The 72,089-nt window shown below is 36.1% G+C and overlaps 6 protein-coding genes and 1 long non-coding RNA gene across 7 annotated transcripts in view; 1 reads left to right on the top strand and 6 right to left on the bottom strand.

Annotated features, from left to right (window-relative positions):
* Nucleotides 1-16,017: 16,017 nt before the first annotated feature.
* On the bottom strand, nt 16,018-16,596 carry LOC145066665 (uncharacterized). The gene has a single exon (XM_079013949.1). The coding sequence runs from the start codon at nt 16,594-16,596 to the stop codon at nt 16,018-16,020; it is 579 nt and encodes a 192-aa protein (XP_078870075.1).
* A 6,624-nt stretch (nt 16,597-23,220) lies between these two features.
* On the bottom strand, nt 23,221-26,079 carry TBL33 (TRICHOME BIREFRINGENCE-LIKE 33). Its single transcript, XM_079016546.1, has 6 exons — nt 25,771-26,079; nt 25,354-25,570; nt 24,684-24,855; nt 24,386-24,585; nt 24,111-24,269; nt 23,221-23,703 (listed from the first exon to the last, which is right to left on the bottom strand). The coding sequence occupies exons 1-6, from the start codon at nt 25,976-25,978 to the stop codon at nt 23,364-23,366; spliced, it is 1,296 nt and encodes a 431-aa protein (XP_078872672.1). The 5' UTR covers nt 25,979-26,079; the 3' UTR covers nt 23,221-23,363.
* An 18,815-nt stretch (nt 26,080-44,894) lies between these two features.
* On the bottom strand, nt 44,895-46,509 carry LOC145069680 (uncharacterized). The gene is made up of 4 exons (XR_013689616.1): nt 46,429-46,509; nt 46,193-46,345; nt 45,862-46,111; nt 44,895-45,770 (listed from the first exon to the last, which is right to left on the bottom strand). It is a non-coding gene; the product is annotated as an uncharacterized LOC145069680 (long non-coding RNA).
* Nucleotides 45,015-45,949, bottom strand: LOC145066666 (uncharacterized). The gene is made up of 3 exons (XM_079013950.1): nt 45,862-45,949; nt 45,544-45,770; nt 45,015-45,434 (listed from the first exon to the last, which is right to left on the bottom strand). The coding sequence occupies exons 1-3, from the start codon at nt 45,947-45,949 to the stop codon at nt 45,015-45,017; spliced, it is 735 nt and encodes a 244-aa protein (XP_078870076.1).
* Nucleotides 46,510-48,178: 1,669 nt separating the features above from the next.
* Nucleotides 48,179-51,022, bottom strand: LOC145070433 (uncharacterized). The gene is made up of 11 exons (XM_079017377.1): nt 50,688-51,022; nt 50,221-50,263; nt 49,846-49,899; nt 49,650-49,713; nt 49,471-49,527; nt 49,283-49,389; nt 49,149-49,187; nt 48,952-49,040; nt 48,800-48,878; nt 48,681-48,728; nt 48,179-48,593 (listed from the first exon to the last, which is right to left on the bottom strand). The coding sequence occupies exons 1-11, from the start codon at nt 50,879-50,881 to the stop codon at nt 48,513-48,515; spliced, it is 855 nt and encodes a 284-aa protein (XP_078873503.1). The 5' UTR covers nt 50,882-51,022; the 3' UTR covers nt 48,179-48,512.
* Nucleotides 51,023-60,645: 9,623 nt separating this feature from the next.
* On the top strand, nt 60,646-62,640 carry LOC145069873 (ferritin-4, chloroplastic-like). The gene is made up of 8 exons (XM_079016819.1): nt 60,646-61,002; nt 61,369-61,452; nt 61,558-61,618; nt 61,703-61,790; nt 61,876-61,937; nt 62,039-62,104; nt 62,197-62,260; nt 62,340-62,640. The coding sequence occupies exons 1-8, from the start codon at nt 60,716-60,718 to the stop codon at nt 62,387-62,389; spliced, it is 762 nt and encodes a 253-aa protein (XP_078872945.1). The 5' UTR covers nt 60,646-60,715; the 3' UTR covers nt 62,390-62,640.
* A 7,566-nt stretch (nt 62,641-70,206) lies between these two features.
* LOC145065768 (putative apyrase 7) overlaps nt 70,207-72,089 on the bottom strand; it is a 4,749-nt gene continuing 2,866 nt past the window's right edge. Inside the window, exons 2-3 of the mRNA XM_079012840.1 lie at nt 71,890-72,089; nt 70,207-70,707 (exon numbers count right to left, since the gene is read on the bottom strand). The exon at nt 71,890-72,089 is cut by the window's right edge and continues 1,692 nt beyond it. Coding sequence (XP_078868966.1) covers nt 70,442-70,707; nt 71,890-72,089 — 466 coding nt within the window. The 3' untranslated portion in view covers nt 70,207-70,441. The remainder of the gene's footprint in view (nt 70,708-71,889) is intronic.

The raw sequence follows: 72,089 nt of genomic DNA on the forward strand, positions 1-72,089 counted from the left end.
CTTGAGCTATTTCTTGCCATTTTGAGTGTTATTTGTGCCTTTTGAAGCTTGTGGGAGAAGAAGAAGAAGATAGAAGGCTCAAGGGGGGAAGAAGTAGATCCAGGAACTACACTCCATTTGCTACATTTTCTAGTAATCAAGTCTCTAACTTGATCATTCTTCTCTTAGATCTATTTGTTTCCATATTATGAAGGTTTTTGTTCAAGAACCTTGGTCGTTGGGATTAGGACATCCCAAGTGACTCATATCTTAGATATAGGGTTTAGGAAGGGTTCCATGGCATAAAGGTGCAAACTTTATGACCATGGAAGCCCCATGCAAGCTTGTATGCAAGAACATGGCCTTTGTAGCCCTAAAAGACCATGCATGAAAGGAAACCTCGGGACTTTATGTGTCCAACAGATGATAAAAGCCTAGATCTAGTATATGTTCCTTGGTTTAGGGTGTTATGGCTTATAGACCAAGATTTATGTCTTAAAGGAGTTAGGGTTTGGGTTAAACCCATTAAGAAGGACTAAGGACGGGTAAAGTTGGAAACTTTACCCTTAAGAGTGTATTCCTAATATGTAGATGAAGTTTGGAGCATAGATCTGATAGGTAGGAGCTTAATTCATTGGGGTGGCTCAATTAGACAGGAGAACTCGGCGAGTCCAGGAAAGGACTTGGCGAGTTGAAGCGGGCTGTCCCGATCATTATGACAGGAAGAACTCGACGAGTTTGTTAAGGGACTCGATGATTTGACCTAGTTGACTACGTGTCTGAGTTGTTCATGAACTCGCCGAGTTGGGAGATGACTCGACGAGTTAGGGTTGACCTGGAGTTGACCTTGACTATGACCAGGACGTTGAATTTGACCAGGGCTAAAATGGTCATTTCACCCTAAGAGGATTATCAGATTTTGACTAAGAATTATTGTGATATTGATAGTCGGGGAGTCGTTGGAGAAGCTATCAGATATTCCTCACCGCGAGTTTTTGCAAATAACTTTTCCAGGTGAGTTTTCTCCTACAGGAACGGGTCTAAGGCACAAATGTCAGCCCGTTCATGTTAGTAGTAGTTCCGGATTACTGTCTGATGTTGGGCGTGGCCCGATGTAGAGTTGTATGTTTTTCCGGATCTCGATCCGATGCCGGGGTGATCCCGAGGAATGCTTGTACGCTTGTATGCTTGATGTCTTTGTGATTCTTGCATGTATTTGTTATGCTGTAGGAGTTCCGGACTTCGGTCTGATGTCAGGGCAAGCCCAATTAATTTCTAGTTAGTATGTATGATAGCATGTTTTCGGACTCCGGTCCGATGCCGGGGCGGTTCCCGAGGAATGTTAGTATGATTCCGGATTACAGTCCGATGTCGGGGTAAGTACGAGGAATGTCTTGTTAGTAGGATATGATAGTATGTTTCTAGATCTTGGTCCGATGTTGGGTGGGACCCGAGGAAGGTTCTCATGTTAGTATATGTGATATGTTATATGTTAGTTGATATGTTATTATGTATGCCGAGATCTGCTCGATGTCGGGCGGGGCCCGATGTCGAATAGGGTTCGATGCTGGGAAAGCCGATGTCGAGCTAGATTCGATTCAGCAGGGGCATGGCCCAAGATATGTTATATGTTATGTGTATGGTATGTGGTAGTTTGGAGAGACTCACTAAGCTTCGTGCTTACGGTTTTCAGTTTTGGTTTCAGGTACTTCCACTAGCAAAGGGAAGGGCTCGGGATGATCGCACAGCACACACCACAGTTTCAGCCAGGGATTGTTTTAGACTATGATATATTCTCATATGATTTCGATATAGTATTTGACATTATGTTTTGAGATACATGGTTCTTGATTTTCATTATGATGATGGACGATTTATGGTTTTTGATAATGATTTAAAACGAAAATTTTGGACCGTATTATTGGGATGTTTCAAGTAGATTGCATTTGAGACTCTGCGACAGCGACTCTGCAAGGCACCAGTTTTGACACTCCCAGAGGGAGTTGAGGATTTCATAGTGTTCTGTGATGCATAGATCATCAGATTGGAGCAGTCCTTATGCAGAGAGGATTGGTGATAGCCTATGCATCGCGACAACTGAAGCCGCATGAGACGAGATATCCCACACATGATCTGGAGTTGGGAGCTGTAGTATTCACTCTCAAGATTTGGAGACGTTATCTCTATAGGGTACGTTGTACCATATACATGGACCACAAGAGTTTGAGACACATCATGGATCAGCCGAACCTGAACATGAGGCAACGCAAGTGGTTGTACGTAGTCAAGCATTATGACTACGAGATCCTTTAACATCCGGGTAAAGCGAATGTGGTTGCGGACGCCCTGAGCCGCAAGTCGGTTGGACCTTCTGTTTCAGTGGTATGTATGAGGATATCAGTGGATTCTCCACTTGTGAGCTTGATTAGGGAAGCTCAAACCGAGGGTGTACAATAGTAGAACTGGAAATTGGAGAGGATTAGGGGCGAGATCACCAGACTCGTGCAGGATAGTTGGGGATTGTTGACCCGTTGCGGTCGGGTATGGGTTCCGATGTCTGGTGGGGTCAGACAGATTGTACTAGCGGATTCTCATAAGTCTCGCTTCTCTCTTCACCCGGGGGCTACCAAGATGTACCGAGATCTAAGACTGAGTTACCAGTGGTCGTGCATGAAAAGAGAGATCGCATGGTACGTCGAGAGGTGCTTGAACTACAACATGGTCAAGGTCGAACATCAGAGGCTGCATGAAAAGCTGCAGCCTTTGGAGGTTCCCATGTAGAAATGGGAGCAGATCACGATGGAATTTATCACCAAACTGTCGAGGACGACGAAGGAATATGATGCTATATGGGTCATCGTGGATCGATTGACCAAGAGTGTCCATTTACTGCCCATTCGAGAGAGCTCATCGGCCGAGAAGTTCACCGATATGTATATCCGCGAGATCTTTGCTCTCCACGGGGTACTAGTCTCTATTGTCTCAGATCGTGATGATTGATCGTGTTGCTCTCCACGGGGTACCAGTCTCTATTGTCTCAAATCGTATTGCTCTCCACGGCCGAGAAGCTGGCAAAAGTTCCACGAGGAACTGGGCATGCGGCTGCATTTCAGTACAACTTATCATCCGCAGACAGACGACCAGAGTAAGTGGACCATACAGAAACTTGAGGATATGTTAAGGGCCGGTGTTATTGACTTTGGAGGGAGCTGGGACTCCTACCTACCTCTTGTAGATTTCTCCTACAACAAAAGAATTCATTCCGATATTGGTGCTCCACCATTTGAGCTATTGTATGGATGGGGATGTCGCACCCCGGTCTGTTGGGGCAAGATTGGTCACAGGGTGATGGGTCAGACAGAGGTAGTTATGCGGACTATTGAGAGGATTCAGCAGATCAGGTAGCAGCTGCAAACTGCTCAGAGTCGGCAGAAGAGTTATGCCGACCGGCGCCGATCTGAACTGAAGTTTCAGGTTGGTGACATGGTACTACTGAAGGTCTCACCCTAGAAGGGTGTGATTCGCTTCAGAAAGATGGGAGAAGTTGGTTCCCCGATACTGATGCGTTCTAATTTCACAATCAAATGGCAAAACTCAATTAAGATGATCAACAGGAGGCAAAACCTTCAACACAAGGTTTTCACATGAATATTCCAAAGAAAAAGTAGTCTTCCAAAAAAACTGTCGTTTCTGGCTTAGGGTTCGGTACAAAAAGCAAGCAAAACCAAAATTTTGGAAAGTCTAATAAACTTGGAAAGGAAATACTAAAAAGTCAAAACAAATTAATTTGACCACCAAATAAATAAATAAAAAGGCTTGCACGTAATAAAAAATTCACACCAATTCAACCGGGTCAAGTTTAGATGCTCCGTCATCATCCTCCCCCGCTTGGAAGTATTCCTTGTCACTTGCATCTCCCTCTACATCTGTTCCCTCATATGGTGCTAAATCCGACACATTAAAGGTAGCTGAAACGTTGTAACGACCCGACAGATCCAACTTATATGCATTATCATTTATTTTTTTCACAATTCGAAAGGGACCATCGGCTCTTGGATGAAGTTTACCAAATCGTCCACCAGGGAAGCGCTCCTTACACATGTGCAGCTAGACCAGGTCGCCTTCTTTAAAAATGACTTGTCTACGTTTTTTATTAGCCTGCTCCTGGTAACTGTTGTTAGCATTGATGATGTTTTGTTGTACCTGCTGGTGTAGCTCCTTGATATGATCTGCATGTTGTTTTCCATCTGCATTATTCAGAGTAGTTGTCGGTACCGGAACAAGATCCAATGGTGTGATGGGATTTTTCCCATAGACAACTTCAAATGGTGTTTTCCCTGTGGTCCTGTTAACAGATCGATTATATGCAAAATTGTCCTGTGGAAGAGCTAAATCCCACAGCTTGGGTCGATTCCCAACCAATCCTCGTAATAAGTTCCCAAAGCTTTTATTAACAACTTCGGTTTGCCCATCCGTTTGGGGATGATGGGCACTACCAAACTGTAGTTTGGACCCGAGGTTACTCCATAGAGTCCACTAAAAATGTCCCACAAATTTAACGTCACGATCAGATGTAATTGTAATGCCACAAATTTAAAAATAATTTTTCGCATTTAATAAAGACAAACTTCATTTAATATTTATAAAAACATCATTGTTTGTAATTCGTTTCATAACATATATAAAAACCCCAAGATCACATAATATAAAAATCCCGCGTGTGTGCACTGATCAGGCCGGCGCCTTCCCGCGATCCTCACTAGTACCTGAAACAAATAACACCAACACTGTAAGCATAAAGCTTAGTGAGTTCCCCAAAATACCATATAACACACATTAGCCACTCGAGGCTATAACTCTGTGGGTCCGTACACCCATACTCTGTGACCCTCAGGTTCTAACTCTGTAAACAAGCATAGCATAAATCACATAGAAGAATGCAGTGCAACACATAACATACATAGCATACAAACACTCTATCATATAACTCTGGTTACCTACTCACGGTAAAGTATAGTGAGAAGACTCACCTCGCGTGTCTCGATATCTCACAACCTGGGAATCCCTCGTGCCCGATTCTCCGAGCTCTAATCCTCCTATAACATCATAATGTCCCTAGTTAACACTTTATATCTCTAATGTTGACTACCCCTAAGAAGTCAACACAGGTCCACTCTGGTCAACGGTCAACGGTCAACTTTGACCGGACTCGGCGAGTGCTAGGGAGACCCGGCGAGTCTACACGTTCTCACCAATTCTCTAAGATTCCCTTTCTACACATCGAGTATCCCCCCTGACTCGACGAGTTTCTCCTGGAAGAATCGCGGGGCCACCCCGACTCAACTCGCCGAGTCTGAAGAACAACTCGGCGAGTCCCAGTTAATCTTCAAGCTACTCGCCGAGTCTGTTCATCGGACTCGACGAGTCCATGCCATGCAACCGCTCAAACTGCTTTCTAAGGTCAGATCTATTCCGACAATTCACAGGTCTGGCCTTCCTAAACTGGTTCATCACGTAAAGCCCTCATTTCGGTGCTCATAATACACCCCAAGACTCATAATTTACATTTTGATCTAAGGCATAAGGATTCCAATCCAAAACCTCCATTGATTCCCGAAATGCTCAGGCATGGGACATTCTGGACTTTTAAGGATTCCAATATAGGGTTCCAATCGCTTGGGGGACTAAGGAAACACTCAATCTAGCCACAAAAGGGTTCAATAAACCCTAGATCCATATACACATCAACATAGAAGAATGCAACTCGAAATATTACCTGAATAACGTTGCTCTGTATCCCCAATCCTCAGAATGTGGCTTCTCTTGTTGTTCCCTTAACCAAGCCTCCTCCTCCTTGCAAAATAACACTTCCAAGATCAATAATGGTCTTCTACCTTGCTCCAGATGCTCACAATCGAATTAGGGTTTCTCTCACAGGACTAGGATGAACAATGACGGCCATAAGGCCCTTCATATATGTCCCAAACCTGGACGGTTAGGGTTTCGCTAAACAGCGCAGACTCGCCGAGTCCATATCTGGACTCGTCGAGTCCAGTCGCGAACCCGCGACCAGATCCGCGATCCTACTCGGCGAGTTTGAGCTCCAACTCGCCGAGTCCCCTCTTAAAACACCCAAAAATCATAAATATAACGATACCTGAAATTCTGGGCTGTTACAACTCTCCCCCACTAGGACTAGACTTCGCCCTCGAAGTCTCACTCTGAAAATAGCTCCGGATGCTGCTCCCGCGTCTCACGCTCCGGCTCCCAGGTCATTTCCGATCCCTTCCGGTGCTGCCACTGAACTAGCACCAAGGGTATCTCCTTATTCCTCAGAACCTTGATCTTCCGATCTCTGATGGCCACTAGTCTCTTGGCATAATTCAGACTCGCATCCACCTGAATGTCCTCTAACGGAACCACTGCCGACTCATCGGCTATACACTTTCTCAATTGCGACACATGAAAAGTGTCGTGGATCTGACTCAATTCCGCTGGAAACTCCAAACGGTAGGCCACCCGGCCTACCCTCGCAATCACACGAAAAGGCCCAATATACCAGGGCCCCAACTTGCCCCTCTTCCTGAATCGAATCACTCCTTTCCAAGGAGAGACCTTCAGGAGTACGAAGTCGCCGACCTGAAACTCAAGCTCGGATCGGCGTCTGTCTGCATAACTTTTCTGTCGGCTCTGGGCGGTCAATAACCTCTGTCTAACCTGCTGAATCTGCTCTGTCGTCTGAAGCACGATCTCTGTACTGCCCATCACTCTCTGTCCCACTTCTCCCCAACAAATGGGGGTCCGACATCTCCTACCATACAACAGCTCAAAGGGCGGCATACCGATGCTCGAATGATGGTTGTTGTTGTAGGAAAACTCCGCCAAGGGCAGATACGCATCCCAGCTACCCCCAAAATCCAACACACACGCCCGAAGCATGTCCTCGAGTGTCTGAATCGTCCGCTCACTCTGACCGTCTGTCTGGGGATGATATGCGGTACTAAAATGCAATCTAGTACCCAACTCCTCATGAAATTTCTTCCAGAACCTAGAAGTGAAACGCACATCACGATCTGAAACAATCGAGATCGGCACCCCATGCCGAGATACTACTTCTCTCACATACACCTCCGCCAATTTCTCTGCTGAAGAACTCTCACTAATGGCAAGGAAGTGAGCGCTCTTCGTCAATCTGTCTACAATCACCCAAATTGCATCAACTCCTCTGGCAGTCCTCAGCAATTTGGTGATGAAATCCATAGTGATCTGTTCCCACTTCCACTCGGGAACCTCCAATGGATGTAACTTGCCATGTGGTCTCTGGTGCTCGGCCTCAACCCTACGGCAGGTTAAGCACCTCTCGACAAACCACGCGACGTCCATCTTCATGCAGGGCCACCAATATTCTCTCCTCAAATCCAAATACATCTTTGTAGCCCCGGGATGGATCGAGAATTTCGATCGATGTGCCTCCTCCATCAAAGTAGTACGCGTACCGCCCACAAACGGTACCCAAATCCGACCCTGAAAGGTCATCAACCCTCGATCATCAGTAACGAACTCTGAAACCAAACCAACGACCCGTTCCCTCTTCTGCATCTCTGGTTGCATAGCCTCAGACTGTGCCCCACGAATGGCATCCAGTACTGGAGCTATCACGGTCAACCTCAAACATACATTTCGTAGTGGAGTGCCCTCCCCCTTACGGCTCAACGCATCTGCTACCACATTAGCTTTGCCCGGGTGGTACAGGATCTCGCAATCATAATCCTTGACCACATCCAACCACCTCCTCTGACGCATGTTTAGGTTGGGCTGGTCCATCAAGTACTTCAAACTCTTATGGTCCGTGTATATCGTGCAGCGAACCCCATACAAGTAATGACGCCAAATCTTGAGGGCGAACACTACCGCCCCCAGCTCTAGATCATGCGTGGGATACCTCGTCTCGTGAGGCTTCAGCTGCCTCGATGCATATGCTATTGCATGCCCTCTTTGCATCAAAACTGCACCCAACCCCGAAATAGATGCATCACAATAAACTACAAAATCCTCCACCCCTTCTGGGAGAGCTAACACCGGGGCTTCGCACAATCTCTGGCGAAGTGTCTCAAAAGAGGTCTGCTGCTCGGGTCCCCATGAGAATGCAACCCCCTTTCGGGTCAATCTAGTAAGTGGCACTGCAATTCTGGAGAAGTCCTTAATAAATCTCCGATAATACCCTGCCAATCCAAGGAAACTCCTGATCTCAGAGGGTGACTTCGACACCTCCCAACTCATTACCGCCTCAACCTTGGCCGGATCGACCAATATCCCTTCCTGATTAACAACATGTCCTAGGAATTGGACCTCCCGCAACCAGAAGTCACACTTGGAGAACTTTGCATACAGCTTCTCCGATCTCAAAACCCCAAGGACCTCCCTCAAATGTTCTTCATGCTGCTCTCTAGATCTCGAATACACTAGAATATCGTCGATAAATACAATCACTGACCGATCCAACATCGGCCTGCATACCCTGTTCATGAGATCCATGAACACAGCCGGGGCGTTGGTGAGCCCGAAAGGCATCACCACAAACTCATAATGCCCATATCGCGTCCTAAACGCTGTCTTCTGGACGTCCTCATCCCGCACTCTCACCTGATGGTACCCCGACCTCAGATCGATCTTGGAAAACCAAGATGCTCCCTGTAACTGATCGAATAAATCATCGATCCTCGGTAATGGGTAACGGTTCTTGACCGTCAACTTGTTCAACTCCCGGTAATCAATGCACATCCGATGTGAACCATCCTTCTTTTTGACGAACAGAATAGGTGCTCCCCACGGCGAGCTGCTCGGCCGAATGAATCCCTTCCCCAGCAACTCCTGAAGCTGCGAGGATAACTCTTGCATCTCTGGGGGTGCAAGATGATAAGGCACCTTAGCAACAGGCGCGGCTCCCAGAATCAAATCAATACCAAACTCCACTTGCCTCACAGGAGGTACTCCCGGCAGCTCCTCGGGAAAAACATCTGGAAACTCACGCACCACCGGTACCTCCTCAACTGAACTCGGTCTCTCGGAAGTCGCTCGCGTATCCATCACATACGCCACAAAACCCTTACAGCCCTGTGTAGACACTGCCTCGCTCTGGCGGCCGAACAAAAGGCTGATCCCGAACGCGTACCCTCGCCGTACACCGAAAGGACTCCCCCACTAGGGTCTCGTATAGTCACCAGCTGACGCTCGCAGTCGATGACTGCGCTGAATCGGCTCAACCAGTCCATGTCCACAATGACACAGACATCACCCATCGCGATAGGAATTAGGTCAATCGGAAACTCAACCCTAAAAATCTCTAGCACACATCCCCGGAAAACCCCCGTGGCACAAATCACTCTATCATCAGCTATGGAAACTCTCAGAGGCCGACTCAATGCCTCACGACTAGTACTGATATGCTGACTAAAGGCCAGAGATACAAAAGACCGACTCGCACCCGAGTCAAATAACACTAAAGCAGGCACAGAATTCACAAGGAAGGTACCTACGCATAACCTAATATAAGCATAATATTTCAACATCAATATAAATACATGAAAGGAAACGTACCAGCTACCACATCGGGCGCAGCGCGGACTTCCTCCGCAGTCAGTTGGAAGGCTCTCCCTCGAGCTCTCGGTGCCTCGGTCTTCATGAGCCGACTCTCTGTAGCTCTGATGGCGGCAGGAGCAGATCCCTGAGGTGCTCCGCGCAGCTGCGGACACTCAGCCTTCCTGTGTCCAGTCTGGTTGCAGTGAAAGCACACTGCAAATCCCTTGGGGCAGTCCTTGGCCATGTGCCCCTCCTTGCCACATTTGTAACAAGACCCCGCTCGGCAAACTCCGTCATGCCCCTTGCCGCACTTTCCGCAAGTGCGGCCCTTCTGGCTCCCCGGTCTGGGATCAGCAGGCTTGGCCCGCTTGGCGGCCGGCTGCGACTGTGCCGGTCGCCGATCCCTCCCCTGAGACTCCGCCTCCTCCCTGGCCTGAGTCTCAAGCTTGATCTCCCTCTTCCGGGCATTTGCCTGAAGCTCGGCAAAGGTCCGGTACGCGGAGTTTGCAGCGAACTCCCGAATATCCCGCCTCAAGACGCTCAAGTAGCGGCTCATACGTGCCTGCTCAGTGGGCACGTGCTCAGGGCAGAACATCGCCCTCTCGTGGAACATCCTCGTGATTGCTGTAACAGACTCAGTACCCTGCTTGAGGGTCAGAAACTCCTGTGCTAAATGCTCCCTCTCCACCTGGGGAACGTACTCATCTCGAAACATGGTGGTGAACCTCTCCCAGGTCACCGCAGAAAGCTCGGCAGGCGTATAATGCGCCGTTGCAAACTTCCACCAGTCCTTCGCTCCCAAGCGAAGCTGGTTCAACGCGAATCGGACCTTCAAATGCTCAGGAGACGAGCAAGTGAAGAAGCACCCCTCGATATCAGATATCCACCTCATCGCTGCCACCGGACCCGGGGTCCCATCGAACTCTGGTGGTTTCGTGTTGCTAAATTCCCGGAATAGTAATGCGTCCCCACCCTGCGGCCTCGCAGCAGTCACCGCTGCGGTAGCCGCTGCAGCAGCAGCCTCAGTGAGAGCGGCATAACGCTCGTCGAACGTCTCAATCAGCGTGGTCTTTATGGACCCAAACATCTCCGGAATCTCGGCCCTGATGGCTGCAGCTACCTCCTCCTGGATGATCCGGCGGATATCTTCCTCACTGGTACCACTGCTCTCGGACGTGAAACGTGTCCTCACCATGATCAACCGCTGAAATACGACATAAAATAAATTTAGAATCCCCACGAACACACTCACACCCGTCAACTCTTTCCTCCTTGATTCTTGGCATTCCAAAGATTCTTACTTGGGCTGCACCCCGCTCCGATGCTTCCAGTATTACGGGCCCAATACTACTATCCGCACCGCACCAGGATACACTCCAAGTCCTCCTCTTCGGATTCCAAGTCTCAAGTACTCTATCATGCGTAAACCACTCTCTAATATATTTATCATAAGTCCCTCGTTGCTACCTACTCACTCTCAAGCATCTCATAGCAGCTCACCTCTCCCTAGACTAAGGCATCACAAATCAGGCCAATCTATTCCTAGTAGCAATGCCTAGCCTACTCTAGCATGCAGATACATCATATCAATATTAACATCATATAATGTAAGGGTATTTTGGGAAATCACCGTTCGGGCGCGGGCTGATCGTACACACATCTCTTACTCTGCGTCTTTTTAAAAATCTTTTAATCTCTTGAAAAGTACATCTCAATCCTCAGTTTGAGTCCAAATACGCCCGAAGGTGTACTCGAATCCCTCAAACCAAGGCTCTGATACCAAATTGTAACGCCACAAATTTAAAAATAATTTTTCGCATTTAATAAAGACAAACTTCATTTAATATTTATAAAAACATCATTGTTTGTAATTCGTTTCATAACATATATAAAAACCCCAAGATCACATAATATAAAAATCCCGCGTGTGTGCACTGATCAGGCCGGCGCCTTCCCGCGATCCTCACTAGTACCTGAAACAAATAACACCAACACTGTAAGCATAAAGCTTAGTGAGTTCCCCAAAATACCATATAACACACATTAGCCACTCGAGGCTATAACTCTGTGGGTCCGTACACCCATACTCTGTGAACCCTCAGGTTCTAACTCTGTAAACAAGCATAGCATAAATCACATAGAAGAATGCAGTGCAACACATAACATACATAGCATATAAACACTCTATCATATAACTCTGGTTACCTACTCACGGTAAAGTATAGTGAGAAGACTCACCTCGCGTGTCTCGATATCTCACAACCTGGGAATCCCTCGTGCCCGATTCTCCGAGCTCTAATCCTCCTATAACATCATAATGTCCCTAGTTAACACTTTATATCTCTAATGTTGACTACCCCTAAGAAGTCAACACAGGTCCACTCTGGTCAACGGTCAACGGTCAACTTTGACCGGACTCGGCGAGTGCTAGGGAGACCCGGCGAGTCTACACGTTCTCACCAATTCTCTAAGATTCCCTTTCTACACGTCGAGTATCCCCCCTGACTCGACGAGTTTCTCCTGGAAGAATCGCGGGGCCACCCCGACTCAACTCGCCGAGTCTGAAGAACAACTCGGCGAGTCCCAGTTAATCTTCAAGCTACTCGCCGAGTCTGTTCATCGGACTCGACGAGTCCATGCCATGCAACCGCTCAAACTGCTTTCTAAGGTCAGATCTATTCCGACAATTCACAGGTCTGGCCTTCCTAAACTGGTTCATCACGTAAAGCCCTCATTTCGGTGCTCATAATACACCCCAAGACTCATAATTTACATTTTGATCTAAGGCATAAGGATTCCAATCCAAAACCTCCATTGATTCCCGAAATGCTCAGGCATGGGACATTCTGGACTTTTAAGGATTCCAATATAGGGTTCCAATCGCCTGGGGGACTAAGGAAACACTCAATTTAGCCACAAAAGGGTTCAATAAACCCTAGATCCATATACACATCAACATAGAAGAATGCAACTCGAAATATTACCTGAATAGCGTTGCTCTGTATCCCCAATCCTCAGAATGTGGCTTCTCTTGTTGTTCCCTTAACCAAGCCTCCTCCTCCTTGCAAAATAACACTTCCAAGATCAATAATGGTCTTCTACCTTGCTCCAGATGCTCACAATCGAATTAGGGATTCTCTCACAGGACTAGGATGAACAATGACGGCCATAAGGCCCCTCATATATGTCCCAAACCTGGACGGTTAGGGTTTCGCTAAACAGCGCAGACTCGCCGAGTCCATATCTGGACTCGTCGAGTCCAGTCGCGAACCCGCGACCAGATCCGCGATCCTACTCGGCGAGTCTGAGCTCCAACTCGCCAAGTCCCCTCTTAAAACACCCAAAAATCATAAATATAATGATACCTGAAATTCCGGGCTGTTACAGTAATAGTCTTGGGAACTCCATGCAACCTGACGATTTCAATGAAAAATAAACGAACCACTTGGCTGGCGTCATACTTTCGTGTCCATGCGAGAAAATGTGCCATCTTGGAAAACGATCGACTACTACCATCACCGACTCTTTTTTCCGTTGATTTTTAGGTAATCCCAAAACGAAATCTAAACCAATATCCTCCCACGGGGCGGTAGGTACCGGTAACGGTAAATATAAGCCCGCGTTACTACCATGCACTTTGGCAACATGGCATACCCGACACCTTGCGATAATTCGACCGACGTCTTTGCTTAGTCTTGGCCAGTAGTAGCGTTCCCGGACCTGCCCTATAGTTTTGTCACGACCGAAATGACCGGCTAGTCCACCCACATGGCTCTCTAAAATAATCGTATCACGTAAAGAGCTGTCGAGAATACACAATTGGTTTTCTCGAAACAAATAGCCATTTTGTTTTGTGAATCGTTGAAATGAACCAGACCCACATGCTGCCCATATATCTTGGAAATCAGGATCACCACAGTACATGTCACGGAAAGTGTCAAACCCAAGAACCTGCACACTCATTGTGCTGAGTAAAGAATGGCGTCTGCTAAGCGCGTCAGCCAGGGATGAAAGTGGGTCCAAACCCGGACCGGATGGACCCGGACCCGGAAAACCCGGAACGGATTAACGGGATTTTCTAGAGCCGGAAACCGGACCGGTATATAGGAAACAGTTCTGGTTCGGTTCCGGGTAACATGGGTCTAGAACCGAAAAACCCGAAAATATCAAAGTGGGTAAGGTGGAACCGGGTAAATGAGTTTAGAACTGGAAAACCCAGATTTTTTTTGTAATTAACTAAATCGCATAATCTTTCAACCGTTATAAAAAAATAATAAACACAAAATTACATTAAAGTTACATAAATTACGACATTGATTTTTTTAAAAGAAATAATCTAATATCAAAGTTGGTATAATATCACTGTGGATTGTGGAATACATAATGAGAATTGAGAATTTGTGTAATTTTATAGTACTCTACGTCCATACTTCATAATTAATATCCACCATTAATTCATTTTTTCTAATAATACATTAGACTATTGGACAATTATTTTATCCACCTTCTTTAATTTAATTTAATTTGGGTTGTGTGTTTTCATTTAAGATATGTGAAAATTCATTTTTTGTTTAATTTATTTAACTTTAAAAAGAAATCATTCAAAATGCATTTTTTGTTTATTATTTTATCTTACCCTTCCTATATCTATCATGCATATTTAAATAAGTCCAAGTCATGTGATTTGATCATTTTTTAAACTCACCATGAAATTAGATCCAGCCTATGAGCCTAATCAAATTGCTTTGATGTTTGAAGTGGCAATTTGATCAGTTTCGACTAAACCAAATAGTGGACATTCATTGCAGTTAAGAAATATAAAATACGATATACCAAAATGAAAAGGAATATATGGATAATTAGCAAATGATGGTTCTTTTACCTATTTAAACCCACAAACACAATACCAAACAAGTAAATCATACAGTTAAATAATAAATTTAGAAACTCTCAAATCCCAATCACACATTGAACCAACCATGTCCAAAACTGGTTCTTGTCGTATTCCGGTTCCTTGACCCTATACCGGTTCCTTGGACAATAAACCTAAACCGGTTCCTTGGCCTACTAAGCCCGGACCCGGTCCATTAAACCCGGTTCCGGTTTTCTAAACAAAGTCGGTTCAAAAACCCGGATTAACCGGACCCGTTGGACCCATACCCGGAATACCCGGAACCCGGATAAGAGTAGGTTTGAGACCCAATACCCGGACCGTTTAAGCATTTTCCGGTTATACCGGTTCCGGTTCCGGTACGGTTTTCCGGTTTTATAACTCATCCCTAATGCTAGCCACCTGGTTTTGTGCCCCTGCCTTATGTTTTATAACAAAAGAAAATGCTTGTAATGTTTCAACCCATTTTGCATGACGGGGGTTTAATTTATGGATTCCGTTAACATACTTCAGGGCTTCGTGGTCGGAAAAAAGAACAAACTCGCTACCAATGACATAGTGTCGCCACGTTTCAAGGGCCTGCACAATGACATAAAACTCCTTGTCGTACGTTGAGTGTTTGCGATGGGCTTTGTTTAATTTTTCACTAAAAAAAGCGATCGGGCGTTGGTTTTGACTTAGAACACCACCAACCCTCACTCCGGATGCGTCACATTCTACCTGAAAGGCACACGAAAAATTGGGTAGGGCTAAGACCGGAGATTGTGCTACCTTGACTTTGAGCCTTGAAGGCTTTAGAGGCTTCGGTTGTCCACTGAAAATGACCGCCCTTCAAGCACTTAGTAATAGGCGCGATAATTGTGCTAAAATTTCGTATGAATCGCCTATAAAATGAAGCCAACCCGTGAAAGCTACGTATGTCGTGTATGGTTCGAGGTACGGGCCACTCGATAATTGCTTCCACTTTCGTAGGGTCCATCTTTAAACCTTCCCCCGAAATAATATAACCCAAAAAATGGTACTTCTGGAACAAGAAAAATGCATTTGTCTCCATTAGCATATAGTTTTTGTGACCTCAGGACATTAAACACTTGGGTGAGGTGTCGCACATGTTGGTTTGTAGAGTCGCTAAAGATCAATATATTGTCAAAGTAAACAACCATGAATTTTCCAATATAATCCTTAAAAATCAGGTTCATAAGATTCATAAATGTACTTGGGGCGTTGGTTAGACCAAAGGGCATGACTAGCCACTCGTATAACCCGTCACGTGTTTTAAATGCCGTTTTCCACTCGTCACCGAGCCTCATTCTTATTTGGTGATAACCCCTATGAAGATCAATTTTCGAAAATACTTTAGCCCCGTGTAGTTGGTCAACAAGATCGTTAAATCGAGGGATAGGAAAACGGTATTTAACGGTGATCTTATTGACGACTCGGCTGTCGATACACATCCGAAATTTTCCACCACTTTTTGGTACCAACAACGCGGGAACGGAACATGGGCTCATGCTCTCTTGAATCAATCCTTTATCGAGCAATTCATAGACCTGTCTTTGTATTTCCTCTTAATCTTTAGGATTCATGCGGTAAGCGGGTCTATTCGGAATAACCACACCAGGTATAAAATTGATGCAATGTTGAACATCCCTCATCAAAGGTAAACCTGGTGGAATTTCGGTTGGGAAAACATCATTGAATTCCGCCACTAGCGATTGGATTACAGGAGGGAGAGGTGAACTTGTTTGTTTATTAGACTCTAAAATTATTAAAGCAAAAAAGTTACCTCCTGACTTCAAGTTACGTTGAAATTTTGCATGGGGTATAAATAGAGAATTTTCTTTCCTTGGTTCTTGTTGTGGGACCAAGGGGGTAAGAAGAATATTTATTCCTTCCTTCTTAAAACGGTATGTGTTTTTGAAACCATCGTGTATGGTTTTCCGGTCAAATTTCCATGGCCGCCCGAGTAGGAGGTGGCATGCATCCATCGGCACTACCTCACACCACACTTCATCCTTATATTTGTTGCCGATCGAGAATTGGACTAAGCATTTCTTATCAACTGTGACCGTGTTCTCTTTTTTTAGCCATGCGAGTTGATACGATTGAGGGTGGTTCTTTACTGGAAGTACCGACTTTTCTACCATTAAGGTTGAACTACGTTCTCGCAGCTTCCCCCATCAATAATCACGTCACACACTTTCCCGTTAGTTGTGCATTTAGTTCGGAAGATGTTATTCCGCTTCCAGGCATCCTTATCTGTATCATCTACCTGAGTGGTGTTTACTACTCGCCTAAGCACTAACGACTCCCTGATATCAGCACCTATGATTTCCTCTACATCCGTCTCCGCGTTATCATCGATTGCTTCATCATATTGTGTAATCGTGTCCTCGACGAGAGTGACCAGGTGCTTATTGGGACATTCACGCGCCACATGTCCTACCCCTTGACATCGAAAACACCTGAGAACTCGTGAGCCCGATGAAGTTGATGGGTTAACGGAGTTTATTTTGACTGTGGCTGGTGGGTTAGGCGGGGAAACAGGTGGAACCTTAGGACTAGTAAAGTTTTGGGATCCCAATCTTGACTTTACACGTTGTTTTTTTGACTTTGAAAGCTAATTGGCATACATCATTATAACTCCAGTAGGGTTCTAGGTTAATGACATCAGCGATTTCTGGTTTGAGAGCCCCAAGGAATCGGGCTATGGTCTGTTCTTCTTCTTCCTCAACGACACAACGTACCTTGAGTCGTTCAAACTCAACGATGAAGTCGGTCACGGTGGAGTTTGTCTGGGCAAAAGTGTGATATTCCATGAAGGCTTCCTGACGATAATTGACAGGTAGAAATTTACCTTGTAACAACTTCTTGAACTTTGCCCACGTTTCAACTTTGGATTTTTGAGCTTGTTGGCGACGTTTTTTCTTGTGTTCCCACCATAGCGATGCAGATTTCTGTAGTTTAATGGCTATGAGCTTAACCTTTAAGGGATCAGGGATATCTTTCAAGTTGAAGATCCGCTCTACGGTGCTTAACCAGTCTATGAAATCATCAGGATGGGATTTACCGTCAAATTCAGGAATTTCTATCTTCATTCCTAAATTGTGCAAAGAGTCCTTGTGAGTTTGTCTCCGGGCATGTCGCTGGTATGTAGCAAAAGCGTTGGGTCGGTCAAAGCCAAAAGGGTTTACGTCCTCCCCGACTCTGTCATCCCAAAATTCCGATACAGTTTCTTCCTGTTGCTCCTCCTGTCTTAATTCCAACTCCCTGATGCGTTGCTGGAGTCTTTCAATCTCACGATCTTGTGGATCGCGTTCTTCTTCTTCTTTGCCTCAGTCGACGTTTCTACGAAGAGGGGGCGTCCACGACGGCCAACCATTTGATTCACCTAGAGCTCTGATACCAAATGATGCGTTCTAATTTCACAATCAAATGGAAAAACTCAATTAAGATGATCAACAGGAGGCTAAACCTTCAACACAAGGTTGTCACGTGAATATTCCAAAGAAAAAGTAGTCTTCCAAAAAATCGTCGTTTCTGGCTTAGGGTTTGGTACTAAAAGCAAGAAAACCAAAATTTTGGAAAGTCTAATAAACTTGGAAAGGAAATACTAAAAAGTCAAAACAAATTAATTTGACCACCAAATAAATAAAAAAAAGGCCTGCACGTAATAAAACATTCACACCAATTCAATTGGGTCAAGTTTAGATGCTCTGTCATCAGATGCATTGGAACCTTTCGAGTTATTGCCAGGGTTGGCAAGGTGGCATATAGACTGGATCTTTCGGAGGAGCTCAGTCAGATTCACAACACTTTTCACATCTCGCAATTGCAAAAGTGCATATTAAATGAGGAGGCGGTGGTGTCATTAGATGATATTAAGGTCGATGAGCACCTGAATTACGCGGAGAGGCTAGTGGCCGTTCTGGAGAGGAAAGTGAAGGTTCTACGGAACAAGGAGGTACCTTTGGTAAAGGTACTATGGGAGAAACGGAGGGGATCCGAGTGGAATTGGGAGCTGGAGGTCGAGATGCGGGAGCATTATCCAAATTGTTCACAACAGCAGGCTTCGAGGAGGAAGCCTAGTTCAAATGGAGGATAGCTGTAACATCCCAATTTTCAGGTATGAATTTCAAGAATTTTTATACATCATTTAAGATCTACTCGACGAGTTGGAGGGCCCAACTCGTCGTGTAGAAACTGATCAGGCCGCGTGGTTTATGGAACCTACTCGACGAGTTGGAGGACCCCAACTCGATGAGTTGAGGTTGTGCATGAAAACCATAATTTTTAGGGTTTGCACCCTATTTAAAGGACCTTAAGTCCCCTCACCGGCCTCCCTTATCACTTTACAGTCCAGAGAAACCCTAGTTCGAGCCTTATACTGTCTTGAGTGTGTGTGAGAGCCTTGGAGAGTGATTTTGGTGTGATTGTGAAGGAACTTGGAGCTTGAAGAGGTTGGAGCAAAGGGGGACGTGATAGATCCAACATCTAGTCTGTGTTAGCAACCATTTAGAGGTAAAAATTCTTTATCTTGACCTCTTATTGCTTAGATCTTCCCTTATGCAAGAATATGGTCATTTCTAGTGCAAAATGGAGTCACTCTCGAGTTTGAGCTTATCATGAGGACATGGTCTCAGATCTGGACTCCTCTAGGCCCCATGGCCATAAATTTGTCGACTTTATCTAGTCTTGGCTCTCCTCCATGCCCTAAACCTCTTGTTTATCTAAGATTTGGTGTTTTGATCCCTTTGAGGCCTTACATGCATGTAAAGTTAGCAACTTTACGTGGTATCTTAGTCCTAAGAGGCTAGATCTGTAGTTTGGGGCCTTAGACTCGGCTGGAAAGGGCTGAAATCGACGAGTTGGATATGGTTTACCTGCCTTCTGGATACTGAGTGAACTCGGCGAGTGGGTGAGATGACTCGGCGAGTCGACAAGGGTTTTCCCAGTCTTCTGAACATTGAAGAACTCGAAGAGTTACTCGGGTAACTCGACGTGTTGTCTCAAACTTTTCACGATCTTCTGAGATATGAAGGAACTCGACGAGTCAGTAGATGAACTCGACAAGTTGGGTCAACAATGACCGTTGAATTTGACTTTGACCATGGTTGACCAAGTTTGACTTCTAGGGATATTTTGGTAATTTGGGATTCTAATGGAATCAGTTATATGGTGGTTATAGGCAGTTGAGTTTGGAGCTGTGAGTTGGGATACGATTTAATGGTTCAGCACTACTTAAGAGGTGAGTTTTCCTCACTATACTAACAGGGTCAAAGGCACCAATGCCGACCCTTTTGGATTGTTATCCAGGTTATCGCATGATGATATGCTTAGTGATTTGCTAGATCTGTATCCTGGTATATAAGACGATGTTGTGTTTAGTGACCTGTTAGGTCGGTATCCTGGTATATAGGATAATGCTATGATTGGTGATATGTTAGATTTGTTTGACTGTTTACACATGCTAGCTAGCGTTTGATGTGTATGTGTTGATTGTATGTGTGGGGGTGGGTTGAGGCGGTCCTGCTTTGTGTTGTAGGCCAACATACCCAGGGCCGCTTGGATAGACTGAAGGCCCAATGGGGCGTACCAGTCAGGCCGAAGGCCTGAAAAACGGTCCAGACAAGCTAAATGTCCGATATGGCGGACCAGACATGCTGAAGGTTCGGAGAGTGGACCAGACAGGCTGAAGGCCCGGTGAGGATGGTCCAGTCATACTATAGACTCTATATACAAGCTGTTTGTTATGATATTGTTCTGGTTTGTATGTTGTTGGTATTTTAGGGGAACTCACTACGCTCCAGGCTTACAGTTTTGGATTTATTTCAGGTACTTCAAATGATCGCGGGAAACTCACTACGCTCCAGGCTTACAGTTTTGAATTTTATGGATGTTACATGTAATTTTTGGGACATTACAATTTAATTAATATTTAATCATACGTAACACGATAAACACAATAAACATGAAAAACACGACATATAAATGTTAAATCGTGTCAATTTTGTGTCAAATTTTGAACACGAAAACGACACGACACGACATCGTGTTTTTTTACACTTGACACGAACACAAATTCAAATTTCAGTTCCGTCTGATTTTTGTTTCGTGTCGTGCATTTTTATCATGTCATGTCTTGAATTGCTACCCCTAGTTTGTTACTAGTATAATAATAGAAAAATATTAACATAATTAATAATATGAGTTATGGGTCGGTTACACCCATTGGGTCAGTTTTGAATGAATAAACCAAACCCAAACCAAATTTTTCGGTTTAGATTTTAAATTCAAAATTGATGGTTTGGGTTCGTTTTTAGTTTTACTCTTAATGTAACCAGATCCGGTCCAAACTAGTTTTTGACGAAAATGAATACGATTAATCTGATCCACCAGATTATAACCAGATCCTAATCCTCCAGGCAAAACCGAATTTGACACCACATCATAAACCGGAATTACCAAAAACCAGATCCAATTCTTCCCAAAAATCCAGTAAAATCCACCAAAAATCGAATCAAACCGATTTGAAATCAGACTAGAACCAGATTTAGATTTTGGCCAGATCTAGATCGGGTTTTGAGTGATGTAAGTCAAACCACATCGGTTCAAATTCTGCATTTGCGGACCTCTAATCATCATTCTCTGCGGCTAAGGCAAACCTCATGGTTCTTCAATGAGAATCAAAACCAACATCTATAAACACCCCACAACCACCACCAATCTTTTTTTCTTATTCCCTTGATATGTCGGTGGGCAGAGTAGAGAGACTAAACGGGGCATGATATGCATTGTGAGGGTGCTCAGGATTTTCAGTTATGTGGTGGCTCGATGTCTTAGTTCACGCAAAGGGAAGTAGGGTTAGTGTTCTCGAGTGAGATAACAAACAATCGTCTAGCTTCGATGATGAGGGCGATGGAAGAAACAAATAAACATAGTATACGGAGATGTGATCATACTTAATAGGGTTAGGGTTAAATAAGTAGTTTAGCCATTTATAGAAGTTGGAATTAAAGAAGCATTTAATAATTTAATCTAATATGTCATGGTGTAATATACATGGACAAGATAAGACCACCTAAATAAGTTTAAGATCGATAAACCGACACAAATCTAAGTCGTCTCAGTTAGTAAGTAAAACATGACTTTAATGGTCTTAGAAAACACGAAAAAGAAACATCATTGACCATTTAAAATCATTTAACAAAACTAGATGTGTGCCCGCGTAAAGTGACGACGATAAATGACTTTTCTGGCGAATTGTTTCTTATAGGAAATAATTATTAGGTTTTATTATTATTTAGTATAAAATAAAAAACTATAATTTTTAAATAAAATATTTATGTTTATACCTTACGTCTATATTGCATGTTTATATTATTGATGTAAATTAATATTGGTGTTTAGTTGAAAAATATAAATTAATTTATATACACTAATTTAATATTTTAAAATTTTTATTTCGCTTCAAATTGATTTTTTTTTAATTATTTTCCTTAATTCAAAATTACAAACTTTTAGTAAGGATTAATGAATTATTTTTGTATAATTGATCTGTACAAAAAACTTTATAACTTATATCTTTTAAAATTCAAAATATACTTTCTAATAAAACATAAAATACAAGATAAAAGATAGTGTTGGATTAGATAAAGATTAACCTCTAAGATTAAAAGGTTAAAGAGAAACCTCTTGTACCCAACAATTCTAGAAAGAGAGTCATAACTAGAAGTTTTTCCTAGTAGAAAAATTAGTCCCTACACTTTTGCCATAATTACAAATTGGACCCTAGAAATAAATTTTAAGCAGTTTTACCTACAAAAACTTTATCATTGTCATTGTGTTCTCAAGTTTTTTTAGAAGAGAAAGGGAAAGAAAGGAGATGATTGAGAGGGAAAATGATCGTTCTTTAATTTTTTTTATGGAGAGAAAAGAATGAAAATGAAAGGATTTGAAGGGGAAATCTAGGATGTTTTACTCACCAAATTATCCGCTCAAAATTAGGCGGACCGGGAAGGAAAGCAAATAACGACCAGTTTTTCCCCTATTCTTCATCTACCTTAGCATATGTTCTTCATCTTCCTTTTCAAAGCATTTTCTTTCTCACCTGCAACAAACATGGTGAAGGTTGTCAGTCTTCACTCGTTTTCACAACATCACTGTTGCCATCAAAAAGCTGAAATATATTCTCCCCTGGCCTTACAATCGCCCTCTCATCTTCTTCCCTCTTTCTCCTTGTGATAATGAAATTGATGAACCCTGACCAACCAAGGGTAAATATGTCATTTAACAGTGAAAAGTCTTTCCCTCCCCCTACAACTTGAGAACACTTCTCATGATTTTTTCTCTCTTTCCATCTTCTTCCCCCTCCCCTCCCTTCCTCCCCCTATTTAAAATTTAAACTCAAGAACACAATGTCTATGTTTTATGCAATATATTGATATTTTTTTTGGTCATATTCAATATATGGTTTTTAAAGATAAATGTTCATTAGAATGACACGCCATGCATATTATAACGATCTTTAACATTGATTTATATGCTTTAAATTGCGTTTACTGGTATGGAGAATTTATTGGCGCTATTAATATTTAGCATATCAATATGTTGCATATAATACAAGAACGGTGTATATACATGGAATATTTAAATCGAAGTTTTAAAGCATTTTGATTTTTTTTTTTTTTTTTTATAAAAATAAAACTATTGGGCTCATTCATAAGAGGCTTTGCGACATTTGGCCCAACCCATTAAATCTCAATTACAAATTTACAAACCCAATTCAAGTTTTTCATTAATTCTAACTTTCTAAGCCTTTTTAAACCAACGTGATGCAACGCCACCACAAAATAATTTCAATGATAAACAATATATGCACCAAAAAATATCAATTAAATTCTCATTTGTTTTATCAAGGATAAAAAAGCTTGGCAAATAAGAGTTCGTTCCATGTATCTTGAAGACCAGGTAAACACCAATGCACACAATCTGCATAGCTAACCGGATTAGCTATTTGTTGGGGTGTCAAAGGGCTCCATTGCTTCTTATAGATTGAGGTGTGGGCATCTTTTCGGTAAAGTGAGAGTTGTGTGATGTTTAAAAATGTTATTGGAAACTTTGATTTCCCAAAAACGTCTCCGATTACTTTCATTATACTTTTCCTACAATCTGATCCCCAGTAGTTTGGATCTGTAATCATTTCTGTTTGGTTGTAACAATTTCCATTTGGCTCTGCTCCCCAATCGGCGCTCCTATACATAGAACCAAAATAATAAATTAATAAGTGAGCTTAAAAACACGTTCGTTTTCTCCACATTAAAAGTGACATGAAAGAACTACATTTATAAAAATAGATATAAAATAGTAATTGTGTAGGCTTCTTTCTATTAAAAAAAAGAGAGAAAAAAAAGGAGAAAGACTCTAGGTGAAAAGCAACCTTGTTGAAAGCATAAAAAGGGTTATTGAACTTTTTTTTTTATAGAATTCAGTATCTCAACCGGTAGGTTTTTATTATGCATAAAAACATATGTACATATCATATAAAATATGTACTCTTAAGCCAAAATGATAAATCAAAATCATTAAAAGTTATTTGGGTATTTACATTTCAAAGAGTGGCTTAACATTATATGTTAAAAAGGCAATATAATTAACTCACTTTTGATGAGAAGGAGACATGCTTGTGAAGAAGAGCCTTGTATTGTTGGGATCCATATTCTTCCTTACCCATCTCAACATACTTTTCATTCCCATTTTATAAGCATCCTCCGTAGACACTGCTACTATCTCTTTCACTTCATCATCAAACGATCCTTGCCTGCAAATTTTCATAAAAAATTAATTAACCCTTAAATCGACCATAAATGTTTATATATAATGATATCTAATAAAGAAATAATTAGGTTTAAGTGAGTGTAGAAAATTAAAGGTTACAAGATGTTGAAGTGAAGGCCAGTCATCCACCAAAGGTAAGTATTGAAGACCATAATATCAACCCCTTTCCAATGTTTTCCATGCTTGTTAATAGAACCTCTTCGTACAACTCTATCAGAGACACGATGTATGATGGCATCATCGGAGTTTGATTCAAGCAAAAAGGGAGCCCAATAGAATTCAATTGTCGCATTGTAATCCTACAATATACAACAAATTAATAATCATCATCAAGGAATTGAAATGAATTCAATTAATTGTCGATTTTTGTTTATAATTAGTGGAAAATGTTATGTACCTTGGCAGTGAAAACTGTTAGAGAACCAATAGTTTCCATGGATTTAGCGTTATCGGGGATGAGTGAATGTAGAAGACACACCATTGATACGTATTGTCCTCTGTTTAAGGAATCTCCAACAAACATCATCCTCTTATTTCTTAATGTCTCTAGCATCAGTGATGCATTGAAGCTGCATGTGTCATTAATCATCACATAAATAAAATGTAAGCAACGATTTGATCCTTATATGATAATATTTTTTGCAAGTTAACTATTATACTTATTAAAATTCGAACCTTATATGATAATATTTTTTGCTCAAACTCGAATCAAACTTAATTTCTTGGAGATTGGCGATGGTTGTTCATATGAATCTTTCTGAATAATTCAAGCTATATAATTAAACTTCGTTTATAGTCAATATTTTTGAGCATGATTTTTTTCTGGACACGTTAAGCTATCAAATCAATTTTAAGTAACATTAACGTAGTTATATTGTCGATCTCGAGATCAACGAGAATTGATCTCGTTTACAGCTTTAAACACCTAAAAAAAATATGGTCAACGATCACACTAATAATGTTTAAGATATGGTCATTGAACACAAAATATATACTAGTATAATACAAACTAACACACAAATAACGTTTATAATATAATTTCATTGGAAAACTAAATAAAACATTACCTTGGAAGAGAACAACCATGGGGTTGCCACCTCCAGAATTGATAATCCCGGTCCGGCCGGCCATGCTCCTGACATGTGAGCTGCGGCTGAATGTAGGGACACTCCGATTCTTGATACAATGGCCGGTTCAACGGATCCCACACCCACTTCCCGCTAAATACATCACATCCCTTCTCCGTCTCCCCAATTGAAAACGGCAATTTCTTGTAATAATTCTCTAATTATCATCAAATTAACCAAACAATTTAAATATCTTTAACGTATATAGCTTTCTTAAGGGGCTGTTTGATAATTAACCTCTGTATCGTTTAAAGGATACATATATCTGTGTGATTGAAGAATCCTACATTCTTTTAACCATTAAAAGGTTGGAATCATTCAAAAACATCCTCTGTATAATTCATTTGCATAACTTACCAGTGGTGTAAGGCGGTGGTGATGGGTTTGGACTGATATCAAGATCAAGTTGTCCGAGGATGCAACCGAGGTCTTGACCGTATAAGAAGGTGACAAAGATGATGAAGGCTAATAAAGTAAAAAGGTATGGAGATAATCGACCTTTTCTTGTAAGAACAGAGGTTGAGATTGAAGAAGAAGAAGAAGAAGAAGTTGGAGGTGGCTTCATACCGTTTTTGTTATATAACAGAATGTATGTAATGTCTAAACTTTTTCTTGGTTGATATTTGGTATAGTGAACATATGTGTGTTTATATTATGATGCATCATGCAGGCTTCAATAATATAACCTAATCTTTTTTTTATATATGATAATTACGAATGATGCTTTGAGTTTAGGTTTTGTTTAATAAATATGTTTAGGTAGAATTTCAAAATTTTGTTGTATTCGTGAATAAATATTGTAGGACCCACAAATATTTATAGTTTTTATCTTTATAAAAATATATTTAGATTTTTTTTTCTTTTTATAAAATAACGGTATAAAAAGATGATAGGTTTATTTGTTAACTAGATTGGATGATCGTATAGAGTCGCTAATACAGGTAGCTAAACTAGTAAATCGAGTAATTTTGCTAATAAACAGTCGAAAGAAACCGGTTTCATATATTTTTTTTGTTTTATAAACAAATAATTCGTTGATATAATTATATAAATAATGTTAGTACAAAAATGTTCCAATGACTAATTATATTTTATTATTCTCTAATCATAGTTAATATATAAAGATGCAAGATTCATTTGATAACTCAAACTTTCCCGACAATTTGAATTTTTTTTCTGGTATCTTGTTTTAAAAAACAACTTAATGCATCTAGGCGCTTATATAAAGTAGGATTGTTAAAAAAAATGTCAATATATGATTTTTCTTTTGTAATATATATATATATATATATATATATATATATATATATATATATATATATATATATATATATATATATATATTGTTTTGTGCACATGCATTTTCTTGACATAAAATGTGCACGTATATACATCACTAAAAAAACGTTTTCTTGAAAAGAAATTCAACGTTAGCATCTAAATGTATTAAGTAGTTTTTTTCAAGAAAGTTCTCAGATTCTCGAAAAACTTTATATATATATATATATATATATATATATATATATATATATATATATATTATTAAATCTATATTAAACCTTTTGGTGTCAACTTAAATTTAAAAATTATAGTAAATTAAGTTGGTTTTAATAACTAATTAATTAATTGTATTAGTTGAATATTTGTTTCATTATGATCCCAGCTTGTTTGTCACACACAATAAATGGTGAATGAATCAATGCTTCCCCTCCTCTAATTGTTTTATTATTCTGTTTCTTACTTTGAAAAAGTAACATTATTGCAAATTTCGATCTTCAGATTGCCCTTTTATTCCTAAAGTTTACAAACGTAGAAATGGATGCTTAAATCGTTTTAACTCAATCGAAAGTTAAAGTTTGACCATTGTATTATGAAAGTTAATTATTTGAACACTTTACCTAATACTTGGATTATCTTTTTGTTCACTAACCACGGTCTGCTGTTTTAGAAAAATATAGAAGTTGATTAGATATATCCAAAATTAATATTCATATTTAGTCAGAAAATAAAAACAACGAGCAAAATGTGATTGAAACTTAATAACTGAATAATAAGTTAACAATAAAAGTATCAATAATTAAATGGAGAAGATATAACAAAATTATAAATGTCTTTTTTTTGCTGGGAGTATTAATGTAAGCAAATTAAAGAAACATAGATGGAGGGTAAAGTTTATGGTTGAATGGGAAGAGCTATCATGGAATCTTGGCTTGTAAGCTAAGGTTTGTTTGTGAAGGATGATCAATCATTTTCTATCTTTTCTTATCTACTTATCATTACTAATTAATATACCACTTCAAGATTAAAATTAATAAAACCATAATGATGTTTTAGTGCATGCGATGCAGTTTTTTTTTACAAGATTACTGTTTTAAATTTACAAGCTCTTAATAATAATAATAATAATAATAATAATAATAATAATAATAATAATAATAATAATAATAAAACTAAACTAAATAAAATAATAAACCATGTTGTGAGTTTTGAGTTATTTAAAGGGTTGTAAGTTGACATGTTATATTTTTAAAGGCTATAGATTGTTGGTAATCAAAAGTCAAAATAAAATATAAAAATTCAGGAATTATTATATAAAAACTAATTTAGAAATGAGTGAAGTATTATTGATTGTAACAGTTTTGTAATTATCATGAACTCAAATATGTTTAAACATATCATTTTGGATGATTTGCTAATTGCGATATTAGTTTGTGCAATAATAACTATGTTAGATTTTTGCTATCAACCTCAAAATCAAATCTAAAAATAAGTTAGAAGTTATAACCTTACTTACATGTTTATAGTAAACTAATCAAATTTGTTGAAACTGATTGGACAAAACCATCTCATATTTTATCATACATAACTCGAGATAAAAACATATACTCATGAACTATATTAGATTCTTCCAATTTGCAACAAGAACATATAAACATTCATGACATTAAAAATATGTGTATTGAATGAGTTACTAATAATACGTTATTTTTTTTACAATATTATGGTTATTATAAAGTTTGTGCTCATTATAATTTTGGAAAAAAGATTATATATTTATATGCACGCAAAAAAATGTTAAAGGGGTATTAGGTGATTTTCAGGTAAGATATCAACTTCATATGTTTGGTGCTAACAAAGGGAACAGTTGGGGTGAGTTGACATTTGCCCCATCAATCATGGATGCTTGAATTGCATATCTCATTTTGTTTTTCTTTTTGGGGATAATATATTTTCTATGGGTACCCATTTTCTATTTGCAACTTTACTTTTTCCAATATTTTATTTTAATATCACATCAATTTCGTTGGATATAATTTCTTGTGAATGTTGGGTGGTAATATCTTTAGGGTGTTTAGTTGGGAATTTTTTTAGATCATCGGCGTGTTTTTTAGATCATTTAAAAGTTTTGTTTTTTTAAGTTAAATCTTCAACCTGACACAGAAGCTTATGGATTAGAATCTCATGAAAGAAAATGTATATGGTTTGCCATATAAAAATGAGTCTTCGCTTTAACATCCAATGCAGCATATAAATATATAATGTCGATTAATTAACCAAAAGATTGGCAAAGTCTCTCAAATGTCAAAAGTAAAAGATTGGATAATTTGCCATATAAAGCAACAATTACTAGAAATAATACATTGGGTGGTTACCTTGCTGGTTGACGTACGGTTGGTACTAGCGTATATTTCACAAATAAAATGGTGGGTAAAACACACCATTCATTGAGATATCAATATCATTCTGAATTTAACGAGAGGGTGTTTGGACGTTAACTACTATACAAGAGATAATAAGCCGGACGGACATACATTTGGCGTAATTAGAATTTTCATGAGTGTTAGTGAGATTTAAACTAAGATCTAATACTATAAGTTAGTTAATACAGATGTATGTTTATAGGCAGAGTCCAGTAGTATATTTTTTCGGGATTTTTTTTTAGTTACGGTGCTACTTTTGAAAAAATTATGGGCTACTCCTAACTTATAAATCAAACACAAAATAGTTTAACTAAATGTTTAAAGTAGCCCAAAATATGTGTGGATAGTCCAAAAAATTAAGCACATAATTATAATTAGTCACAAATTAGTAAAATAAAACAAATAACCAAATGTCCAATCCATAATGTTTGTTCGTTAAATTAAATGAGGGAAAGCAACGCACATTACAGAAAAAATCCCTCCTACATCGGCCTTGCCCCCATTCCCATCCTTGCCGAAGCTGATTTTTTGTTGTCGCTGACTTTTGTATGGCAACGACTTTCTCTATCGACAATCCCCTACCCCATAATATAATGAAACCATTAAGTCTCAATTATCAGTCATATTATTAGTTTAGATTGTTTCAAATTTCCATTATATGTCTATTTCATTGAAATATTTGAAGCTAGCAATTAAGTTTACTTAATTAGGGATGTATGGTTAATAGTTAATTGTTATTGTTAATAGTGAGTTGTTATTTGTTGTTGAAATTTGAAATCAAGTTTTTTATGAAATCTTTTTATTACGAACCTCTCTCGTTTGTTGGTGGAAACAAGGAAGCATCATTCTTTTCTTCGGTTTATAAATTATTAAAACTAACTTTGGTTTCATCTGTCACAATCGCAACCGTTAACAAGTGTTTTTTCTAAAAATGAAGTTGTTGAAAACCGGCTTGCATAATAGAATATGTGACGATTTTATGAATGATGCTTTGATTTGTAGTGTAGAAAATAAAACATTTGACAATGTTAAGACTGAAATGTAATTACTCTTTTTCGAAAGATGAAAGAGCAAAAAGGTCAACTTTAAAATGTAATATATATTATGTAGTCTAGTTTGTCACTTTGTTATGTCTAATAATATTACGGTTTTTATTTTTTTTCTTATTATATATTATGCAAAAAATAAAATTATGCTATCATTGGACTTTGACACTGGCTCCGCCATTATGTACATTGTATATAGAGCGAGTTTACAATGAAATGATGGGTCAAGGGTGTTGCGCCCCCTTGCGGGGTCAAGGGGAACTGCTCCTAGCGATGATCCCATTGACCGATCAAAGGGGGGTCGAGGGGCAGCTCACACATTGTCGAGTAGATGAAGCTGGTGACATCCCAAGTTGCATGGAAGCCCAAATTGCATGTGGCAACCATATTGTCTAACAACTTCTTATCGATTCTTTCATACAATTCGACTTGCATTATAATTATTTCCAAAAAGTGTTTTTTAACTGTTGGAAACCATAATTTTATCTTATTTTTACATGTATATATGAGTACATATATTAAAAAAAACTTTTGGAACGTTAATAATATCTTGAACATCCCATATACTCTGAAGTAACGTTGTTTTTAATTTAATGCCTAAAACAAAACTTTCTCTCAAGGATTTTTCCGTAATGAAATTCTTGAAACTCAAGCATATGATAGAGATATCAATACATAAAGTGAACTTACAAGATCCACAAGATATCCTGGATTCTCTTATTCTCGATACATCCTCTTTCGTGATACCTATTTTCTAACATTAATTATAAAAATTGCCACAATATTATAAAGAATTAATGAAAAGTACCACATTTTATGTGATTTTCCAAAAATGACCATCATTTTTTAAACATACCCATTTTGGATTCTAGGGTTATATAATGTGTACATTTTCCTTCTTTTCACTAAATTCACTAAACACTAAGAAAAAAAGTCTCTCTTTTCATTTACCATTTAAATGTATACTATATTTTTCACCAAATGAATCCATTTATGGACTTTTATCGAAATCTATTTCGGGTTTGGTAAGTTTGTTTAATTTTTTGTTACGTTCCCATAGGTAGCAATTCAAGTGCCAAATGCACCTTTTTTTATGCTTTCTATCGAAGAAATCATACACACGTTTGTTTGTTATACTTAAGGGGTCGGCAAATTATAATGATTGATATCATTTATGTATGCCTGAAATATGGATTTTGGAAACGTTCTTCGTGTTTCAAATATGTTCTTCATATTTCATAGATGTTTTGATATTTTGGATTTCATCTATGTGTTTCTATTTTATTTCACTTGAGTTTTATTTCATTTTGTTGATATATAATAGTAATAGTCGAAGTAGGAATCAAAAAAGTCACCACTAACCTGTAACATATCTTAAAAAGTCGTTATATTAATGGTGTTTTTTCATTCTTTCTTGTCCCTAAATCTTAGTGTATCTATTGGGAACATGACTAGGTTTTAGGGTTAAAATTTCTTCCGATGGTTTTATAACCATTTCTTGTTGTTATGGAAGCATAAACTTCATGGAGTATATCGGAGGCTAATAATGTCTTGTTGAAATGAGGAGTATGAAGTTTCAAGTGCGATACAATGTTAAATGAATAATATGACATTGTTGACTTTGTGAACGTCAATAATTCAATCTAATGAATATATAATTTTATGGGTTATTCAAATCAAACATTAGATATTGTTGACTTTGTGAATGACTAAAATTCATGTTAGACTTAGTCTGACTCCTAATTGATGCTCTTAACTTTGATGAATTGGCTGACAATGGAAATGGACACGTAATTCGTATGTATCCCTTCTTTAGGCACTGACTTCATGTTTTAATTATCAGACCTATCTTCGAGATGGAACATAAGAATAGATTTGTGTGGGTGTAGGTCTAGCTTGATGTTTATTAATGAAAGTGGGTTTAATGACTATTACTTCATACTGTGTTTCCGATTTAGAGGGAGCTGGAACAGGATTAACGAATTTTATGCATACAACACGCTACCTATGTCAAGAAAATGATGCACTTAGTCTATGATAATGTGTGAGTCTTAGTGATTTAATGTCGTTATGGTTTAGCGAAAATATTAAACACAATAATTTGTATACCAAGAGCTTACTCAACTTTGACAAAGATACCTTCTCCGTTTCCAAGGATCCATCACCGATGGTTGATTTACTAAAATCACTCAAGATTTTAAAAATAGTCTTGATAGTTGTATTTTATTTACTTCTCCTTATAACTCACTTTGCATATTTTTATTCATTTTTAGTTAAATCATTTTACATATTTTCATTTATTTTATTTTATGGCTATAGCGAATGCTTTCGAGTCTTTTTGTTTATTTTTAGATTTTTAGAAGACCGATGTGGTGTTAAATTGTTTGGGATTGATCCAAAGCTTCGTGGAAAAGTTGGGGCTTGAAAAACATTATCTTTCCGGTTAGAAGGAAGAGTTAGAAGGAAGAAAAAGAAGATTGAGCTTATTTTGGAGAACTTTGGGCTCATTTTTTGGATCCAATGGATGTTGCACAAAGAAGACAAAAGAGAAAAGGAGATAAAAGCTAAAAATGACATGTATTGATTGACTGTCAAGTGTTTTAGCTTTTATCTCATTGTCTCTTTTTCTCTTCTTTATCCTGTGTCCGGAAAATGATCCTGAAAGTCTGCCAAAATAAGCCCAATCATCTTTTCTTCCTTCTATATGTCCCTTCTAGCCAAAAGGATAATGTTTTCCAAACCTACAATTTTTCCACAAAGCTCCCGAACAATTCTGCAACGCACTGTTCTTCTAAAATTCTGAAAATAAACTTAAATACTCAAAAGCACCCGATATAACAATAAAATAAATATTATCAAAAATATGCAAGATGATTTAAATAAAAATATGTCAAACAAATTATAAAAAGAAATAAATAAAATACAACTATCAAATATGGAAACCAATGTATAGGATTTGCAATCTAGTACTCTTACCCACAAGCTTATGTGGGTCTATGTGGTACCAAATTTTGATAGACAAAAAATACACCACACCTTTTAGCCTTACATAATACATGATCCGGAATAGAGTCACATCACAAACAAAGGAAGATGATAAGGCTTACCGGGAGTGAACGTCAAAACAGGCACGTTTTATGCTTGGTGCACGCGAACACCACCCTAGGGTGGCATGTTGGGTGTCATTCTAACCACGACTGATCACCACTTTTCTCTCTCTCCCTCTCATGTGTTAAAACCACTCGTGATGGTGGTGGAGGAGCGTGGTTGACGTGGCGGTGAGGTGGAAGGGGGTTAGGTCGGAAAACACCACCCTCCACTCCTGATAGCCTATTAAAATTAGGTTTGAGATTTTGGTCTTTCGGATCGTAGGATTGAACCCCTTAATGTTTGAAATAAGAGAGTTTTCTGGAAACTTTTAATGAGAGTCTTCAACCAAAAATGACCAACTGCAACCCATAAATGATAAACCAAATTGGAAAAGCTGCATACCAACACACACAAATAGAACAAATAGAGTGGGCGGTTGACGATAACAAAATAACAATAATTTGCAAGAAACGAAACATATGGACTAAAGGTGTTATAATTGGCAAATACCTGGGACTAAACACATAGTTTACTTTATTTAATAATTATCCTTTAATGTGCCAAACTGTCGACAATTCACCATAACTGGCCAAGAAAGCTTAATTAAACTTCAACCATTCAGTATAGTCTTGTTTATAATCACGTCTCCAATGCACTTATCGGATACACTACAAAAAAAAAAAATAATAAAAAAAAATATATTATTAACTCAAACTTAGAATTCTGATATGGATTTTGTTTCACAATAATTTATAGGGCAGAAAAAGGTTTTGTTGGTATTATAAGACGTTTCATTCAAATAATAGTACCTCAGAACATATTAATATAATCAATAACTGTAACTGTACTAGAAACTCACCCAACAATCAAAGCATCTTATCAGGTCATGGTTGTAAAGCATTTCATCACAAAGTTGTCCCCACATAAAAAGGAAGAAAAATAAAATGTCAAAGTACAGTATCATGATTGATGGCACACATGTAACGTAATATAAAATTTCACTTTCAAGACTTCTCCCTGCAACTTTAGATCAACTTAAACTTTAATGAAGCAAAAGGAAAAACTAAATCAACAATATCCACGTGAAATCAATCAATCACAAACTAGTTTGTGGAATTTCTGGTATTTTGCAAAAAAGGAAAATGAAAATTCAATGGCAAATAAAGAAATAAAGTGTACCATGTTAGAGTCAACCTGAAACCAAACCATATTATATATGTGTGCGTGTTTTGTCTCTTATTTACTCAATTATATTCGATTAACGAGGAATTATTTGTAGTTTGGATTAGGTTTTTTGGTATGGTCATCACGAGAGTTTCTGTGGTTTATGTGGCAACTAACCACAAATGTGAACACCATCCCATAATGTTAGTGATGGCTAGTGGTGGAACATTTTCGTGGTCATATGTGGTGAGGAGCACGGATTACCACACCCAATCAGCTTCATACTCTCTTTATTCCTCTCTATCTTTTTTCATCTCTCTCTACAATTTAATTAATTAAAAAATATATTTTTTTTATTTTAATAATCAAAATATAAGAGGGATATAGTGGTGAGTATCCCAACCTTTTAGTGGTAGCTAGTGGTGATGATGTGGCACTCACCACTATAGTGGTTAGTGGTAGGTATAACCAATGGCCTTAAAGGTGCACAAAAGTAGGATCTTGTAACACTATCTAGATGTTAAAAATCTAGTCCAATGTTTTAGCTTTTAGCCTATGAAGTGTGGATAACTCGATATACTAGATTAGATTTTTCGTTTCAAATATATATATATATATATATATATATATATATATATATATATATATATAGAGAGAGAGAGAGAGAGAGAGAGGGAGAGAGAGAGAGCGAGAGAGAGAGAGATAGTTAGGTTCAAATGTTTTCACTATCTATTGTGTGTATGTATGATTGATTCGGGACCAATCATTTTAGTTATTTTAAGAAAGTAATTAATGCATATTAAATGCTGAAAATATAATTAATATCCATTATATCTTCAACATGTAATATGCATTAATTATTTTCTTAAAATAACTAAAATGATTGGTCCAGAATCAATCATACATGAACACAATAGATAGTGAAAACATTATAACCTAACCCTATATATATATATATATATATATATATATATATATATATATATATATATATATATATATATATATATATATACTAGTCATTTACTCGCGCAAAGCTTCGGGCGGCAAATAGAGATTTTTTGGCGAACAGTTTCCGGCAAACAAATATAATTGTGTTTTTGTTTAGGGTTTAAAAAAAATGTGTACATGATTTTGGTTGAAAAAATGTTGTTTTAGTTAAATAAAGATCTATGTATATATTTTGGGTTAGAACAAAAATATATTGTAATTTTTTTTATAACAATGGTCATTTTCCAATTAATATTGATAAAAAAATACCAATCTCGTAAGAATTGTCGTTTTCAAAATATATTCAATGGAATAAAATATAATAATGTTAATTTAAATTTCAAATGGATATTTATTTATACAAAGTTAGGTAATCTAATCATTATAAATGAGTTTTTCATTGAAAATAATCATTTTTTCTGGAATGTATGATGATAATTTCTTTCAACAATTAGTTCCATTCAAAAACATACTACTCCATTATAATGAACATAACAAATACATATTGTTATTGGTTGGTTTTACGACAATGGAAAATTTTGTAACGAAGATTAAAATCCTTTCAAACGGCTAAGAAATCCAACAATCATGTTGGTTTGATTACACTTTTTCATATTTTTTCCACAAACGATTTACCTGAAAAATGAATATTTTTTTTATTTTTTTAATGTTGGTGATTGACAAATTTTAAGATGTATCGTGATTTTCAATCGTAGATTTTTGTTGTTTTTCTTAATCTTCAAGTTATAAAGTTCACAATATAAAATATTTGTATTTTTATAAATAAAAAAATTTTGTGCAAGTTATGATAAACATTTATTTTTAAGTATGATAGTTTAATGAAAATAAAAATAATAAATTTATAAACATAATTGTTAAATGTCCTACCATGTAGTTGTGTAGTTCTCATAACCATGTATTTCTAGCATCGATCTTCTTCTTATTAAATGTTAACTCTATTGTCTTACCATCTTTACCATTTCTTCTTCCCAATTTCCAAAAATTAACCAAAATTTATTAAACACTTTTAGACAAGGTTATAGAACTCGTTACTCGGTACCTGCTCGATCGACTACCGAGTAGCGAGTACTCGGGAGTACTCGGGGTGTACTCGGATTCGATAATTCATGTAGAAATATTTTTAAGGAAATTATATATGTCAAAATCATAAGTTAAAATAATAAGTTAATTGAAATATATAACAAAATCAGATACATGTGAATACACAAAAACTAAAAAGCACATAACAGTCTCACTTCGTGAATAATTGCTGAAAGTTTAACATATATATGTAGTAATAATCACATGTGTGTGTGTTAAATAATAAATCATTTAGTATATTATATATATTAATTACCGAGTTGACCAATTTTTACAACACTGTTTAGTTCAGTAAGAGGTCGATCGGAGAGTACTCGAGATTTTGTAACTCGTCTCGGTAAGGGCTGAGTAGCAAATACTCGGAGGAGTACTCGGCCAACTCGGCGAGTTTTACAACACTGCTTTTAGCTATAATAAACAAATCAATAAAACATGTACTAGCCACATACAAAGAAATAATGTCTTTATCGTATTATTAAACCGAACATTACAAAATTAAAACTTATATTGACACAACCATTTTTAACCCCAAAAGTTGGTTGCTGCAATTGTTTTATTAATATTCAATTGGCCCCATCACCCCCATCCCATCTCACCCTTCCACTTGCTTGTCTCAAACCAAATCAAAGAGTCAAAAAAAAAAAAAATATATAATAAAAGTAACTGGGATTCTAATAACATAAATAATAAATTTTCTAAAAGTGTTTAATCTCAATAATTTGGTGTTTTGTAGACTCTAATATTCACTTGCCTCCATGATTCTCCATTTTAAGAAGCACCTGAAAAAAAAAGGTACAAATGTCTTCAAATAAAGAAATGTGATAATATATAGGTGACCAAATAAATGAATGAAACAAAGGGGGTTACACATGTCTAATGAAATCGATAAAAATCAAAACTTTACTAAACACAACATTTCACGATCTATAAACACACATAGTTAAACACCCATTTTAGGACCTGTAAACATATACATACTTATACAGTTTAAACACACACACGGTTAGAGAAAAAAATATAAAAAGAGACATATATGCCTTATTTACCTTTTTTTCCTTTGAATTCAATTAGTTTTTTCTCCATTTCCTACTATAACAAACTTTCATGGTCAACTTCATCAGAAAGTGATTCCATAAACTCATTACTGTCACATTTTATGGAAATTTGAAGTTTCCCTGAAAAAACAAACTTTCACATATGAAAAAATGAAAAAAAAGGTGGTGTTATCTGAATCTTTTCAGATTTGTCCAACCAACAAAACAAATGCACAATTTGGTGTATGGATGTGTGTGTTAATGATCGAAACCATATATATATATATATATATATATATATATATATATATATATATATATATATATATATATATATATATATACTAGGCGAATGCCCGCGCGTTGCGCAGAAACACTTATATAATTGAAGTCTTTACAAATATATGATTTTTTAAATATAACAATAACGTTGTTGTTAAATTTGATATAATAATTTGTATATACTAAATTGATATAATATATTGATTATTTTGAATTATATGATAATATATACATTTATTATATCTTCATAATCTCAATCGTTTGAATGACTTCTACCCGCGAGTTATACATGAATAAAATTAAATATAATATATGATTTGATGTTATTTAGAGTTGTTTTTATTGTTAATTAATTTTTTAAAATTTATTTGCTTAACGTTTTAATTTCTATCATTATAATTATTTAAAACATCAAACATTGTTTTTTTTATTTTAAAGTTAATAATATAATCATTTATATAGAGTTGTTTTTAACTATTGTTCTTGTAAGTTATTTTAAGCTACTTATTTGGAAACTTTTAACGATTATAAAAATATATTTAAGAAATATTTTAGTTAAATTGATATTACAATTTAGTTTTTGATTTTATCACTACAATTATCACTTTTAACTATTTATAAAATATTCTTTAGTTTTTTTAAACAGAACTGAAGTTTATATTTGAGTTGACATTGTAATGCGCAAAAACACCTGTATAGTTGAAGTCTTTACAAATATATATTTTTTAAAATATAACATTAACGTTGTTGTTAAATTTGATATAATAATTCGTATATTAATTTGATATAATATATTGATTACTTTGAATTATATGATAATATATAAATTTATTATAACGTCATAATCTCAGTCGTTTGAATGACTTCTACTCGCGAGTTACACATCAATAAAATTAAATATTATATATGGTTTAATATTATTTATAGTTGTTATTTTTAACTAATTTTTTAAAATTTATTTGCTTAATGTTTTAATTTCTATCATTATAATTATTTAAAACAACAAACATTATTTTTTTATTTTAAATGTAACAATATAATCATTTATATAGAGTTATTTTTAACTATTGTTATTATAAGTTATTTTAAGCTACTTATTTGAAATTTTTTAACAATTATATAAATATATTTAGGAAATATTTTAGTTAAACTGATATTACAATTTAGTTTTTGCATTTATCACTATAATTTATCACTTTTAACTATTTACAAAATGTTATTTGGTTTTTTTAGTGGAACTGAAATTTATATTTAAGTTACACTATAATGTTATATTTAAATTAACAATTTAAGTATTTTGTCCAAACTGTTCAAAAATTATACCTTTAAACTGATAATGGTTTACATGCAACAACATTTTAAATCTAATAAATTAAGTATAATGTGTTAATATTTACAGACATAACTTTATAAATAGAAGTAAATATATTATTTTAAAATTAAAATTTAGTCTATTTATGATTACACTTTAGGTTTGATATTTATTTAACCTTATTAACCAATTTACAATCATTATTAGAAAGACACTACAATTTATCATTTTTAACTATTTATAAAATAATCTTTGGGTTGTTTAAGTTAAATAAAATTTATATTTAAGTTGAGCCTATAATGTTATATTTTAATTAATAATTTAAGTATTTTATACAAATTGCTCAAAAATTATACCTTTAAAATGATAATGGTTTACATCCAACAATATATTAAAACTAATAAATTAAGTATAATATGTTAAAAGTTAAAAAACATAATTTTATAAGTAGAATTAAAGATATTATTTTAATATTGAAATTTAGTTTATATATGAATATATTTTAGATTTGATATTTATTTAACCTAATTACCAAATTATAATTATTATTATAAAGAAATTGAAAAGTCATGGGAGTTTCAAATGAATATGGTGAAAGGAAAAAAAAATGGGGGTTTCAAATGCATGAAATTCAAGAAAAAATGCTAGCTTTATAAGTATGTATGATATATATATATATATATATATATATATATATATATATATATATAGAGAGAGAGAGAGAGAGAGAGATGTACACCACCCAAGAAATATATATAAATATACAAGTAGTTAGAATTGCTAGAAAAAGAGCACACAACATTTTTGTGCAAGGTTTTAAGACACCATGCAAGCATATAAATTGCATAAGCAAAACATATTAATATCTTAGTAACATTAACATTCTAATAAGATTTACTCACTACCAATTTTGGTAATTCAGTGCCTCCTTCGACTATTTTGTGTTTTCATGCTTTACACATTGATGACATCATTTTCGTCTTTTGTATAAACCTAATTTTCGGGCTCTATTCCTATTCATGTTTCGCCAGAAAGGATCAGAACATTTGAAACAACCAAATTCTACATGAATCTTACTACATTAAACAAAACCTATGTTGACTGGGTTACATAAGGTGTGGATTAACATATTTTAATCAATACCAAAACAAAAAACCAAATAGAAACAAGTTAAGATTGATTCAAAACAACTAAAAGAACAAAGTAACAGAAACTTTACAGAAAGGAAGTCGGGACTTACAGTCTTTACAAGAGTACACGCTTCGATGATGTAGTTAATTATAAATACCCTCCTGGTCCATAAAAAACCCAATATGAATATACCTGATTAAATAGATGTATTAATCAGTAGAACAACCAATCGAAGATGTGGAAGTTGATGACACGTAACTGCTGCGGTTGGGACCTTTTGCTTCTGCAATGATGACAATGACGGGATGACATAAACTTTTGTTTTAAAGACATCGCCATGACCGATTTGGAGCATGTACTACAGGTGAATCTATAACAAAAGCTTCGAACTTTAGTCAAACCACACCATTCTTAGTTAGAAACGGTAATTAGCAGAATCTATAAATGATCCAAGAGAAAATTAGATCGATACACTTATTATTCTTCAACATCTTGTTACCTAATTGGGGAGAGGGAGATGTAATTGTACAGATTCATGAATAGAAATCTTTAGATAGTTATATACATAAGATAATCGACATGAAGTTGGCCTTACTATTCGTAGTGATTGTGTCGCCTCGGTGGTGCCATCAGTGGTTCCCATCAATTGAATCTATGTGAGCACATCCATCCATTGAATCAGTGTAAGCCCATCCATCAATTCTGAAATTTAAAGACAAACATTGAGAGTAAGAAAGGAAAAAAAACAAACTCAGAAAAGAGCAAATACCTACAAATCCAAAGACTCAGAAGATTTAGGGTTTTCATCCAGAATACCCAAATCTATCCAATTTAAAAAACCAATAACACAGAGAATCGATTGATTAACTGAAGAGGAACAAAGGTTTTGTTGGTTGTTGTCGTCAGAAGCCACGACATTGAAGGGCTTGTATACGTGTTTGTTTGTGTGGTGTTGGCTGGGCTAAGAGCGAAAGTGGATGAATAAAAGAGAGAAAGTGAACTTGAGTTTGGAGAGAATGAAGCAAAGAGGAAAGACAAGGTGAAGGTGTCATCAGGAGGAAAGGCGGTTTAAGATACATCAATTAATCAATACATATTTTATTTGAATACACCGAAGGTGAGGGAATATCGAATTACCCGTTCAAGGTTGACAGATTCATAGTGTGGAATAGTTTTATCTTGAGATATTTAAAAGATAAGAATTTAGCTATGTATTTCACAATTGTACTCGGTATTTTACAAATGATACGATTTAAAAATAATATTATTTTATTGATGATTACTTGTACCATTTGCTTAATGATTTGAACGTCTTAGAAAAATATTATTATTATATTGAATCTATTTATACAAAATAGTGAGATTTCTTTTATAAGATAGTATATATATATATATATATATATATATATATATATATATATATATATATATATATGAGTAAATTACACGAATCGTCCCTGGTCCAAGTGCCAAATTGCACGTTCAGTCCCTATTTTTGAAAATTAACTTGGACTGTCCCTCATGTATTTAAATACTACCCACCCAGTCCCTATTGTCGTTAGACGTTAGTTTTCTCCGTTTGGGTGCCCCACGTGCCTTGCACGCAGGGGTATTTTTGTCATTTCATCTTGTGTGCCCCTATTAGAGTCGTTGCTCCTCCCCTAATTTCATTTATCTTTGTCGGTCTTCTTCCCCATTACTTTTTCCCCCTTTCATTCTTCGATTACCCTTCTCCAACCAACACAAATGGCAATTAGATGCAATTGTGGAGCTGAAGCTGTGATTCGTACCTCATGGAGCAAGAACAACCCTGGAAAACATTATTATGCTTGTTCTAACCCGGTTAATTTTGATTTGTTGATAAATCTAACCTAATATCCTAATTTCTTTTATATTCTGTAAACTTTAGCATTGTTAAATGTTTCTACACATATTTTGCAGGCTCGTGGTTGCAAGTTCATTGGTTGGGTGGTGGAGGATCAGAAATGTGCTTGTATGAGCATTAGGATGAAGCTTGAACAACAAAATCTGAAACTTAAGTTGTATCTAGCTATTATTTGGTTTTTGTGTAACACCCAAAGTTTTGATGGCCAAGAAAGGAAAGAAAACCCTAACTTTAAGGGGGGGGGGACTCGGCGAGTCCAAGGAAGAACTCGGCGAGTCCAAGCGGGATCCGGGTCGAGGAGTAAGTGACCGACTCGGCGAGTCGGCCAAGGAGACTCGGCGAGTCAGGTCTGTTCGAGGAAAACCCTAATCCGAGACTTTGGGCGCTATTTAAACTCATTATTCTCTCCATTAGGGTTCCTTAGAGCCTCCCTCATACAGAAAACGAACCCTAAGCCCCCATTGTTGTGCATTCAAGCTTCCAAGTCATTTTTGGGTCATTTTTGGGTGAATTGAAGGAAGAAAAAAGAGGGAAATCATTGAAGTCTCAAGGATTGGCCTTAGATTTGGAGTTTGTGGAACCTTTCTGAGTTATTGAAGGTAATAAGTCGTTTCTTTCCTTTAGATCTTCTTTGGTTGTGAGATTTGGGGCTTTTTAAGCCATGGATAGTCATCCATTTGAGTTAGAAGCCGGATCTGGAGTTGCTACTTCAGATCCAAGCATATTATGGTCTTGAGAAGCATAAAGTTTCAGCCCTTGAGTTGATTATGGAGCCTCCTTGCCTTAAACCCTAGTTTATGGTGTATTTTGCCTAGATCTCCTTCTCTACACGTAAAGTTTGCAACTATACGTGAGGAATAGGCTTGGGAAGGATAGATCTACGGTTTGGAGTCCATGCATGACTCAAAAGTCCTCTGCATGTATAGAGATCTGAATGGAATCGGCAAGTAGCATGAAGATGAGGAGGAACTCGACGAGTGGGATGAACAACTCGTCGAGTCAGATGAAGTTGGGTAGGAACTCGGCGAGTTGGATGAACAACTCAGCGAGTCTGTTGAAGGTTGTCTTGGACTCGGCAAGTCTGTTCTTGGACTCGGCGAGTCAGGTCGCGAAACCCCAAACCCTTCGAGCTGAGACTCGAATCAGTGAGTCGAGTGGAGACTCGGTGAGTTGGACAGGTCAGGACTCGGAAATCGGTAGACTCGGCGAGTCATGGACTGACTCGACGAGTCGAGACGCGAATGGAAGAACTCTGAACATATGAACTCGGCGAGTCAATAGGGTGACTTGGCGAGTAGGGTTGACCTGGAAGGTTGACTTTGACCAAGACTTTGACTTTGACCGGAGTTGACTTGGTTGACTGTCGGGGGTCAGCTAGACTAAGTGTTGCATTGATTTTGGTAGCTCGAGAAGCTAGTGGAGCAGGAGTTCAGAGAGTTTCCGGTCAGCAGCCAGTGGGATCATCAGCGAGTTCAGCCAGTACAGGTGAGTTTCCCTTTTGTATGAATGGGTCTACGGCTACAATGTCGGCCCATGTAGTTATGAGTAGAAGACCCGGGGGTTAGCCCTAGGCACAATATGCTAGTATGATATTCGGGACGAGGTCCAATGATTGAGGGCGGGTGCCCAAGGAATGGTTTATGTGATAGTTTATACTTGTTGTCTGTGTGATACTTATATGTGCCTGGTAGGGAGGTGAGTGTGGGCGAGGTCCCGTATCTCACCAATAGCAGAGTGTGGATGGTGTTCCACATCTCAGTAGCAGCAGATCAGGGGCGAGGCCCAAGTCAGGGGAGGAGTGAGGGTGGGCTGGGCCCGTACCTCACTATCAGCAGGGAGTATGGACGGGGTTCCATGACTCATCAGTAGCGGGACAAGGGCGGGGCCCAAAGATAGGCGAGGCCTTAGGACAAGATCCGTTAGAATGTGTTAAGCTTATGTGATGTGATGTGATATGTTTATGTGCTATTATATGTTAGTGGGCGAGGCCCTGTGACAGGCGAGGCCTAAATGAAATAGATCTGTATCCGAGCGGGTCTCGAAGCCAGGCGGGGCCTGGAGCGGCGGGGCCGTTGTACCGGGCGAGGCCCGAGGTAGGGGTGGGCGAGGCCCAGGATAGCGGGCGTGGCCCAGTATGTGCAATATGTGGTTATGCTTGGTATGTGGTATGGTGGGGAACTCACTAAGCTTTGTGCTTACGGCTTTCGGTTTTGGTTTCAGGTACTTCCGGTAGCGGATGATGGAGCTCAGGGTGATCGCATGGCACACACCATAAATTAGTCAGCTTGGGAATGTTTACTCTGATAACGATCATGTATTTTGGAAACTATTACTCTGTTTATGTTTTGAAAAGATGAATTTGCTTAAAGTGATGTTTTATTAAAAGAAATTTTTAGTCTTGAATTTTGGGATGTTACATTTTGTTTGTGTCAATTCTTGTGTACAAAGTGTAGGATTACCTTTTAGTTGTACAAACTCAAGTTGGATGTATCAGTTTGCATGTTAATGAAAATTGGGTGTTTTTATGGTAATTGCCAAACATGTATTCATACCAAAGTATTCATACCAAAACAACAATTTATATCATACCATTAAGTATTCATACCAAAACAACAATTTATATCATACCATTAAGTCATCAAACCATTACAAACATGGATTCATACATTAACAACCTAATTACTCATTAAGTCATTCAAACCATTACAAACATTCATCAAGTCAATATAGTTTGAAGTACATCACCATCATAGTTAAAGAAGTAGCAGAACATTGGTTCACAACACCAAAAGACATGAAAGAACATTGTTTCAAGTACATCAAAAGCATTAGCCAACCAAAAGATAAGAAAGTAATACAAAAACACTAAACCATCAGACTTTTTCCCTTGTTCACAGCACCTGAGTTCTGTCCCACACCAAGATTCTGTCCCACATCACTACCACTGGCCTGTGATCCTCCCACTGTCTGCCCCTTACAGCTCCTACCATTATGCCCAACATTTCCACACTTTGAACATCTAACTTTTCTGGTCCCTGTAGCACCATCATCTTCAGTAGCAAATCTTCTTCTTTTCTTTTTTGGCCTACCAATAGGCACATGATGTTTTGGTGGTAGTAACTTTGTTGGACAAGGACTTTTTGCCCACATCATCCTCCCATTAATTGGTTCAATTTTAAAGGCATACATCTCTTCCCATGTTTCAGGTATCCCAACATTCTCATTATTTCTCCTTATATCCCATATAGCTGCAATTGTATGCTTGCATGGTATACCAGTGACCTCCTACTTGTTACATGAGCATGTATGTTGTGTTATGTCAACTACACATTGGTCCACACCTTCACCACCTGTAACCTGATACTTCCCATTTCCACAAAACACAACGCTATACTCTGCAGACTGCAGCTTCACATTTGATATTCTCTATAGTCTTGGTAGCTATAGGAGTTAGTGGGCCAGAACATTTGTCAATTGTCTTTTGGATAATACCAAGCTTCTTCATTATGTACTCTCTAATAAATTCCAAGCAACTTATAACTGGTTTGTCACGACCCTTGACAAGTTTGATATTCAATGTCTCACAAAGGTTGTTTAACAATGCATCACAATGTGTTCTTCCTGTAGAATAATAATGTTGCATCATAATTATCAGTAATCTTTTAAGATGCATACTCAACAATGTTTAAGAATTCTAACATGTATAACTGACCTGTGAAGTGAGACCTGGACCAATGTTGGGGTGGAATGGCTTTAAGCCATTCATATGCATCATTGTTCAATTTCTTCAGTTCCTCCATTGCATGATTGAATTGTTGTACAGTTGATGTTGTTGCACATTTCCAGAGACAATCTTTAAACTCCTTGCCCCTCTACTTCCACTTCATATTCTCATGGATATTTCGAAGGCAAAATCTATTTTCTGCACATGGAAACAATTTTGCAATTGCAGGCAAAACACCCTACAACATAAACACAATCAATTTTATATAATTAGTACAAATAATATAAAGGTTAAGTAGTTAAAATGTGTATACTATTACCTTCTGCCTATCAGTTATAAATGTGAAGTTTGAATTGGTACTCAAATCCAAATCATCACCAAGATTTTTTAGAAACCATGTCCATGAGTTGTAGTTCTCAGACTCTACAACACCATATGCAACTGGGTAAGTGTAGTTGTTTCCATATAATCCCTATAATAGTAAGAACAAATTAGGTTAACATCTATAAGTCATATGTAAGATTAATTAGTTAATCTATGTATAAAATTACTTACCACTGCAGTTAGAATCATACCAGGGTAGGGACCCTTCATGAATGCACCATCCAGTCCAAGAAAGTCCCTTTTCCCTGCTGCAAATCCTTGTTTCAGTGGACCAAGACATATATATATATATATATATATATATATATATATATATATATATCCTAGTATTCGATGCAGGGTTGGAAGAATTATCCACTTGAAGCTTGACTGTTGTGTTTGGGTTTCGACTTTGAACCTCCAGTAGATAGTCCCTCAATATAGAATATTGACCCCCAAAATCACCCCTAATAGTTTCTAGGGCTTTTGCTTTTGCCCTAAACACTTTCACGTCCGACATCTGAATTTGGTATTTCCTCTCTAGCTACTCCTTTAAAGCCCTGATTGGTATTTCTGGGTTAGACTCCAACTGCTCAAGAATTTGTTTGGAAAGAAACTTGTAATTACAAGCTTTGATTTTTCTTGTTTGGAGACATTTATGCTCCTTTTCGTACGTTTTCACAGTCCAATCATCATCCTTTTTTCCATTTACTTACTAAAAGTTTCCAAGGGCACTTATTGTTTTCATCTACTTTCACTGCACTTTTCTTTTTACTAGGTCCTCCTTTTTCACCCGTTTGACTGGGTCCACCATTTATGTTCCTTTGACTTGCCCACCTTTCCCACTAGTTTTACTTGGTCCACCTTTTCCAGAAGTCTCAAGTATCCCCATATCTAGTATTGTTCCTTTACATACTACCCTGACCCTGTTTTTATCATTCTTGACAATATCCAATTCTCTTCTTGTCTCTATTGCATGCAAGTAAATTCTGTCTTTTGCTTCCTGAGAACTTGAGAATGTTTGAAGTAGGTAGAAAGGGTCACTCACTTGAGCTGCATCATTTATTTGTACCCTTTCAGCAGCCCGGATTTTATTTCTTCTTTTACTTATTTGCCCTTCATCAGATGATGACTCAGATTGCAGAACATCAGTGTTGATCACCTCCATCTCCTCATCAGACATTGCTACATTCTCTGTTGTAATAGGGGCATCACCAACCCACTCCAAATTTTCATCAATGTTGAGATAGAAATCATGCATGTCCACTTCAGGATCATCCCACAAGTTATCCTCATCCACAATGAAATCACTATCATCACTATCACTTGAATCTCCACTACCCTCACTATCACTAGATCCACCTAGGGCTTCACTATAAGGTTCCATAATAGGGGGTTCCATGTTTGGTTTTTTCACAGATTCAACTTCGATAGGGGATTCTATTCTAGGGGTGAAACATGTACAACATCAATATGACTAGGGGATTCCATGTTAGGTTCCATTGTAGGGGTTTGCATACTTGGTTCTAAAACAGGGGGTTCAACTGTGGTTGTGTCAATCCATTTGAGACACAACCTTCTAGAACAAGAAAGGGGTTCAACAATCTCTTTAATCCTGAGTTTTGAAGGGTTAGGTGACATTGCATATGTATGCAAGTTGGTACGCCAAAATTATGTATACACTTCTATAAGCTTGTGAAGCAACGTAGGACCTTAAGTGGTTGACATCTTGATCACTACCCAATGCAAACAACCCAAAATCTAAATCTCCGGTCGTTTAAAGTGATAATACATAACCTTACCTTCTTCAACGTCCAATTTGGCACTTGGACCAGGGACGATTCGTGTAATTTACTCTCTCTCTCTCTCTCTCTCTCTCTCTCTCTCTCTCTCTCTCTCTCTCTCTCTCTCTCTCTCTCTCTCTCGTTAAAACATCATCCCCTGCAACAATTATCTTATTCCAATTATTCAACATCATATAATCAATTCTAAAAATACATATCCAAACACCCTGAATAATACATTAAAAAAAAAAAAAAAAAAAAAAAAAAAAAAAAAAAAAAAAAAAAAACATTTCAGACTCGTTTACACTAAATTGCATCCTCTCAGCTGACCATGACCACAATACCCAAAGATACAAAAAAAATAAGGACTTGAATTCAAAACTTGGGATATAGCAAAAACCGCATTGTACAGCTCAGCATCTAAATTGAGCTTAACAGTTGTTGTTACTGCTTTTGTTAGTGTATAAATTAACTCCAACACTATTTGAAAAGTCAAAAGTCAACGGGAGAGTATGAGCTCCTGTAACTTTGAGATGGGCCTCTAAATCTTCGAACCAATGACATATATGAACTCTGTAAAAACATTGTATAACGGTTAATAACATACAAAAAAATCAAATTTTGGATTAAAGGTATACTGAAAATCAAATATGCATATACCCAAATTCTATGTGGCAAGCTAGCCCAAAATTCCAAGTTTGGAATAATCTGAAAAATAAATAAATAAATAAATAAATAGCAAATCAAACAACAATTTCCAGAAGGTTCCGGAAACTTACATCTATACCACGGATGCCGAGATAAAAGTAGCGATAAGCAGCTCCAGCTATAAAATAAGCTCCAAAAAGACACAAAAGTCTGAAGAAAAAAAAAGAATATTCAGAAAAGGGCAATATGGGTATTTTTGGAGAAGTTTAGGTTTGATGATTACATGATTAAGAGTGTGCCAAACCATCCCAATCCACTGCCAGGGGCGGACAAAACGTTGGCACAGCCAGCTGGATGTGTTATTTGTGTAACCTACAGAAAATATGTAACAGAAAAAGGGTAATTTAGTCATTTACTTGGAACAGGGACCAAAAGTATTAAAATCTGGTAAACTTAGGACCAAAAATGTAATTTACTCACAAAGTTACAAACCCCGACTCTCTCAAGTGTCTTAGGTCCCTGAAACAGAATAGAATAATTTTAGTTGTTATTTAGAAAAATAAGAATGAAAAAAAAAAAAAAAAAAAAAAGGAAAACGAAAAACATTTTCTCACTTGCACTTGCTTTGAATCACAGATAACAGAAACAGAAAGCGAACAATTCCTTTCTGATCCTTGGTGCCACGTTTTTACAACTATACCCATATCTGGATTCTCTTTATCTGCCATTTTTATAACCCAAAAATAGTTAAAATATAAATGTCAAAAATTACATTATTTCCAATACAAATAAAAAAAATTACCAATGAGATCTGTGGTGATGGTTGGGGTGCGCCCAATAGTAGTGCATACGGGATAACCTGCATATGTTTTAGAAGCAACTTTTATAAATTGTTACAAACTCAAAGATGTTAATTATAATAAGATGATGATGAAAAATGAATTAATAATATATTTTATAAAAGTTTCCTGAAGAATATACCTAATTTAATCTCGGACATAAGCGCACTGCACCCCATCCCACATCGAGATGATCCCCCACAATCCTATACAATTGAAATTCCAATAATTTAAATATTTTCCTCATAACAAGAATAAGATGTTTCATTCACACTATATAATATTAGCACATTTTGAAAACAATAATATCGTTAATAACTGTAGCAGAAGAGACTCACCCAGCAATCAAAACATCTCGGGGGATCATGGTTGAAAATCATTCCATCACAAAGCTGCCCCCACAATCCACATAGGAAAGAAGAAAGATAAGATGTCAGCTTAGAGTAGCATGGCTGATGGCAAACATGTAATATAATATAATAACTGTGTCCAATTAAAAAATATTCACTTTTAGGACTTCTCCCTACAACTTTTTAGATCAACTTAAACTTCAACGAAGCAAAAGGAAAAACTTAAACAGCAATACCCACGTGAAATCGCAAATAAGTATGTTTGTGGAATTTGCTGTAATTTGCAAAAGATAAGAAAGGGGAAAGGGAAAAGGAAAATCAAATGGTGAATAATGAAATAATCTGTAACCTGTTAGAGACAACCTGAAACCAAACCACCGTTCCATTAGATGACACCTTGTAATATCTGATGCAAATTAATTGAAGATATTGTTAGCAGATTGTTCTATGTCATTATTTTTATGTTTTACATGAAATAATTATACCAAGAAATCAGTTTAACTAAGCATTTCATATAGAGACGCCACTCACAATCCATCAGTAACCAAAATGTATCTCCTTTTTTTTTTAAATGATGACCAAAATAAGAACTTCACATTTTTAGCCGCCTAAGCAATCGAATTAATTAATCACCCAACTCTTGCCACCTAATTTTCCACTATCACTTAACCATATCCAAACTTGAATCATTCGGACTATACATGTCAGTTAATGAGAGAATGCACATTTTCAATGCTCTATAACCTAATCCTAAAATCAAGCATATGAATCACATTGAATGACAACTCTACGGAAACATGTGAAGAAGTATGTACGGAGGGAAGAAGTACCCGTCTTCGCTAAGAACGCCATGAGGGAATGTTTCGGAAGGGGAAGCCAAGCTATAACTATAGAACTTGTTCTCCTGGGTAATACTGAATTCACAGATCGTAGACAGCGCATGAACTACACCGAGTCTGTATAGAATCGATAAATTGAGAAGGTGGAGAAGAAGACTTCGTGATTGCATCTTCCAATGCTTCATTGTTCTCGTTTTAGACAGAAATCCACTGCAATTTTGGGAAGATCATGGAAGATTGGAAGTGGAAAGCTTTTAGGGTTCTAAATGGTCTTTATGACCGTTGTCCGGAGCTATTTCCGTCTGCCTGAATCTACGAGGCCTCATGTCCTGATTTGTCATAGTTGCTTAAAATCTAATAAGGCCAACTAAGATAGCCCATTAAATACGCCCAAAAATAAATGGGCTTGTTTTCTGTAAATATCATAATACCCTTGGGCCTTTTTTTATTAAAATTTAAAATAGGGTTTTTTTCTATTGAGTTTTGTATTAATAAAATGATTGGAGAAATAATGATATATCTATACTTTCTTTCTTTAGTATATGAATATGTCTTAATGAGCCTAAGTGGTTTTTTATATTTATATTCAATCAAACGATTTTTATAATAAAGTTAATCGAGTTGAAAGAATAAACAAAAGAGCAAGTATGTAAAAGTTCAGTGTTTTAATCGGGTTTTTTAGCATAAAACATTTAGCCATTTTATATGGGTTAAGTACAAACACAATCATGTATAGATGTGAATATTAGGTATTTAACTCATGCAAGAAATAACCCTAAACCACAGTAGTAGATAATTGCATTTATATTTTATACATCCTCCTTAATAAATGAAGGTTTTTTTGCCACTTGTCAATCTCTCATTAGTTTTGACACTTGTCATTTTGTGGTAATTTTGAAATAAGTATTATCCACTTGTCAATTTTTGGTTTGATTTCATTTTTAGTAATAAATACGTTTCTTTCTTTATTTCTTATTTTAAAGTTGTACATTAAAAAATATTTCAATTATACTTTAAGTTTAATCATTTTTTGAATCAACCCGTATAATATACGGGTCTCACACCTAGTAATATAATATTTTACATAAAAGTAAATATTGATAAAGACAACAAGTATGTTTTATGTTAACGGTTAGTTTTTATCTAAAATATAAACGCAATGAGATCATTGTACAAATCATTAGGCAACACGTTAACAAAAAAAAATTCGATGAATGATGAGATGTGAAGTCACTTTTTGAGATATCCGAGGTTGTGTTCCACTACTTACTTAATGATACAAATTCACAAAAGTATATTTTTATGGCTGTGAGTTGGTGACACATCACATCCACCTATATAAAACCATTCCACGATGATAGTTTCCTTGTGACAAGTCATGTAGTTACGGGTTGAATGGGATATTTTTAAACAATCTTCGTACAATTTGTTTTTTTTTTTTTTGTGAACTTTCACAAATGTTGCCGGTAATGTTTTAAAAATCGATTTTATAGTTGAACTGATTTATCAGGGACGAACGCAGGATTTGGTAATAGGTGTTGCCGGTCCATAGTAGGTGTTGCCGGTAAGTAGAAAAAAGAAAAAAAAAATCAAAAAATATCAAAAAATTTACACTGCATACAGAAAAAGCAGGGGTTGACGGTGCCATTGCGGGCACCCAAATAGAACCGTCCCTGGATTTGATGACTGATTTCCAGTTTAAATGTTAGTTTAAACCGACTTTCATATATATATATATATATATATATATATATATATATATATATATATATATATATATAGCTTTCATAGGGGTTAATGTCACTGAGACCCTACGAACTTTCTGGTTTTGGTTTAAAATGTCCCTTAAATTACTTTTTTGCTTTCTAAGTGCTTAAACTCGGTTTTTATGCGTTAAAAGGGTCCTTCATTGAATAGGTGAAGGGGTAATCCGGATACCATTGCCTAGTCAGACAACCACATGACATTAACTGATTAACCCTTATATTACCAATGCTTGTGTAGTACTTCTGTCGGATTTTCAAAATTCATAAATATAATTAGTCTCCCAGATTTGTTCATCACCATAACTCAAAAACTCAGTTGTGTTCCCCACGATTCAAGAAAAATCTGATGAACCACGTCCAAAAACAAGAAACTGAGAAAGAAGCTCATCAACGATTTTCTGAAAATGTGTTTTCCCTATATCTTCAATTTTAGAAAATAATTTGTTCATCATCCACCATTTCAGGAAAAACGTTATATGTTGTATAATCGGTCTCCCAGGTTTGTTCATACCAAAACTCAAGAACTCAGTTGTGTTCCCCACGATTTTAGGAAAATCGGATGAACCACATCCATAAACAAGAAACTGAAAAACATGTTCATCAACGATTTCCGAATATGTGTTCTCCCCATATCTTCAATTTCAGAGAAAATTTTATTCAACATCCACGTTTTTGTTTACCATCCACCATTTCGGAAAACATGGTCTGCCCTAGAACTCGATTTCAAAAAACCCTAGAATACAAAACTTGAATTAAAGAACACACATTTTAAGAAAATCCTAAAACAAAAAACACACGATTTCAAAATAATCCTAAAGTGTAAAAGACACAATTTCATAAACACATGATATCAGAAAACCCTAGAAATTGATTTGAGAAACTCAAAAATCACGTTTTCATTTTCGATTTCAGGTAATCCTAGGACACCACCACAAAACGCCGACCTTGTGCTCCTACTCACATGTCTCCTGTTCTTGCTTCGATTTTGCTTAAGTTTCGAAGACGGCAGATAATGTTGGTTTCAAACACATGTTTCTTCACTATTTTCATCATCATCACCAACAGTCGCCCATCTCTTCAACTCCATGAACAGTTGTGGATTGAAAGTAGAGAAGTATATGATTAAGCGTCCTAATGTGCGCTTACGTGCCATTAAAACCGACTATAGTGGGTAAAAGGACCAAACTAACAGGTTAAATATGAGTTTGAGCCCTTACAAAGCCAAAAAAAATAAGTGAAGGAACTATTTAAACCAAAACATGAAAGTTCGTAGGGTCCTAGTGACATTAATCCGCCTTCATAATGCAAAGGTGGGTCCCACCTAAATTTTTAAAGTTTATGTAAAGAAAACCTATCATAATTATTGCGGACCTGTCTACAGGGTCGGTCCAATAGATTTTCATGCCCCGGGCAAAACAACATAATAATGCCCTTTGTAAACCATGACTACAACACATAAATGTTTAACAAAACGGTTTAAGAAACAATATGGCAAGTTTTTTTTACCATTAACATATTAGTAATTAGTAGTTGCTTAATCCATTTATTCTAGATATCATAATCGTTTCTGAGTTTATTTTTTCTCAGAATGAGATACATTAGTCTTAGCTACACACTTAAAACCATGTTAGCAACATTGCAATAGAGCCTTGCAACCGGATATATTCATATTCATTACTAACAATCATATTAATTATTGATTGTTAGTATAGTAATTAGTAAGTTATGAACTTTATTTTTCAAATCAAACCAAGCCAATACAAGCATAATTGTATTTAAGCCAATGAAAGCATAATTTTAATGTACAATCTATCTAAAAAGTTAAGCTTCTAAGCACCAAATAAAGCCAGCCAAAAACATTAGAAACGATCTAACAATAAAAACTACTATGAATCATATGCGAATAAAAGTAACTTTAAGGTAATAACCTACTCTACCAATTAAAGTAAACGATTGATTCATATATCGATATACAATTGAAACCTTAAAAAATTAAACAACAAAACAAGATCTAAAATACTCGGCTATTAAAAATTGAAAACAATAACAATCCAAACTATTAAAGAATAAACATCTGAAAGCCAAAAAACAAAGCACAAGACATTAAGAAATTGAAACCATTATGAGTTCCTTGTTTTTTCTCCTCTAATCTTAAAGTGTCGACCAAAAATACGAACCAATTTATCCCCCTTTGTTATTTTTGGTTCGGTATCTAATCACACCATTATCCCCATATCTTTGAAGTCCAACAACAGATAACCTAAAAAAAGAAGAAAATCTTGAGCCCTCTTTTTTTTGTTCTTGGAAGAATTGCATACTATAACAGAAAACCAATATAAACCATAGATTGAGTTCCTTTTCTTCGCCCTTCACAATAGCTCCTTTTAAAGCCGAAAAACTGATGTTTTTCTTTTGTATTCCCCCTTGTCTCCTTGTCTTCTACGATTATTCAGTTACATTGCCACCTAATTTCTTTACTTTATTCAGTTACTTTTTTTTGCCCTGGGCCATTGCCCAAGTCGCCTAGTACTTGGGTCGGCCCTGCCTGTCTAATGGGGAAATGAACTTAATAAGGTAATTAACTTTTCAAATTGTTCACATCTGGGTAACTATATTTTTTTGTACACATCTAGGTAAGGAACTTTTTGGAAGTGTTCACATATGACCATTATGACCGGCAGCAACAGGCTACAGCCTGTTGCTGCCAGTCATAATGGTCATATGTGAACACTTCTAAAAAGTTCGTTACTTAGATGTGTACAAAAAAAAGATAGTTACCCAGATGTGAACAAAACGAAAAGGTAAGAGTAAATTACACGAATGGTCCCTATAGTTTGGGTAATTTATGTGTTTGGTCCCTAACTTATTTTTTAACTCGGATGACCCTACTGTTTATTTTTATTGTGCGTTTGGTCCGTGTCCTACCTCAAAAAACTATTGTGCCCTTTTTAATTATATATATAGTATTTTGCCACAACATACATATATAAAAAGCTAGAAGTTTCTTACATCTAACATCGGTGCGTGTCGGCTTTTGAGTTGTGTGAATAGTGCACTTCGGTTAACTTGATCGATCTAACTGTTCAATTTGTTTTGGAAATGGATTGTTTTTAATGGGCTAAGTAAAATTTAATTATCAAAGTCAAATAATTGTAACATCACGAAATAATGTACATTTAGCATTCTTTGAATCTTTATCAAAAGTGTCACATTTGATCCCTAATAGAGAAAGTTTGCAAAAAGAGGTTATACACGTACATATGAGTACATTTAGCTTACTCATGTAGCATGCATGGTCACAGAGAGCCAACTAGTACGTTGGGCGTACATATGGTATGTTGGGCGTACTAGCTCAGATGCAAAACCCTAATTTTAAGGGTTTCCCCTATCTAAAGAACATTATGGCTTCATTTATGGCCACCTTTATCCGCGTTCAACCCTCCCATATACCCTAATCTTGTGTGTGTATTATTGCAAATGAGTGTTCTTGGCTCTTGTAGTTAAAGAAGGAGATTAGAGAAGAAGAAGAATATGCTAGCAAGTTTGAAGATCCATAAACTTACCACCTTTATGAATAATTTTTAGGTATAAAGCTTGTACCTTGGCAAGTGTTATTCTAGATCTCTTTGGTTTAAGATTTATGAGCTAAAGTCTCAAAGTTTGGACCTTTTTGAGTTTGGGACTCTCTAAGGGGTTCAGGTTGTCCTTTCATGCATATTAGGACATTTAGATGTATAAAAATGCTTGCTTGATCTTCCCATTTGGCTCATGCACAAGTAAAGTAGGTTAGAATGCATGAAGTGATGGTTTGAGCCTTTCCTAGCCATGAAATGGCTTAAAGCCCACAACTTTATGGATTAAGAGACCTTAAATTAGTCAGATAAGTAGTTGGGTTGGTTGTCTTAAAGGATTAAGACACCAACTTAGTGGTTTTGGAGACTGATGAAGTACATCAGGCGTACTCTTGGCTGCGCGTAGCCTGATCCTTCCCCGATACATGCTAACATGGTTGTACGCCCAACGTATGGAGTAGTACGTTTGGTGTCCGCATTGAGTGTTGACTTTCGTTGACTTTGACCCTTGGTCAAGTTTTATGGTGTTTGGATCATGGGAAGGAAAATGGTCCTTTTGCCCTTAGAAGGTTTATCTGTGGGATTTGGACTCGCAAGTGAGATTTTGAATTTAATTATTAATTAGGGTTAATTATTTTGTTGGCTAGGTAGAGTCTAGATTCGGCGGTTCGGGTGCTAGATTTTTTGTGTCGTCGGTATCACGTGAGTCTCCTCACATGCTCTTACATGTATGGTAGGATAGTTGTATTTGTGATGACTAGCTGGGTTTAGTTGTTATATTATGTCATGATAATTATATGCTGATTGAGGCTACTGATAGCCAACCAGGGTTGTTGATAACCCACCGGGCGTGCTGTTAGCTCGCTAGGGTTGTTGATTGCCCTCATGGTTGCGGATAACCCATAGTTGTTTATTTATGTTGTGTTATATGTGGTGTCTTGGGGAACTCACTAAGTTTTGTGCTTACAGTTGTTGATTTATATGTGGCAAGTACTTCATAGGACTGCGGGATGGCGAAGGTCTGATTGTACACACGCACTAGGGAATTTATTATCGGGACATGTTTATAAACTCTGATAATTATGGTACTTGTTGTTTGGGGATGATCATGTATTTGACAGCTTGGTTGTGAAACTATGTTTTTTGGTAACTTAAGAACGAAAATTTTGGTCTAAAATTTGAGGTGTTACAATTTAGTATTAGAGCCCTGGTTTGAGGGATTTGGATGAACCTTTGGGTGATTCCAAACTCAAACTAAGGATCTGAAAATTTTTAAGAACTTAACAAAAAAATGAAGACTTTTACAGGAGAAAACCCAAAAAAGCAGTGTGTACAATTGGCCAGCGCTCGAGCGACAGTTTCCCAAATACCTTAATTTATATTTTGAGTAGTGCAGAGCATATATGTTTATAGTATGAGCCGGTAGAACTGCTTGCTAGCTAAATATAGGCTAAGGAATCTTGCAAAGTTAGTGTGAAATGTTGCCTAATTTGTGATGCCTTAGCCTAGGAGTTCATTCTTGTGAGATTGAACTTGTCTTTACTATTTACTTTGTGTTTGCTACATAGTTGTACGTAGTTAGGATTTTATAGCCTTATAATGCCTGATTTACCCTTTCTTCCTGTTCCTTGTTTGGTTGTGGATTTGAGGTGGAATCATTTATTCGAATGTCTATTGAGTCTCGTACTATGTACAATTGACATACGCGAAGCAAATAGCGAGGACGTCGGAGGTATCAAGAAGCGGAGCAGTGTCGGGGAGCAGTTTAGAGTTAGTATCTAGATGCTGATCAGTGGTTCCAAGGGAACCTATAGGGCTAGTTCTTAGATAATGTGAGGAGGTAGAGTCCTTGTGACTTAGGGTCTTGAGGGTACGACTCGAGACAAATACGGGTTCGTGTGGAAGTTAGTATTGGGCCCGTACTACAGGAAGCACTGGATCCTTACGCGGCTCGAGGAGTAACCTCAAGGGACTAAAGAGCTTGTATGGGTGTGATCAATGGTAATTACACTTTAGTCTGTTTGTTGATAACTTTCTTATGTGTTTCAGTATGGTGGTTACCCGAGGTTTAGGCTCCAGTGACCCCTAGAGGGCAAGCGCCACTGATGATGAGATCCACAGGATAGTTGCCGTAGAGGTGGACGCAACAATCAGAGAGGCTATCCCATTGATATTTGGGTCTGTCAAGACCATGTTGATTGAGACTTTTGATGAGTGTTATGTCGTTGTCACTGAGGCTGTTGTTGTCATAACCACCGTGGTTCTTGCTGCTGCGAGACCGCAAGGGGTGATTCATTGTGGTATCAGGAGTTCACCAACACAACCCATGATGCGATTACCACTATGAGATGGATCTCTGATGTGGAAGGATGCTTCAATACATGCTCCTATCTGGAGAGTTTGAGGGTTCGATTCGCATTGAACTTGCTTAGCTTGGGGGCGAAGGACTGGTGGAAGTTTGTGACAGCTGACTACACTCTTGCAGAGCATGTTGCGATGAATTGGGAGAGGTTTACTGTGATATTTATAGGAGAGTTTGTACCTGCAGTTGAGCGGGAAAGCTTGGCCTAGGACTTCCTGTCTCTTAAGCAGAAGACAGAGACGGTGACTGAGATCACCAGGATGTTTCATTATTTTCTTCTGATTTTCGAGTACTCGTTTTGTCTTTAATGTTTTTTTTTTCCAATTTTGGTTAACCAAAACGAACAATAAGTACATTATATCATGGGGTTTTATGCTACAATTTACAAGCATTGGAGCGTGTAATAATAGTTAAGGGCATGAGTTATTATGCTTAGTTACAAAGTCAATATTTGATCGCGAAATATCAAATTAGTTTTTTTACGAAACTTGGTAAACAAGTAATGATAACTAAACTTATTATTTGCAACTAATTGATATTTAATTATCAATATTATTTGTTGATTTGTCTATTTTTGGATTCTATCAATAATTCATAATTAGTTCACAATACTAATAGTTGGATTGTTTGTAATTAAGTAAGTGTGAAATACATCATATACTTAGTATGCATGTAATGAATATCATATCAAATCTAGTTGATGTCAGGTATAATAAGTTGCCCTAGAGTTGCTCGTGTACAGTTACGTCAATCGTATTTTCATGCTTATCTTTATCTAGCTTCAGGTTTGTAATAACTGGAATGTCTACATGTTTGTTATCCAACATGCAATGTCTAATTAATACTTCAACTGCATATATTTTTTGATCAATTAACATGCCTTATTCTCTTTATAGCACTTTGATTCCTAAAATATAGCGCATATTTCCCATCAAGTATGTCGAACTATATTAACATGGATTGTTTGTAGTTCATATAAGAGTCATGCATTATCACCGGGTATATATCAAATCATTTATATAAGCACTTACAATGACATATGACCTCTACTGTTATGCTTTGTGAACAATGTTTGCTTAATTGTGTATTTTTTAATTATTCATCCTTGAAATGTGCTTCATTCTTACTAAAACAGGCTCGTGGAACTTCCTTTAATCTATACAGTGTTTTGTGAAGTTGGTATTTCTCTTTAATATGTATCCCTTTGATTTTCTACATATACATTCTCTTTTTAATTTTCTATGCAATAATATATATTTTACAGTAAGTGGTAGACTCTCCCCTTTTCCATAAGCAATTAAGGCAATGATAGTTCGTATGGTATCAAGTCTCATGATTAGAGCATATACTTTTATGTAGTCGATGTCTTCATTTTTAAGAGCATCAATTTTCTACAAGACGAGTTTTGTGCTTGATGCCCTCATGTTGATCACATTTGGTCTTGTAAATCTATTTGACTCCTACAGACGAGTTTTGTATTTGTTTTACTAAAAGTTAAGATGTTGGAACTTTTTCATCAAAAGTTGACTCCTTCAACCAAACAATTATTAAACCTAATCTTGACACACCTTTGCAAATTTTGAAATCAAAAGTTAGTGGATTAGGACTTCTACGATGCATTGAATTTTATAGAGTTTAAAAGGCTACCACATATTATTCTAATTTTTATGTAACTCTACCATTTCTTGCTACAATACCTTAATTATATAGAAGTTCAATGTAACATATTTAAAAAAATCATTCATGAAATTAAACTCAATATGCTCATTAAATAGTTAAATGGCCATTAAACTTTATATGTGTTAGACATCAACATGACATTCTATTATTATTATTGAATTTAATCCTGATAACTAAACATTTCATATAATTAATTCGCTATACATTGTCGATGCTTTCGTTATAACGAGTAAACACACATTTGCAAGAAAGATATTTATTTTCTGCATCAAAAATATTTTTAATAGCTTTTACAATAGTCGACCCAATTGAGCTATTCATTATTTTGTTCTTCTAACACGACGAAAAATGTTAATTATTTGATATGGTCTCGATCGTGCCAATAAATCATTGGATAACGCACCACCCCGAAAACACAAAAAGCAAAAAATATCCAGATATGCCACAAGCCAACCACGCGCCACCTGACTCACTCAATCTTATCCCTCCACGTGTCGCATCATCCTACGGCTCAGCATTAACGCCGATTCCCTATATTTATGCATCCATCTTCGTCTTCCTTTATCACTCACTTGAAAACTTCTTCACTTCCCCTGTTATCCGTTCCAGTTTGTGCGTATTTCTCTTGAAATTATCATTATGCTTCTCAAAACCCCTCCCACCCTCAACTTCTTCAACGGAGCCACCGCCGATAATAATCTCGGCTGTTTTCGCTTCTCATCTTCTTCTCTCTCGACGCCGTCGCCTGTCGTTTGTGCGGCGGTGAAAGGTGGTTCTTCGAACCACAGCCCACTTGCTGGAGTTGTGTTTGAACCATTTGAGGAGGTAAAGAAGGAGCTCAGTCTTGTCCCCTCTCTTCCTCAACAATCTCTTGCTCGCCAGAAATATGCTGACGAATCTGAAGCTTCCATCAACGAACAGATCAAGTAGGTTTTCCTTTTCTGGAGTTAGTTTTTGATTTCTAGCTTCATTAATTTTACGGTTTTCACTGCCATTTTTTATATTTAGTATAGTAATACTCTATGCTAGCATTACATGTCTCTAGACTAAACAACTGGACATATCTATAGTTTATAGAGTGTGATTCTATACAGTTGCTCTATGTTTAGATTTTGGAACTTTGATTATTCGAACTTAAAACTAGACCTTATCGTGAAGCCAAACTGCCCACCATGTGTATGATAAAAGTTATAGGAGAATCCCATCATTGTCCTGCATCTTTAATCTGTATGATAAAGTTCTACTTATACTTGTTTTGCTTATATCTGATGATATTTCGTGTTTTGTTTCAGTGTTGAGTACAATGTTTCCTATGTATACCATGCTCTGTATGCCTACTTTGATCGGGACAATGTTGCTCTTAGGGGCTTAGCCAAGTAAGTTGCTACTACTATCATATATATACATGATATATCTCATTATAACGAATTGGAATGTAAGATTAACTGGTGTATTCATTTATAATACTTGTAACTTTACAGATTCTTTAAGGAGTCTAGCGAAGAGGAAAGAGAGCATGCCGAGAAATTCATGGAGTACCAGGTGTTTTATCATTTATCACCGATCTCTAGCTTTTTATTTGCTATATATTTGGATCAAAATGATGATGAATCTTTCTGCTTTCAGAACAAAAGAGGTGGAAAAGTGAAGCTGAATTCTATTTTAATGCCGTTATCTGAGTTTGATCATGAAGAGAAAGGTGATGCATTGTATGGTAAGTTCTGTATATCCCTTCTATGTGCTCTAAATGTTCACTTGTAAGCTTCTATATTTATTTTTTTCAATACTTTTGATACTAGCCATGGAGCTTGCTTTGTCATTGGAGAAGTTGACAAATGAGAAACTCCTAAACCTCCATGAGGTATTTACGTAAATGCCCTTTGGTTTTACTTTTAAGCATATAACCACAGAAGGATTAAAGTTTCTGATATGCAAATGTTGGGTGAAATGAAATGAAACCAGGTAGCCAACAGGAACAATGATGTGCAATTAGCTGATTTTGTAGAAAGTGAATTTCTCGGTGAACAGGTGAATCCCAAATTTAAAACCGAAATTTTGTATTTTATTGGAGTAAAAATTATAATTATACTGACATTTATTTATTAATGTAATAAAAAAAGGTTGAAGCAATCAAAAAGATATCCGAGTATGTTGCTCAACTAAGAAGAGTTGGCAAAGGACATGGTAAAATTATTGATATGAATTTTCATTTATTGGTGATTTGTTATAGAAAGAACAACCTAACTTTTTACAAATTTGTCAGGTGTTTGGCATTTTGATCAGATGCTTCTGAATGAAGGTGCTGCTGTCTGATGAAGAAAAGTTTCTTGTTTCTAGTGTTATGAATATCATCAAGTTGTAGGTTTAGAGATGGTGTGTGATTTTTGTTTATCAGTAAGTTTTTTTTTTATGTAGTGAGAGACCTAGAAACCTTCTATTAAAAAAGTATGCAATATCATGTCATGTGGTGGCAATTGCAGTAGTGTCTTTCTCATCAATGTAATGAACTAAACATGGTATCACTTTTGTGACCTACTTGCAAGACATGTTATTTTTTTATATAAGACTTCTATTAACCTTTTTTTTTAATAAAAAAAACTTATTACTCTAAGCAAAAAGTTCTAAATCTAAAAACTATTTTAAGTAGTTTTTAGTTTTTAACTAAATTTGCCAAAAGCCGTTGGGTCTTATCTAGTTTTGCCAGAACTATTAGTTGAAATCTAGTTTTGTGAGACATGTTTTATATGTTTCAAATAAATTAATTACACTAATGATATTGTTTTTTTTTTTTTTTTTTTTTTTTTTTTTTTTTTTTTTATAAAAGCTACTTATTTTTATTTTCTATATTTAATAAAATAGAGTAACTTTTAAAAATAACAAACATTAAAATGTATTGACAAAATGGGCTTCAAAATGATATGTATTTATATGTAAGAGTAAGTGAGAAGTTTACAAAGTGGTTGGGGGTAACCCAATTTTTTGAAAACCGGACTGGACATCGAACTAGCCGTCTTACTGGTTGGATGGTTCAAGTATATATATATATATATATATATATATATATATATATATATATATATATATATATAAAAGAATTTTGAAATCTTAAAATGAAATAACAAAATCTTATTTCTATTAATTTATATCTACTCTTAAAATTTTATTATAAAGGTAAGAAAAAAGTGAAAAAAACAATAATATAAATATTAGTTAGTATCGAAGGTTGGAAGACTGGAAGACGAGTATACAAATTCAATTGTGATTGTTTAACACCTAGAAAATGCTTCGTGACTCGTAGGCATTGCATGGTCAATTACCCTGGTGCAAGTGGTCCTTGCAGTTGGACCATCAAGAATTTATTTTTTGGTGGTCACCTTCGGCTATAAGGCCATAAGTGCCCTTAAAATCAAAATACCTACACGAAAATGGAATTCCATTATTTCCATATTTCTAACTAATGGTTCTCTAACAATAAACTTGTTAACAGTGAATGTGTGATTAGATTTTTAAATACTAATGATTTTTCATTTAATAGCTAAAAGCTTGTGGTTGTCGATACTTAAAACTAGCCAATCAAACCATAGCTAATACAAACATGCCTACCAATTGAACACTCATCTACAGTTTGGTCTCCGATTATAAAAAAGTTTAGTTTTTTTTGGGCAAAATCGTAGGTGAAGTTACTCACCTACAATATGCTCTCAACAAAGCTACTGTTTGTTGTTCATTTGTATGAATCCTATGCTTGTTATGAACAAAACTATAAGACTAAAGGGAGTGGGAGGTGCTAAGCCTCGCCACCGCCCTCGCTACCAGTTCGTTATTCTATCCCTTTGATTATGCTAAATGTCTCGCTAAGAAGAAGTCGCCAAGAAGCAAGCGAGAGGAGAGAGAGATGAAGGGAAGAGCTGATTGGCTCTTTCCTTTTTTTTTTTTTTTTTGTGATTCACTTAGCTCTTACTTTCACAGTTTCAAAGGTTAGAAAAAGGGTGAGATGAGTAATGCAGTCCATATTTTCGACGAAATGCAGGGAAGGACAAGACACAAAAATATGAATTTGACAAAAATGGACCTCCAATAATCCCAGACTTACACATTACTCCCCTATCTTAGTTCCTCTCACAAACCAATTTTCTGAAATTACCAAGAAGACCCTACATTTGAATATTATACTTATTTTCATGTAATTGATTTATATTAAAATAATTTAATTAAATTAAATTGGAAAAAAGAAAAAAAAATAGAATGTTAGGAGTGTTACCACTCCCTACTAAATGCTAAGACTAAATGCTAAACAGAAAAAGATGAAACTGATGTGACAATGTGCTACCTTTAGCCTAAGTGAAAGCACAAACCTACTCTTTCCCTCCTTTAGCTACTGTTTCTTTTTTTTTTTTTATGGTGTTGATAGTTGTTTGATTGAAGTTAATTATTATTTCATATTAGCCTGACTACTATATTATACATATTTTTACAAGACTACCATCGGGTTATATACTCCCTATACATGCTACAAACTTCCCAAAAAAAGATCTGCATATGTAGATGTCACCTACGGTGTACAAGCAAGCAATTGATTCACAAAATATGCATCATCCGCTTGTACACTGTAGGTGGCATAGAAAAATTGTACCACATGCTATTAGATTACAAGGTAAACTATAGAAAACAAATAAAACAAAGTTTAAGGAGAAACATGATTGTAGTTCGTAGTCGTCATTGAAGAGCGTTTCACTAGCTTAAAACATCCAAAAATAACTTAAATGAAATTTTCTAACTTTATATATTTTGGGGGCCCTCAAACCGTAGATGAGTTCCAAAACTGTAGCCCATAACCCCTAAACCGTAGGTTATTACCTCTAAAACTCTCCAAAACGTAGGTCAAGGAGATTAAATATCCCCAAAGGCTCAGGACGAGCTAGATAAAAAGGGTCCTTATTTTTATTATAATTTTTTATTTTCAAATAAATATATATAATAAAAAATTGAGTCCTGTGTAGCTGCCCACTTTGCTCTCCTTTAAGCCCCCCATGTCGTAGGTTTTTAGTTGAAACTGTAAGTTTCCTTAATCGCCTATTGTTTGATAGGTTATTTTTTGCTACAAACTAATTTATGGGTATTAAGTAAAAAGTTTTATGATTAGAATTGTTATTTTCTCTTTTTAAGAGGCCAACGTATTGTTGTTGTGAATCTAGATTTATTTTTAAGACAGTTGGGTGTGGGCAATGCCAAAGGGGGCGTTATTGCATGTTATAACGACGCAAACACCGCCCCACCTCCCCGTTATTGCATGTTATTAGCTTCCACGTTACTTTTCGTTACCACCACCACGTCCTTTAACGCCGTTTTCTTCTTTTTTCTTAAAATACATGAGTGGGCGTTGCCCACTCCGACTAGTCTAAAAAGTGAAAGTATTATGGTTGTGGTTAGACTTTTTAACCTGTCTAATCACATAAAATTGTTCTAAAATAGTAAAATTATCCTAGCAGTTTAATCATTATTCATCCTAGCAATAGAATGTCAATGTTGACTCAATAGTTTATGGTGAAATAAGTTTTTTTCAAATATGGAGAATATTTTTAATTTGTCGTCTACATCAAAAAAACTTCCTTCTAGATTAATTTGGGATATAAAAGAATCGGATGTTTCGACTTTTGTTTGGGGCATATGTAATTTGTCGTCTACATCACCCATGTTTTTTTCTTGTGTCAAGTAGCTTCAGACCTTTTAAAATTCTTTGGGAGGTAGTGTGACCTTAACATTTTGACATTTACAGATCTTGAAGATATAATATTTTGGCTCTGACATGGTGCACCTTTCTAACATGAAAAGAAGTGGTTTGGATTTTATACTTTCAAATTTCAATTATGTGGTGGTTACTATGAAATTTTCGAAATTCTATTTTTTTAGTTAATTGACTGTTCAAAGGAATTCGTTGATTGATAGATTGATCAATTATTGCTAAATTAGTTGTGAGACCCGTATATTATACGGGTTTATTAAAACAAAATGTTAAATCGAAACAATTAAGTGGGAAGTTTATATGAATTTGAAAATTATGAAGAAAAAAAACATGCAAAAAACAAATAAATTAAAATTATTTGTTTAATTAGCAGACTCGTGTACTAAACAGGTTAATTATAACAAAATGTTAAACACAAATGTTTAAACTGTAAATTTATTTTGAAATTGAATTGAAATTTAAAATTTAAAATTAATAGTCATTATGGTAGGTTTAATTTATGGAAACTAAATTAATGATGTATTGGAAATGAAAAATGAAGTAAATGACAAGTGGAAAATAAATATATCTCAAAATTATAACAAAATGACATGTGGCCAATTGAATGAGAGAATGACATGTGGCTAAATTATTTTTATTTATTAGGGTAGATTTGATTTGTTAACTAGAATATGTGTTTTAGTATTAGTTTCGTGGATGTTAAATCCATTTTTGTCTATTCATATGTAATTGTTTGTTAGTTATTTGATAACATTTTCTATTAAAATCATTCCCTTCAAAAAAAAAAAAAAACCCCTCAAAGGTAGATTTAGTAAAATATATTGAAAGCTTCGAAATTTTTTTTATTTATAATACATAAAAGCTTATAAATCTTTTTATTCTTTTTTTTTTGAACCGACAAATAGAGGGTAACCCGACCCGATGGATCAGGAATGCCTGGCGGGCCACCAAGAGGGGCACCACTCACCACCAAAGGGAACGAAGAATCGAACCCACGTCAATCCAGGGAAAATCCCCCAAATGTGCTCAGCCAAGAATAGAACTCTTTTTATTCGAGGATTAGATTGTTATTTAAGGGGTATTAATGAAATTGACATATATGAACAAACTAATTAACAATAATGACCATATTTTTTCAATTTTGAAAAATAATCATTTTATCTAGAACATGGGATTCTTGATTATTAATGTTTGTTTTAGAGTAGAACCTTGTATTATGTCTTGTTCTTTTCGTCATTTTTTTAATTTATCATTTTCGTGTCTATTAATAATAGATGTCGAAGAAGTTCTATTTACTCAATAGATTTTTTCATCCTCTTTTGTTTGTCCACCACTTTTTATTTATTTATAGTATACATAATTATTATAAGATAAGATTATAAGAATAAATAAAATACGTAATAACTATATGATTCAGAATGGAAGAGCTTATATCAGTAACTCAATTTCAATTCAAACATGTGTTTGAGTTAGACTCCATGTTATGAGAAGTATTTATCATCCGCGTAGAAGAGATATTGGTAGGACATGACATAAGGTATTTCAAAATCAAAGATAACATGATGAAGGTATATAAGAGATCTCAAATGATAAAGGTCTCAAGACCTTAAGTAGCAAAATAAATAAATAAATAAATAAAAGGTCAATGACCTTATATAGCAATGGAATGGAGCATTAGGGCAAAATGAAAACAAAAATCTTGTTTGGTTGATAAAAGAAATGAACCTTACCAAATGCAATTTTTTCTCCATATTCTTTTAACAGGGAAGTTCTTTTTTTTTTTTTGTTTTTTTTTTTAAATTCTATTTGGGAACAGAATGACATATATTTATAATTATAAATTAATTTTATTCGTATAGTTTTCAATAGTCATTCTTTCCCAACCCACTGAACCCACTATCACATCAATTTTGCTTTTTCATTTTTCTTCAATCTTTCCCAACTCACAACACACGGAAACCCTATCTTTTTCAACATACTCAACCAATGGCGAATCTAGAATAAAATTCACATGCTTCCTTAATCATGTTCAACCGAACTAATAAAAGTATAGTTTTTAAAACCATAGCGTATCTGCCAATTCGATCGATTGAAGCGAGAACCGTTCTTGTTACCAATATTTTATCTACAAAACCGTTTGTTAGCAATTAGTGGTAGGGGTGTTCACGGTCCGGTTTTTTCGGTTTTTAGGTCAAACCAAAGCCAAACCGTTAGTAACAGTTTTTGTCAAGCAAAAACCGAAGCCGAACTGTTGAAAATTTAAAACCGAACCAAACCAGACCGTTACTAACGGTTTGGCTCCGGTTTGGTTTCACGGTTTGAGATTTTTAGGTCCATTTTAGTCGAGTCCATTAAACTAATTTAGTAAAATAAATCGATTATGTTGGTACACCTAAAGAACAACCACAGTCGAGATGAGACTCTGCTTTGCGATTTTGAGTCTTTGCGATTAGGTTTAGGGCAAGTGGAAACAAATCAAACGATTGCTTGGAGTTGGAAAGGTGGACTCTCAGTTGTCGGGCTTCATTTACATTATAGTAAACAAAAGAAACTACTAGAAATTTGGGCTAAATAAACGTGAGTTTTAAATTTTATTATCTATATATAAAAATTAATATATAATACAATAAAATATAACTATATATATATATATATATATATATATATATATATATATATATATATATATATATATATATATATATAGACTAAAGAACAACCACAGTCGAGACGAGACTCTGCTTTGCAATTTTGAGTCTTCGCGATTAGATTTAGGGCAAGTGGAAACAAATCAAACGATTGCTTGGAGTTGGAAAGGTGGACTCTCAGTTGTCGGACTTCATTTACACTATAGTAAACAAAAGAAACTACCAGGAATCTGAGCTATATAAACGTGCGTATTAAATTTTATTATCTATATATAAAAATTAATATATAATACAATAAAATATAACTACATATAAAAATTATATATATATATATATATATATATATATATATATATACACACACACACACAAATCTTAACGGTTTGGTCCGGTTTTTTATACGGTTTGAAATCTTAAAAACCGTAAGCAAAACCGTTCACTACGGTTTGAAAAGTTCAAAACCGCAAACCAAACCGATGACCGATTTCACAGTTTCAAACCGTACCGCGAACACTCCTAATTAGTGGCAACTGACCGGTTTACTAAAAAATCCGCTTCAATCGGACCTTTGGACATTTAAAAAAACGATATTTATAAATATATGTATTATATTTTTAAAAAACAACTGACTTATTAGCTAAGTCATAGCTAGCCGTTAAATACAAAGTTACTTTAAATTTTTCTCTAATCATTTTATTTATAAGACATCATCTCTCACCTATTTCATGTCGTTGGTCGATGTGACACTAACTATAAGTGATATATATATCATTTTAAATCAAAGAAATATTTTAAACATATATATATCGTTTTCCTTTTTTTTTTTCAATACAAGGTAGGTTTTTTATTTTTTTTAAGATAGGTCCTAAATTTTTTGGATATATAATTAGTAGTAAATATCGAAAAAATAGGTGGGTTAAAGGAAACACCTTGTGACATCGCTACTGCACTCAATCCATTCAATTAAAAAAATATAAAACAATCAAGTTAAAATCTTAATTAGCAATAGAGTTATCGTCGGTATTATTCATTTTTCAATGGGTTGTTTAATTGGTTTCACTAACCCACTTCATCACCCCTCTCTCTCTCTCTCTCATTTTCCGTGTGTTGTGTGTTGAGAAAGATGAAAAAAAATGAGAAACAAAAATTGATGTGACAGTAAATTCAGTGGGTTGGGAGGAAATGACTCTCTCCTTCTAAATAACTACCAGATTATTATAACACCAAAGCACCCAATTAACTGTATAGCAAATCAAGGAAAATGCCTTCATTTCTATGTATTAGTTTTATTAAAGTTTTCCAATCCTATTTACATACGATCGAAAACACATTAAGAGGTATTTTCTCACTTTCCCACAACATATTAATTATATCTACACTTTATATGATATACTAGTATATATTAACCTAACACAGTTGGTTAACATTGTGTTCAATTACATCATACGACCACCAATAACGCTGTCTTTGTTTATCATATTTCCTATTAATTGAAGTTTGTTTTGTATGATATGGGACCCCTGTCGACAACAAGAATATATAGTCTTTTCAATTTTAACACATAACATGAAGCTTTAGTCGATTCAGTACATCCAGATAAGTTTTCCTTTTGTTTTCACGTACATGTCTTAATGCCAACAAGCATCTAATTTGATTGATTATTATATTCGACACAATTACAAGTTAATACAATCTGCTGTTTTCATTTAAATTGTTTAATAACTTATGAAATATACCGATTTAAAAATGTTAAAATGTTAGCAGCTTATCATATCTTGTTGTAAAACAGTTCAATTTGAATATTTTTTGAATAGTCTAAAAATATGTATTTTAACTATTTCAACCTGACAACTACTATATATCGATTGTACAAAAACACTTGGGGCTTACTGGAACAATCGGAGACCACAATCTTTGGATCTTGACCGTTGATGGGGTTTTCAAATGTGGGAGACAAATCCCATATGAGAATCCTTAAATCTTCATTAAATGTGTATGTGTATCAGAAAGCGAAGAAGCGAGGTCATCTCTAGATTGGGATCGTCTGCTTTGCAGGTGCATCCGACCTCTGTGAGGGCTAGGGTAGAATGCGCCCAAAGTGCCATTACTATCAAATTGCATCTGTCCCAAGCTACCTGATGAAATACTATGTGGGATGCTTGGATATAATGAAGAATCTGCCAGCTGGACATCAGTGCCACGTGCCACTGGACTGAGTGGTGTCTTCATTCTACCCTCCCCTAAATCACCATAAAAACACGTCTTAGAAATTGCCCAAACTGCCATTTTTTGTTTTTCTTATTTATAGTATTGTACTTTCAATTTTCTTATTTAAGCAATATACTTTGTACACTGAAATTTTTACCCATTAACATTTCGACTTGAATTATGATGACATGACACAGATTAACATGTGTTTTATGCCATGTTATTGTATACATGTTCATATTGCTGATGTGAATTTTTTTTTTTTTTTTTTTTGCCAAATTTTCTTCTTTAGTTCTGGCATCAAACTTACAACATTGTACTTTTAAAGTCTTTTCTTATTAATATATCATACATTATAGCGAATATGGTACACCAAAAATAATTTCACGAGGGGGTGGATCATTCTTCTATCTACGTTTAGAAAATTCATGCAAAAATCTGCCTTGGACCTCTTCAAATTATATTGAGAAAATTGTGGAAAAAAGAAGGAATAGTAAATAATATGTGAAAATTACTTTTGGTATAAGAGAATGTTTTGTTGGTGCTCATCTTCTTACTCGCTAGATCAAGACAAATATCAAAATCAAGAGAGGATATTAAGAGCGAGAATTAGTAGATTCCACATGTCATTATTTTATATGAGAAGGAAAATGGGTGGAAATAAAAGGAAGGATGATATTTAATTTCTCTTGGTATAAACATATTTGATTTGATTTGATTTAATGTATGATTTTTTAGTAAGAGAAAATTAAAAGTACAATGTCGTAATTAGAAATGAAAGTTTGATGCTATAATTAAAAAGATGGTAAAAGACTTTGAAGTTTGAATGAAGTATTTTATAAAAAAAAAAGTGCCATATTACACTCGCACATCCTTTGTAGATAATGACATAGCATAAAAACTTGCTAATCTGTGTCATGCCGCCGTAATTCAAATCAAGAGAATGGGTAGATGTTTAAAAATATTGTGTCCTGATAACTTTTTTTTATAATTAAAATGCCATAATTAGAAAATCAATATAAAAATAAAGTACAACGTTATTTCTTGCATTTAGCCCCAAATCAAAATATATTTAGTTTATTATTAATTTTTTTAATCTTTCATGCAGAGTGTAGAAAGTAGAAAAATGTGAATTAAATCGTTGGAGAGTGTATGGTTAGCTTTGTGAATCCTATTAATTTGAGTAAAAGAAACTATTTTCTCAAAGAATTTACCTGAAATGACAGGACTCCAGCGCCGGTAATTAAAAGGACTTGATATATTGAGAACAGAATTCCCCGATACGTTTCTGTGCCTAAAAACCGGTAAATTCAACTTACGGGAGAATCGTCTACCAACCAATGATAACACAAACGCAAGTAAACACAAGGAACCCAACAAAATCACTAATAAGGTCAAAGGGTGCATCTCAATT

The sequence above is a fragment of the Lactuca serriola genome, chromosome 8, assembly GCF_051521515.1.
Source record: "Lactuca serriola cultivar US96UC23 chromosome 8, Lser_US96UC23_V15, whole genome shotgun sequence".
NCBI lineage: Eukaryota > Viridiplantae > Streptophyta > Magnoliopsida > Asterales > Asteraceae > Lactuca > Lactuca serriola.

Bases quoted from the DNA above. Each gene is read 5' to 3' on its own strand.
- LOC145066665 (XM_079013949.1), bottom strand. From the start codon at position 16,596: ATGGTAGAAAAGTCGGTACTTCCAGTAAAGAACCACCCTCAATCGTAT.
- TBL33 (XM_079016546.1), bottom strand. From the start codon at position 25,978: ATGAAGCCACCTCCAACTTCTTCTTCTTCTTCTTCTTCAATCTCAACC. The intron at 24,586-24,683 runs GTACATAACATT...TGTATATTGTAG, and splicing joins TAACAGTTTTCACTGCCAAG to GATTACAATGCGACAATTGA. The intron at 23,704-24,110 runs GTGAGTTAATTA...TTCTATGTATAG, and splicing joins ATGTCTCCTTCTCATCAAAA to GAGCGCCGATTGGGGAGCAG.
- LOC145066666 (XM_079013950.1), bottom strand. From the start codon at position 45,949: ATGGAGGAACTGAAGAAATTGAACAATGATGCATATGAATGGCTTAAA. The intron at 45,771-45,861 runs GTCAGTTATACA...ATTATTCTACAG, and splicing joins GTCCAGGTCTCACTTCACAG to GAAGAACACATTGTGATGCA. The intron at 45,435-45,543 runs GTATAGCGTTGT...TGTAACAAGTAG, and splicing joins GTGAAGCTGCAGTCTGCAGA to GAGGTCACTGGTATACCATG.
- LOC145070433 (XM_079017377.1), bottom strand. From the start codon at position 50,881: ATGAAGCATTGGAAGATGCAATCACGAAGTCTTCTTCTCCACCTTCTC. The intron at 49,041-49,148 runs GTGAGTAAATTA...TATTTTCTGTAG, and splicing joins GAGTCGGGGTTTGTAACTTT to GTTACACAAATAACACATCC. The intron at 48,879-48,951 runs GTAATCATCAAA...TTTTTTCTTCAG, and splicing joins TTTGGCACACTCTTAATCAT to ACTTTTGTGTCTTTTTGGAG.
- LOC145069873 (XM_079016819.1), top strand. From the start codon at position 60,716: ATGCTTCTCAAAACCCCTCCCACCCTCAACTTCTTCAACGGAGCCACC. The intron at 61,453-61,557 runs GTAAGTTGCTAC...GTAACTTTACAG, and splicing joins GCTCTTAGGGGCTTAGCCAA to ATTCTTTAAGGAGTCTAGCG. The intron at 62,105-62,196 runs GTGAATCCCAAA...TAATAAAAAAAG, and splicing joins GTGAATTTCTCGGTGAACAG to GTTGAAGCAATCAAAAAGAT.